The sequence below is a fragment of the Triticum urartu genome, chromosome 7A (assembly GCF_056163025.1).
Source record: "Triticum urartu cultivar PI428250 chromosome 7A, HENAU_Tu73, whole genome shotgun sequence".
Lineage (NCBI taxonomy): Eukaryota > Viridiplantae > Streptophyta > Magnoliopsida > Poales > Poaceae > Triticum > Triticum urartu.
Genome location: NC_141879.1, coordinates 369147458 through 369219257, shown reverse-complemented (window position 1 = coordinate 369219257; position 71800 = coordinate 369147458). Strand labels below are relative to the sequence as shown.

The 71800-nt window shown below is 49.2% G+C and overlaps 2 protein-coding genes and 1 pseudogene across 4 annotated transcripts; 1 reads left to right on the top strand and 2 right to left on the bottom strand.

Annotated features, from left to right (window-relative positions):
- Positions 1 to 25000: 25000 nt before the first annotated feature.
- On the top strand, positions 25001 to 51390 carry LOC125522538 (tropomyosin). 3 transcript variants are annotated; one of them, XM_048687587.2, is made up of 12 exons: positions 25001 to 25139; positions 25240 to 25326; positions 25414 to 25547; positions 36193 to 36251; positions 36333 to 36387; positions 36506 to 36553; positions 46843 to 46879; positions 50361 to 50404; positions 50484 to 50555; positions 50648 to 50695; positions 50782 to 50901; positions 51131 to 51390. In XM_048687587.2, exons 1-12 carry the CDS (start codon positions 25091 to 25093, stop codon positions 51209 to 51211), a joined length of 834 nt encoding a protein of 277 aa, XP_048543544.1. In that variant the 5' UTR covers positions 25001 to 25090; the 3' UTR covers positions 51212 to 51390. The 3 variants fall into 3 exon arrangements, with proteins under 3 accessions (XP_048543544.1, XP_048543545.1, XP_048543546.1); XM_048687588.2 differs by lacking the exon at positions 36506 to 36553; XM_048687589.2 differs by lacking the exon at positions 46843 to 46879 and having other exon boundaries at positions 36506 to 36521.
- LOC147959629 (uncharacterized) lies at positions 28170 to 29242 on the bottom strand (annotated as a pseudogene).
- Positions 51391 to 64665: 13275 nt separating the features above from the next.
- LOC147959628 (uncharacterized) lies at positions 64666 to 65463 on the bottom strand. Its single transcript, XM_087532786.1, has one exon. The coding sequence runs from the start codon at positions 65461 to 65463 to the stop codon at positions 64666 to 64668; it is 798 nt and encodes a 265-aa protein (XP_087388912.1).
- Between the last annotated feature and the right edge of the window lie 6337 nt (positions 65464 to 71800).

The following is a 71800-nucleotide window of genomic DNA, read 5'->3' as shown; positions in this document are numbered from 1 at the left end:
GCAACCCACAGGTACCAATCCCAGACATAGAGACAAGAATTGGATACAAGAGATGAACTAGGGTTTGAGAGGAGATGGTGCTGGTGAAGATGTTGATGGAGATTGACCCCCTCCCGATGAGAGGATCGTTGGTGATGACGATGGCGATGATTTCCCCTTCCCGGAGGGAAGTTTCCCCATTAGAACAGCTCCACCAGAGCCCTACATTGGTTCCGCCAAGGTTCCGCCTCGTGGCGGCGGAGTCTCATCCTGAAAGCAGGCTTATGATTTTTTCCTCGTTGAAAGACTCCATATAGCAGAAGATGGGCATCGGAGGGCCACCAGGGGGCCCACGAGGCAGGGGCACGCCCAGGGGGGTAGGGCGCGCCCCCCACCCTCGTGGACAGGGTGTGGCCCCCCTCCGGAACTTCTTGCGCTCAGTATTTTTTATATATTCTAAAAATGACTTCCGTGAAGTTTTAGGACTTTTGGAGCTGTGCAGAATAGGTCTCTAATATTTGCTCCTTTTCCAGCCCAGAATCCCAGCTGACGGCATTCTCCCTCTTTATGTAAACCTTGTAAAATAAGAGAGAATAGGCATAAGTATTGTGACATAATGTGTAATAACAACCCATAATGCAATAAATATCAATATAAAAGCATGATGCAAAATGGACGTATCATGTGACAAATACTATTGGTTCAGATCGTGATACTAAATTTCATATCCACTTTTGGAGATTTTTATGGGCTAAGTTGGGGACTAAACTGCTTTTTAGTACTACTTGTCACCCCCAAATTGATGGACAAACTGAAGTAGTCAATAGAACATTGTCTACTATGCTTAGGGCTGTTTTGAAGAATAACAAGAAAATGTGGGAAGAATGCTTGCCTCATATTGAATTTGCTTATAATCGTTCATTGCATTCTACTACTAAGATGTGCCCTTTTGAAATTGTGTATGGTTTCCTACCTAGTGCACCTATTGATTTGTTGCCTCTTCCATCTTCGGAGAAGGTTAATTTTGATGCTAAAGAATGTGCTGAATTGATTTTAAAAATGCATGAGTTAACTAAGGAAAACATTGAGCGTATGAATGCTAAACATAAACTTGCTGGAGATAAGGGTAGAAAACATGTTGTGTTTGCACCTAGAGATCTTGTTTGGTTACATTTGCATAAGGATAGATTTCCTAATTTGCGCAAATCAAAGCTAATGCCACGTGCTAATGGTCCTTTTAAGGTGTTAGAGAAAATAAATGATAATGCATATAAACTTGAGCTGCCTGTAGATTTTGGGGTTAGTCCCACTTTTAACATTGCAGATTTGAAGCCTTATTTGGGTGAGGAAGATGAGCTTCCGTCGAGGACGACTTCATTTCAAGAAGGGGAGGATGATGAGGACATCAATACCATTGTTACACCCACAACCCCTGCTGCTATACATACTGGACCAATTTCTAGAGCTCGCGCATGCCAATTAAATTACTAGGTACTTTCGTTTCTTGGTAACGATTCTAATGTTCATGAGAATATGATGCTGCCTAAATTGGATACATTGATTTTGCTTACAAATGAAGGGCCTGGCTTGGACAAGAAAGATGAACCTTGGAGCAAGTTCAAGCATGGAGATGATGGCGTGCGCAAGGGGAACAAGAACGGAGTTACAAGTAATGATTCCAGGACTTTGAAGCCACCATAATGAGTGCATGAAGCCTTGGACGAAATATACAAGATGCCACTTCATAAATTTCGCCCAGAGGCTATTCTAGGTGTTGCGGCACCTTATTTTTGGGCCAGGCCCATGTAATTTCGAAATACTTGATTATAGGCTGTTTTTAGAGTCCGTATGTGTGGGGAAACAAGAGTTAGGGTTGGTTTCGGACCCCTCCTCCAAGGGCCACGAAATTCCCCCCTCTCTCCTCCATATATACATCCCTTAGGGCATCGTTTAGACTTCGGGTTTTGTTTAGATTAAAAGTTTGCCATAGCTGCAACTTCGCGTACTTCGTTTGTGTTCAATGACCAGACCAAGACGAACCCCACCTTGATCAATAAAGCTTTCATCTTATATTCGCAATATCCAGATTGCAATCTTAGTTTCTTGCTCGTTCTTTGTTTGCTTGCAGGAAATAGACCTTCATGGTCAGGTTGATAGTGCTCCGGCGTGGTCAATAACCTCTTGGAGTTGGTTTAGCAATTGCTAAGGCGCGACATCCTCTCACGTTCGTAGTCGGATCGTCAAAGTCAACTTCCACCAAAGCGATATCCATCATCTCATCAAAAGACGGGACACCTTTGCCTCTATCACCTTGTAATATGAAGCTTGTATTATTTGAATTTGTGTCTAGAGTTGTCTTGTGATATCTTCCCATGAGTCCCTGATCTTGATCGTACACATTTGCGTGTATGATTAGTGTACGATTGAATCGGGGGCATCACACTTGGTACATTCCTTGTCTCTTGGTCTTCTAAGAAAGAAAAGTTGGTATCATCATCCACCGCCGAAGCGGAATACATTGCCGCAGGATCATGTTGTGCTCAATTACTTTGGATGACCCAAACTCTCAAAGATTATGGGATACATGTGAGACATGTTCCATTGCTTTGTGACAATGAGCGTGCTATTAAGATTGCACACAATCCTGTGCAACATTCTCGAACTAAGCATATTGAAGTTCGTCACCATTTCATTCGTGATCATGTTGCTAAATAAGACATTAATCTTAAGCATGTTCGAACTGACAAGCAATTGGCAGATATCTTCACTAAACCACTTGATGAAAAGATATTTTGTCGCTTTGATGAGTGAGTTGAACATCATTGATGCCTCAAATTTGGAATAGAGATTCCATTTGGATACATGCAAGGCATGGGGCTATATGAGTAATCCTTGATATTTCTCTTATGATGATCATTTATATTGGATATACTTGCACCTTGTATGGTATGTAACCCTTGAAGGTACTTGGCTGAGCCTCATTCTATGAGATTGCAAATCACTCACATCATGGGCAATCATTACATTACCAAGTATCTATGCTTTGCTTGTTGAGATCAAGGAACAAGTCTACACTCGACATATCCTTTGACAAAATTTATATGATGAATTTCACTCTTACGACTTTGGATACATAAGAGTTATTCCTTGCAAGACTAACCCATGTAGGAAGATGAGCTTCAAATTTATAGGGATGCTCCCAACTCTTGATGGTCCACATGAACATTGAGCATCCACCACAAGTTCAACTACATGATCAAGTTCAACAACAAACCCAAGGTATGTTTTTCCATCTTAGGAAGCTTTACTCCAAGTCATGAGTTGAAGCAACTCATCAAGATGTGAATACATTAAGATGCTCAAATGGCAAATGGCAACCCCATTTTGAGCCTAACGATGAGTATGACCTATGATCAAGTGATCCCACTTGACTCCTAAGTCAACATACTAACATAGGTGACTATGTCACAGACCACCTCTAGATGAAGTTCTCTAGTGTTTCCTTTCATTAGTTACATTTCTTTTGATTTCTTCTTGCTAATGGATTTCTCTTTTAAACAAAAAAACTTCATCTAGATCCTTTTCTATTTTCTCTGATCTTTTCTGTTCTTCTAAGTCAAATTCATTATAAATTCTATCAAAATTCCTTGAAAATCTTTGTAAAATTTCAATTACAAGTGAGTTGAGTTGACAAATTTTTCCTTTGCGTTGGCTTGGTCACACTGATCCAAAGCCTATCGGCTAGACCGAAGCACAAGTTCTACTTGTACAAAGTTCATCGGTTCCACCAAAAGGAACTACTTCGGTCTCACCGATGTGCTCTGTCTGTGACTCTACCATCTCGGAGTCACCGATTGACACAAATCGGCGCCACCGATTTCACTGTTGAGAAAGCATTTTGCCATCTTATAGAGTTTACTCTTATCAGCTCCACTCGATTTTTCTTTCCCTCTACCTGCGTCTTAAGTTGCATTCTGATTTGTTGTGTCTCTCAAGGACCTTCCCAATGCGCGTGTGTGCCTTCCCGGCGGGGCCTGCGGGCCCGCCACCCTGGACGATGACGCTGCCCTGCCGCTTGCGGGGTGGAGCGGTGGAGCCTTGAATGGGATGGGCGCGACATGGTTGGTGACGAGATCTGCCGAGGAGGAGGGGGCATGGGATGGCATCCATGGTGACGGCCGACGACTGGAAGGCCTCCATGGCGACGGAGGGAAGCCGGGGAAGGTGCTCTGGATTTGGCGGAGGGAGGTGGTTGGTGGCGGAGGGAAAGGGAAGCGGGAACGGGAACGGCCACGCGGAAATGCCCCCCCCTCCCGCCAAATCTCGCAGCCGATAGGGATCAAGCTCGGGTTGGCCCCCCGCCCCGTGAATCTAAAGGTTGAGGGCGAAGTTTTTTCGTGCCCCGTATTTTTTTACAGTTCACGAGCCAATACGGTGTCTGACCGGCGTGCTTTTTTCGCACGAAACTGTAAACGGGCGGCTATTTTGCGGGTCAGCATTTTTAAGGGTCTGCTAGAGATGCTCTTAGGGCTGTTTGGTTGGTTACCTCAGCTCCATGCCTGGGAAAAATAGGTGCCAGGTCTACGCCTCAAAATTGAATAGAATTTGCCTGGCCAGACTGCCTGGGTTGGATGGTGTTTGGTTGCAGCCATCGGCCTGGACTAGTATTGTGATAGTTTCTGGTCGCTTTTGTCAGTACAAGTTCCTGGATTTGGATAGCCAAGCAACTTGCTTTCGGCCGCCAGGCGTCTGATCTGGTTTGCCTGGATTAGGCTAAGAGTGTGTTTGGTTGCCATCCTGGGGCAAAAGCGCCTGGCCTAGAGTGTCCCTGAAAGCTGCCTGCACCTTGTTTGGTTCATGACCCGGTGAATCGGCTCGTAGCCTGGCCTGGATCACGTACATAAGGGATTAGCTTGGCCAGCTATCCAGTCACACACTTAGGGGCTATTTGGTTGGTTACCTCGGCTCCATGCCTGGGAAAAGCAGATGTCTGGTCTATGCCTGAAAATTGAATGAAATTTGCTTGGCCAGGCTGCCTAGGCTAGATGGTGTTTGGTTGCAGCCCTTGGCCTGGACTAGTATTAAAGCAATGTGATAGTTTATGGTCGCTTTTATCGTATGGGTTGCTGGATTTTGATAGTCACGCGACTTGCTTTCGGCTGCCAGGCATCCGATCTGGTTTCCTGAGTCAGGCTAAGTGCGTGCGTGGGCTGGATGGTGTTTGGTCGCGCCCTCGGCCTAGACTAGTATTAAAGCAATGTGATAGTTTATGGTCGCTTATGTCAATACGGGTTGCTAGATTTGAATAGCCCGACAATTTGCTTTCGGCCATCATGCGTCCGATTTGGTTCGCCTGGGTCAGACTAAGTGCATGCCTGGATAGCTGGCGAGACTAATCCCTTCTATACGTGATACAGACCAGGCTACGAGCCGATTCACCAGGTCATGAACCAAACAAGGTGCGGGCAGCTTTTACGGACATGATAGCCAATACTTTTCCGGAAACCCTAAAATGCTCCGGCGATTAGGGTTTGGCGGACTTTGACGGCGCCCGTAGATCGACTCAGCGGGGCGCACCAGATTTCCGCTGGAGGATGGCGACACCCTCTGGAAGCGGCAGCGGGGCGGCGGCGGAGACGCTGTCACCGAGGACTGCTAGGGCGCGCCTGGAGGAGCAACTAGGAAAGCTTGACATCACGGAAGAAGAGACAACGCCTGTCGTGGTTCTAAGTCTGACAGTAGAATGGGGGTAGGAATGTAGAGGCAAGATCCTAGCTATGGAGGAGTTGTACACGCAAGTTTTACGAGTTCAGGCCCTTCTCAGAGGAAGTAATAGCCCTACGTCTCGGAGCCCGGAGGCGGTCGACTGGATTATGAGCGTGTGAGTTACATGGGGTGCGAACCCTTGTCCCAGAGGAGGGGGGTGGCTTATATAGAGTGCGCCAGGACCCCAGCTCCCCTCCGTTACATAGGATTCAATGTACATAAAGAGGAGGCGTTACAGGTAACGCCTGTATTGAAGTGATACAAATGATCATTAAATATATGAGTAAATACCCGACCATTCCTGCGTAGAGCGGCTTTAGGTCTTCTTATATGTCGAGTGGTTTCATGGTCGAGTGACCTGGATAAAGAGAGGTCTCCGAGTGAATGGTAGGTCGAGTGGACTCCACTCGACACCTTTGCTGGATCCCTTCCTCTGATTCTTGAACTTCTTTGTTCTTAGGACAAGGACCTTAGGTAGGACATATAGGTCAGGCCTATTACCCTACCCCAGGTTCGTGTCCTCATCATTAGCCCCCGAATGGATCGAGGTTTGAGTGAAAAAGAAGGAGGGAGTTAACCTTGCTTCTGCTCTGGCTTTGCCTTGTCTTCATCTCCCGGTGGAGGCCAGTTGTTAGAACTTCAGCTTCGTTTCAGTCGCCTTGATCGATTCAGAAATTGCCGACTGGCTTATTCAATGACATCCGTCGAGTGACATCTTTGACATGAAATCTTTGGCGTGATCGGTTGTAGAGGATCCCGGATTCCACGGGATTCAAAATTTTGGTGGAAGCGCGCCAGGCGGAGCACTCCGTGGTAAGTGGAGTAGATAAATAGGACGTTTCGATTTCCATGCCACCTTTTTCGCCATGTATCACGTGTGCGACTGTTGGGGGGATTTGACAGGATTGCTCGGCCCACGCGTCAGCCACTCGGAAGCAGGCCTTTAAAAGCGGCGAGGCCGAGGCATTTGCACTATGCGCGTCCATTTCCCTTCTTCTTCCCCTCGCATCTCCACTCCGTCCAGCCCAATCACTCTCGACGCCGCAGCTCCGCCGCTATGGGGAAGGACAAAACGGCGGCGCCAGAGCGTGCGAAGAAGGTGACGGGGGCGGCGAAGAACAAGATGAATCGGGGGTCTTCATCGCGCTCGGGGCTGTCGTCGGGTTGGATCCAAGGAGACTGGATCCGATCTTCGCTTCGGCAGGAGGACTTGGATGATATGGCTGAGTTAGGGCTGATCGTCCATAAGTCTGCGCGTCTGCCGAGGGGGGAAACGGAGCCGCAGCCGCGACCGGGTGAGTGTGTTCTGCTCGCCACCCATGTCGACCGCGGCTTCTCGCTTCCACCACACCCCTTCTTTCGAGGTTTCCTGAATTTCTTTGGTGCCCAACTCCACCATTTTACTCCCAATACCATCACATATCTTGTTGCATTCGTCTCCATGTGTGAGAATTTCCTGGGGTGCCGACCGCACTGGGGTCTCTTCAAGCACATTTTTACCATCCGATCCCAAACTTTGAAGAAAGCGAACTTGAACGATGAGAAGACCCATGTTATCCAGATGTGTGGGGGTCTGGGCATTCAGAAGAGGAAGAGGAGTTCTTTTTCCCCGATGACTCTTCCGGAGTCGGTCAGGGGCTGGCAGTCGACTTGGTTCTACTACCAGGATATCGCGACCCCAGGCCAGTCGGCCGGGCTCCCCCCTTTCTCTTTTGACTGCATTCAAACTCCATCTTCATTGAAAGTGACTGCTACGAAGAAGGCGGAGACAGGCATGCTAGTCGAGAAAGTAGTCCAACTGATCAACCAAGGTGTCACCGGTATGGACCTGCTCGAGGTGTTCCTTAGTCGACGGATCCAACCTCTCCAAGCTCGTGACCACTCCATGTGGATGTACTCCGGGGTTGGCGACACCGCTCGAGTTCATCCGGAGGAGGTGGAGGCCAAAACAGTGGCCGAGTGGTTGATGGGTATCACCGGAAACAAGGACAACCCCAAGGGTGCTAGGAGAGTCGACCCTTTCAGCAACAGCAACCTGCCAGACAAGGTCTGGTCATCATAACTGAGTTTTTGAACGTATTTTCCGACTGACTATTGATCCGACTGACTTATGATCGGTCCCTTGTTTTGCAGATCTACACGGAGATGTATTCAATGCCTAATGGTGAACAAGATCTGGAGTATGACCAAGAGGGCGAGGACAGTGCCGAGGAGAGTGGCCAGTGGGAGTTCCCTGTTGACGATGATGAAGACGAGAGCGATGAGTCGGACGATGAGGAAGTGGCCGACTCACCGCCTCATTTTGAACATCGATCGAAGCTGCGCCATGATCCCGCGAGCAAGCGTGGCAAAGCTGTGGTGTCGAATGCCCCATCTCACAAGTGCGCTCGATCCTTGACTCCAGAATTGACTGAGAAGGTCACCAAGCAGTCCAAAATTAATCTTTCGAAGGCCCGGAAGACCTTGCCTAGAATCAAGATGGATGTCCCTGTTGCCTCTGGGTAAACATTCTTCTCATATTTTCTTGTTCCGACCGATTTCCTGTTCCGACCGGTTTTTCTTGTTCTGACCGAGTGGATGATGAACCTGTATAGCCCGACCTCTGCTGCGACTGATATGGATGTTGACAAAACTCTAGCCGACGAGGAAGCTGACGACGCCGTCACCTCCAAAGCCAGTAAGTCTGCCCGATTCGAATTCATTAAGTCGACTGGATGGTTTGTCAGTTATCCTTATGGCTTTCTCTGTTTATTGCAGTTCCACGAGACGTTGTTGTGCTCCCGGACGATGAAGAAGAAGTACCGCTGAGAGGGAGGAGGAGGAAGGACAAGGAACTGGGCGGGAAGGCGCCTGAAGTCCAGTTTCTTCGGTCGACTGTGACGCCTGGGACGACGGTCGAGTGATCAACGGATCCGGCTCGAACCAACGTCACCTTCGCTGTTCCTTTGTCAACTGATTGCCCCTCAGGATCAGCTGCTCAGACTTCTGTTGCGCCGATACAACTCTCTGCCTCAGATCCGACGGCTGCTTCGATTGTTCTGCCTTCATCACTTTTTACTGCATATCAAACTCCGGACGATCCACCGGCTGCTGCCAAGGAAGCGCTTCTTCAGTTGAATCTTGTGATGGGGCAAATGAAAGTGCTGCATGAGGCTAGTCATATAGCCTTCAACGCTGGAGCTGCTCTGCAAGCCAATGTCCAGGTTAGTTGATTTTCCGATCGACCATATTTCTTGTCTGATCACCCACTGGGGTGTGGCTGTTTTGAAATTGCATGTCTCTTTGTGTCGATTCAAGCTGAATCTTTGCACTAGTGGGGGCATGCTGAGTGCACCCACTGGGTGTAGTCCCCGAGACCATAGTTGACTGCGGGCAGTCGACTGTGGTCTGAGAATAGGAACTTTTTTTGCAACTCGAACTGGGCAAGCCACGCCGAGTGGAACCAAAACTAGAGGGGGCACGCTGAGTGCACCCACTGGGTGTAGTCCTCGAGACCATAGTTGATTGCGGGCAGTCGACTGTGGTCTGAGAATATGAACCTCTCTTTTTTTTACAAAATCAGTGGGGGCACGCTAAGTGCACCCACTAGGTGTAGTCCCTGAGACTGCCATTGAATGTTTGATTCGGTGGTAGTCTTAGAGTAGCTATCATTGTGATGTCTTTTATCTCTATCGACTGATATGGCTTTAACTGCAGAAATCTTGTGATCTTGGGGCTCAGCTTTCTGCAATGAACAAACAGCAAATCAGCCTCAATCTTGATCTGGAATTGGCCAAGAAGAATATCAAGACCGCTCGTGACGAAGTAGCTGCCATGGGAGGTAACCAATCGCTAACTGTATATCCCACTGCTGGCACTTTTCTTTTCCATTTTTTGAACCGAGTGACTCCACTCGAGTAGATGTACGTAGTGAAAACCACCAACTCCAAGCCCGTCTGAATAATGTTGTTTCTTTAGAGAAAATGAAGCAGGCTTTGGAGAAGAAGGATCTGGATCTTGCCGCAGCACAGAAGGAGGCACGCGACAAAACAACACTTGCTGACAAGAAGCTTGCTTCAGTCGGCAAGTTAGAAGAAGAAAACTCCAAGCTAAAGACTGTTGTTTCTGACGCCAATCGGGAGGTCGAGCAACTGAAGAAGGACAAGGAGAAACTGACCGACGAGCTTGGGGGCCTCAAGGCCAAGAACGGCGAACTGGAGTCTTATCTGGGCCAGCTTGCTGCAAAGCTGGTTTTGAAACTTGAAGGTACTGATTAATCTGTCTTATTTCTGTCGACTGCCAAGTCTAATTATACCGTCGATTCACCATTCACTCGACTGTGCAGAATTTTGCCAAGACTTTGAAGCAGAAACTGGGCGGGTCGAGATGGGTCTTGATCCCATAAACTGCCCAGTCAAGGATGATGTTGCGATGAACGTGCTGCGGTTGGAATCTCGTATGGACAGTGCGGTTGCTTATCTTGCCCGCCTGAAAGCTGCGATGACTCGGGTTGATGCTGAACTCTGGCCTCAGGCGGAACTGTCTCAAGATCTTGAGTCCCTGATGACTCGACTGAATCAAATCCCCGAGCGCGTGCAAGAATGGAAGAAGTCATCCGCTCGCTGTGGTGCTGATGTCGCGTTGTCTCTGGTCCGAGTGCACTGCAAGGACGTCAAAGAAGACAAGCTGGCGGAACTCAAGGTTGCTAACACGAAGAGGCACACTTTCTAGTCTTTCATGGACACCTTCCTTGATGCCGCCACTCGCATTGCAGACAGCATTGACCTTGACAGTTTCTGCGACCCAGCCAGTCCTTCTCCTGATGTGTGACCGAAAAAACATTATGCCTCACATTATTTGCCTCGGAATGTCGAGTGATTATGTAACCGTTAAACTTCTTTGGGCTTGATGCTCGAATACTTTTGATCCGTCGTCCGGTACTTTAGGATTTATCCGAACTTGGTTTATTTCCGAATATGCTTGCGTTTGCCTTCGAGTGGACTTTGTTCTTCACTCGGAATAATCTTTGTGCTTGAGATGCAGCTCTGAGGTGATGACTCCAGTTGACCTTCACTTCATCGTCCTTGTGGATAGGGACGGAGCACGCATTGTACTTGTGGCGTAGCTCCGAAGGAGAAGGTTGCAGTCGACCTGCACCTCGTCGTCCTTGCGGATAGAGATGGAGCGCACATTGTACTTGTGGCGTAGCTCTGAAGGAGAAGGTTGCAGTCGACCTGCACCTCGTTGTTCTTGCGGATAGAGATGGAGCGCACATTGTACTTGTGGCGTAGCTCTGAAGGAGAAGGTTGCGGTCAACCTGCACCTCGTCATCCTTGCGGATAGGGATGTGTTTCGAACTTAGGCGAGTACTGGACTGCAGCTAAGCCCCCGAGTGGGAGGGTTGCCCTCCACTCGGTAGGATTTTTCAAACTTAGGCGAGTACTAGACTGCAGCTAAGCCCCCGAGTGGGAGGGTTGCTCTCCACTCGGTAGGATTTTTCAAACTTAGGCGAGTACTGGACTGCAGCTAAGCCCCCGAGTGGGAGGATCGCTCACCACTCGGTAGGATTTTACAAACTTAGGGGAGTACTGGACTGCAGCTAAGCCTCCGAGTGGGAGGATCGCTCACCACTCGGTAGGATTTTACAAACTTAGGTGAGTACTGGACTGCAACTAAGCCTCCGAGTGGGAGGATCGCTCACCACTCGGTAGGATTTTACAAACTTAGACGAGTACTGGACTGCAGCTAAGCCCCTGAGTGGGAGGATCACTCACCACTCAGTAGGATTTTACAAACTTAGGCGAGTACTGGACTGCAGCTAAGCCCCTAAGTGGGAGGATCGCTCACCACTCGGTAGGATTTTACAAACTTAGGCGAGTACTGGACTGCAGCTAAGCCTCCGAGTGGGAGGATCGCTCACCACTCGGTAGGATTTTACAAACTTAGGCGAGTACTGGACTGCAGCTAAGCCTTCGAGTGGGAGGATCGCTCACCACTCGGTAGGATTTTACAAACTTAGGCGAGTACTGGACTGCAGCTAAGCCCCCGAGTGGGAGGATAGCTCACCACTTGGTAGGTTTTACAAACTTAGGCGAGTACTGGACTGCAGCTAAGCCCCCGAGCGGGAGGGTTGCTCTCCACTCGGTAGGATTTCTTCAAACTTAGGTGAGTACCGGACTACAGCTAAGCCCCCGAGCGGGAGGGTTGCTCTCCACTCGGTAGGATTTCTTCAAACTTAGGTGAGTACTGGACTGCAGCTAAGCCCCCGAGTGGGAGGGTTGCTCTCCACTCGGTAGGATTTTTTCAAACTTAGGCGAGTACTGGACTGTAGCTAAGCCCCCGAGTGGGAGGCTGGCTCACCACTCGGTAGGATTTTACGAACTTAGGCGAGTACTGGACTACAGCTAAGCCCCCGAGTGGGAGGCTGTCTCGCCACTCGATAGGATTTTTTTCAAACTTAGGCGAGTACTAGACTGCAGCTAAGCCCCCGAGTGGGAGGCTGGCTCGCCACTCGGTAGGATTTTTTCAAACTTAGGCGAGTACTGGACTGCAGCTAAGCCCCTGAGTGGGAGGCTGGCTCACCACTCGGTAGGATTTTACAAACTTAGGCGAGTACTGGACTGCAGCTAAGCCCCCGAGTGGGAGGCTGGCTCACCACTCGGTAGGATTTTCTTTCGAACTTAGGCGAAACGGATTCGCGGCTAAGTCACCCACTGGGGGTTTTCAGACATAAACCAAAGCACCAACAATCGTGCCAGAGGACTGTAAAGCTCTTGTTTTTGATGAACATATTACAATGGTATTTCTTATTACATTTTATTCGAACAAATACTTAAGTATAAAAGGGGCGGAGTAGCTCCGCGTTCCAAGCCCGTGGCTCGTCTTTCTTGTGCTCGACACTGTAAAGGTGGTATGCTCCATTGTGGAGCACTCTGGTGACAATGAAGGGGCCTTCCCAAGCTGGGGTGAGCTTGTGTGGTTTCTGCTGATCCACTCGAAGAACCAAGTCTCCCTCTTGAAAGGCTCGACCCTCCACATGTCTAGCGTGGAATCGACACAAGTCTTGTTGATAAATGGTCGACCGGATCAAGGCCATCTCTCTTTCCTCCTCTAGGAGGTCGACTGCGTCTTGCCGAGCTTGTTCTGCTTCATCTTCAGAGAAGAGCTCAACTCGTGGAGCATTATGAAGCAACTCACTCGGTAGAATAGCTTCACCTCCATAGACCAAGAAGAATGGAGTTTGGCCAGTCGACCGATTAGGAGTTTCCCTCAATCCCCAGAGAACTGATGGAAGTTCATCAACCCAGGCGCCCGCTGCGTGCTTGAGATCTCGCATCAGTCGGGGTTTCAGTCCTTTGAGAATCAGGCCATTTGCTCTTTCTGCTTGTCCATTCGACTGGGGATGGGCGACTGAAGCATAGTCGACTCGTGTGCCTTGTGAGGCGCAGAAGGTTCTCAACTCATCAGAATTGAAGTTTGATCCGTTGTCAGTGATGATGCTGTGCCGAACCCCATATCTGAAAATCAACTCTCTGATGAAGCTGACAACAGTACTAGCTTCAAGATTCTTAATAGGCTTGGCTTCGATCCATTTGGTAAACTTGTCGACTGCTACAAGCACATGAGTGAAGCCGCTCCTACCAGTCCTTAGTGGACCAACCATGTCCAATCCCCAAATAGCAAAGGGCTAGACGAGTGGGATGGTCTTCAGGGCTGATGCAGGTTTGTGCGACATATTGGAGTAGAACTGGCAGCCTTCACACCTGTCGACTATATCTTTCGCCATTTCATTTGCTCGTGGCCAATAAAATCCAGCTCGGTATGCTTTAGCCACAATGGTCCGAGAGGACGCATGGTGACCACAGGTCCCCGAGTGGATGTCGTGGAGGATCACTCGGCCTTCTTCTGGTGTTATACATTTCTGGCTGACCCCAGCTGCACTTTCTCTGAATAGTTGACCCCTTATTACAGTAAAGGCCTTGGATCGACGGACGATCCGTCGAGCCTCTTCTTCGTCCTCTGGGAGTTCCTTCCTAAGGATGTACGCAATGTATGGCACCGTCCAGTCGGGAGTGATGACCAGAACCTCCATGATTAGGTCGACCACGGCTGGGATCTCGACTTCAGTCGGATCTGCGGTGCTCTTAGGCTGCGGGGGCTCTTCAGTGAAAGGATCTTCCTAAACTGATGGTGTGTGAATATGTTCCAAAAACACGTTGCTGGGAATGGCTTCTCTCTTGGAACCTATCTTTGCCAAATCATCGGCTGCTTGATTTTTCAGTCGGGGTATATGATGGAGCTCTAACCCCTCAAACTTCTTTTCCAACTTCCTCACCGCATTGCAGTAACCAGTCATAGCTGGGCTTCTAACATCCCATTCTTTCATCACTTGATTGACCACCAAATCTGAGTCGCCGTAGACCATGAGGCGACGGACGCCGAGTGAAATGGCCATACGTAACCCATATAAGAGTGCTTCATATTCTGCTTCGTTATTGGAGGAATCAAAGTGAATCTGGAGGACGTATCTGAGCTTGTCTCCTCGGGGGGATACCAGTACCACCCCAGCACCAGAACCATTCAGCATCTTGGAACCATCAAAGAACATGGTCCAATGCTCTAAGTGAACTTGAGTCAGCAATTGTTGTTGGATCCACTCGACGAGGAAATCTGCTATTGCTTGGGACTTGATAGCTTTCTTTGCCTCAAACTTGATATCTAAGGGAAGGAGTTCAATCGCCCATTTTGCCACTCGACCAGCTGCACAGAGTGATCAGAGAAATAGTGTGCAACCTTCTTCGTGGTCATGTAAATCCCATAAACAAGCTTCTGATAGTGTGGATATCTCCGCTTTGACGGAGTCAGAACTTCAGAAACATAATAAACCGGGCGCTGAACTTTATAGGCTTTCCCCTCTTCTTCCCGCTCGACCGTAAGTACTATACTGGTGACTTGTCCGGTGGCTGCTATATAAAGCAGTAAAGGTTCTTTGCTGATTGGAGCAGTAAGCATTGACTGGGTGGAAAGCAGGGCTTCTAGCTCTGCAAATGCTGCATCAGCTTTAGGAGTCCACTCGAACTTATCTGACTTCTTCATCAGTCGGTAGAGAGGCAGTGCCTTCTCGCTGAGTCGAGAAATGAATTGACTTAGGGCGGCCAAACAACCAGTAAGCTTCTGGACATCATGCACACGCACAGGGCGTTTCATCCAGAGTATGGCATCGACTTTCTTGGGGTTAGCGTCGATCCCTCGTTCGGAAACGAGAAAACCGAGTAATTTTCCTCCTGGAACTCCGAACATGCACTTCGATGGATTAAGCTTGATATCATACCTTCTGAGGTTGGCAAAGGTTTCAGCAAGGTCAGCCAGTAGGTCGGAACCTTTACGTGACTTGATCACAATGTCATCCATGTACACTTCCACATTTCGACTAATTTGAGTGAGTAAACACTTCTGAATCATCCGCATGAATGTGGCTCCAGCATTCTTCAGGCCGAATGGCATAGTGACATAACAGAAGCACCCGAATGGGGTGATGAAAGCTGTTTTAATCTCATCGGGTCCATATGGATGGATCTGATGATACCCGGAATAAGTGCCCAAAAACGACAAACGCTCACACCCCGCAGTTGAATCGACTATTTGATCGATGCGAGGGAGAGGAAAATGGTCCTTCGGGCAGGCCCGATTGATATGCTTGAAATCAATGCACATGCAAAGTGAGTCGTCCTTCTTAGGGACCATGACAACATTAGCTAACCACTCGGAGTGGTAAATATCTCGAATAAACTCAGCTGCCAGGAGCCGAGCCACTTCTTCACCGATTGCTTTTCTCTTCTGTACGGCGGACCGTCGGAGATGTTCTTTGACCGGTTTCACTTTTGGGTCGACTCGCAAATGATGCTCAGCCAGTCCCCTAGGAACACCTGGCATGTCAGAGGGTTTCCATGCGAAGATGTCCCAGTTCTCACGGAGGAACTGGGTGAGCGCTTCTTCCTATTTGGAATCGAGTGTTGTTGAAATGTGAGTCAGAGCAGCATTGGGATCAGTCGGGTGAATATGAATCGGTTTCGTTTCACCGAATGACTGAAATGTTGAATCCGTGGCAGGCTTCTTAGCTCGCAGCAAATCACTCGGATCTGCATTTTTCTGATATTCCTGCAATTCCACTACTGCCATCTGCGCATCGGCGATCTTCGAGCCCTTCTGGAAGCACTCTTCTGCCTTCTTTCTATTGCCAGTGATAGTGATCACACCCTTAGGACCAGGCATCTTCAATTTGAGGTACACATAGCATGGTCGAGCCATAAAACGTGCATAAGCTGGCCTACCCAGAATAGCATGATAAGCACTCTGGAAATCCACAACTTCAAATGTCAACTTTTCTTTGCGGTAATTCTTGGAATCACCGAAAACCACGTCAAGAGCAATCTGGCCGAGTGATGCAGCCTTCTTGCCTGAATGACTCCATGGAAACTCATATTGCTTTCACTGAGTCTGGACATCGGAATGCTCATTCCTTTCAACGTCTCCACATACAGTATATTCAGGCCACTGCCACCATCCATCAGAACCTTAGTCAATCGGGTGCCTTCGACCACTGGGTCGACCACCAACGCTTGCCTCCCAGGGGTGGCTATGTGCGCTGGGTGATCGGACTGGTCGAATGTAATGGCAGTCTGAGACCACTTCAAATAACTGGGTGTCACTGGGGCGACCATGTTTACTTCTCTGTTGATGACTTTCAGTCGACTCTTACTCTCAACATCAGCGAAAATCATCAGAGTGGAATTGACGTGGGGGTAACCATCATCGTCTTCCTCCTCATCCTCAACTTTGTCTGCTTCCTTCTCCTTTTCCTTGGGTTGTTTCTCCTGGAATTGCTGGATTAGGAGTCGACACTGTCAAGTGGTATGCTTTGGGTAAATGAAATTACCCTCCTCATCTTTCTTGGTGTGAATGTGGCATGGTAAATCCAGCACATCATTTCTATCTTGATCTTTTACTTTCTTGGGGTTCCACGGTCCTTTGGGTTTCCCCTTGAACTTCCCCTGAGTCACGGCTAAGGCTTCACCAGGAGCGGCTGGCTCGGCTTTGCGCTTCTGCTTTCGACTGGAGTTTCCTCCTCCGATTTCGTGGGCGACTGCTTTGTGCTTGCCACTCCGGAGTCGGTCTTCTTCTTCACCATTGGCGTACTTGGTGGCAATCTCCATCATCCGAGTCAGAGTCATATCTCCTGTTCGACCGAATTTCAGATTCAACTCCCGATACTTAAAGCCTTCTTTGAAGGCACAAATTGCTTGGTGATCTGACACATTCTCCACTGTGTGGTGCAACGCGATCCATCTCTGGATATAATCCCTCAAAGTTTCATTCGGTTTCTGAACGCAACACTGTAATTCTGTCAACCCTGCTGGCCGCTTGCAAGTACCTTCAAATGTTCTGACAAATACTCAGGCAAGATCTTCGCAAGTATAAATACTACAAGGAGCTAACTGATTCAGCCACGCCCTGGCCGAGCCCTCTAGCATCAAAGGAAGATGCTTCATGGCCACTTCATCGTTGCCGCCACCGATCTGTACAGCCACTCGGTAATCCTCGAGCCAAGTGTCTGGCTTGGACTCACCAGTGAACTTACTGACTCCAGTCGCCAATCTGAAGTTGGGAGGAATCGTCGCAGGTCTGATGGCTCTGCTGAAGCACTCTGGGCCTAAGACATGCACTCTGCTGCTGGTTGGAAAATCTCTGTCGGGGCCTTCTCTGTGAGCTCTATTCCTGTCGACCAAACCCTGAACGAGAATAGATCTCGCATCGAAGCCCGGTTCCCTGGGGTCGACTGGAATTCTTCGCCACCACTGTGAGGGCGTCTGTCATGCAGCTGCCGAGGCACATATGATCCACTCCTTGGGGGAGGCGTGGGCACTCGACGACGATCATCATGATCGAGTCGATGATCATACTGCTCATGGTTTCTGTACTGATCTCGTCGGCCTCCACGTCCCTCACGCCTCGGGGGCGATCTTGGGCTATGGCCGACTGGATTGTGTCTGCAATGATGGATCTGCTGTGAATCCTATTCTGCGACTGAGATACAACTATATTCTGCTCTCCCGCGGCTCGGAGCAAGGCCCGGATCTGCACCAAACCTCGACCAACTTCTGACTGGGAAGGTTGGATTGACTCCGTTATTCGGGCCACAGCTGCGAGATTCTGGATTGGAGTTCGGTATACTTGAGTTGGAGGTGGAAAAAGTTGACGTCGACTGGATTTGGGAGCACGCTGCCGAGCACGGTCGTCGAGTGCGTGCTAGAGGTTCTCCAGTCGAGTGCGCTCAGCCAAGTTGGCCAGGCGCGCCTCCTCTAAGGCCTGGGCCTCAGGGGTTTCTCCAACGATGGGAGTGTGAAGTGCATCCATGTTCCGGCGGCGAAGTTCCTCCCTCCTCTACGAAGAGAGGGGTTCGGGTCGGTACTCTTCGTGGACACGCGACAGATCACCGCCACCATCGCCTCCGTCTTCGCGGGTGAAGCCAGGAGGACTACGTGGTCCATTGACCATCAGGACTTCCGCCGCGGGGTCGCTGCTGTAGCACTCGGATGCAGTCTCTACGGAGCCAGTCGAACAGGCCATAGAGAGTTTCGTCGGGCTCGATTGCCGCGACTTGGGGGGTGGCCGACTGGCAAGCCACCGCATGCCTCACCCACCGCTGAAGCCTTGATCGACCGGAATGTTTGCTCCGGCGGGCTGCAGGGAGGGGGGAAGCTACAGGAGCCGACCGATACTGGGTCGACGGCTGCCGCAGGAGGACGTCGTGGACGCACGCGCGAAAGTGCATTGCCCCGCGGATGGGGAGTGCGTCGACGTCGAGTGGAGCCTCCTGAAGCCAAGCGGAGTCATCGGCGACAAACACGAGCGCGCTGAGACGGATCTCGCGGCCCTCAGCTAAACCTCCTCCTGAAACCATGATGAAGGGGATCGGAAAAATAGCAACTTCTCCAACAAATCACTAAGACACCCGCCCCATGGTGGGCGCCAACGGTCGTGGTTCTAAGTCTGACAGTAGAATGGGGGTAGGAATGTAGAGGCAAGATCCTAGCTATGGAGGAGTTGTGCACGCAAGTTTTACGAGTGCAGGCCCTTCTCAGAGGAAGTAATAGCCCTACGTCTCGGAGCCCGGAGGCGGTCGACTGGATTATGAGCGTGTGAGTTACAGGGGGTGTGAACCCTTGTCCCAGAGGAGGGGGTGGCTTATATAGAGTGCGCGAGGACCCTAGCTCCCCTCCATTACATAGGATTCAATGTACATAAAGAGGAGGCGTTACAGGTAGCGCATGTATTGAAGTGCTACAAATGATCATTAAATATATGAGTAAATACCCGACCGTTGCTGCGTAGAGCGGCTTTAGGTCTTCTTATATGTCAAGTGGTTTCATGGTCGAGTGACCTGGATAAAGAGAGGTCTCCGAGTGAATGGTAGGTCGAGTGGACTCCACTCGACACCTTTGCTGGATCCCTTCCTCTGGTTCTTGAACTTCTTTGTTCTTAGGACAAGGACCTTAGGTAGGACGTATAGGTCAGGCCTATTACCCTACCCCAGGTTCGTGTCCTCATCAACGCCCCTGGTGCTAGATGATCGTGTTGAGGGGGCGCCGGAGAGGTGGATGGTGGTAGGGAAGATCTTACACTGCAATATCCTTCACATCAACACCATCTCGAACGCTCTCCGACCTGCATGGGGTAACCCTAAGGGACTGGTTTTCCGCTTAGTGGGAGAAAACACGTTTGTTGCGGAGTTTGCAACGAAATGAGATAGAGACCGTGTATGGGACGGATCCCCATGGCACATCAGTAAGAACGCGGTCATACTTTCTGAATTTGACGACTGCATGTGTCCGTCGGAGCTCCAATTCGACAAGTTAAAGGTCTGGGCCCGTGTAGTTAATCTGCGTGATGAATCATGGTGCAAAGCGATAGCAAAGCAGATTGATAAGGTGGCAAGTTCAATCCACTTCGATCACGCAGGAGGCTACCTTCAAGCTCGCGTCTCCCTGGACGTTGCCAAACCGCTGCGACGATGGATTTTTATCAATTCTGCAAGGAGAGGTTCTACAGATCCGTATGATATTCAGTATGAAAATATACCTTGCTTTTGCTTCTCATGTGGTCGCTTGGGCCACTCTGATCTGCTCTGCCTGACTCCTGGTACGAGAGATGAGAATGGCGACTTGCCATTCGGAAAAGGCTTGAGGCCGCCAGAAGAGAAACGAAGAGCTGCTTCGTCTGAGGGATCCTCAAAGCCACAACAGGCCAAATCGAGCAGAAACGACACCAAGAACTCTAGCACTGCAGCCGAGGCAGGTGTCGAGGTGAACTCCCCTATGAAACGTAAAACTGCTCCAAAACGAAAGGGAGGCCCCCCAAACCAAGTCTATCGCAGGATTGAAGTTCCACTCTTGACAAATCAGGATGCAAATGATGTTGGTGGGGGGGAGATCGTAGCTACAGATGCTCCCAGGGAGGGAGAAGGTTCTAAGGATGAGGGTACAGTGAGAGAACCAAAAAAGAAGAAACCTACGCCTACCAATTCTGAAACTTTGGTAGAGGCTGCTGGACAGCCCTGCCCATCCCAATGATATGCTAAGTTGGAACTGCCGGGGGCTTGGGAACCCCGAGGTAGTTCGAGAGCTTCGCAGCATTGTGAAGCAAGAAGGGCCCGTCCTGGTTTTTGTTATGGAAACAAAGATCAGAGGGAAACGTGTCGATAGACTTCAACGGACCTTAGGGATTGCTGGTTGCTTTGTTGTTGACAGCGCGGGGTTAAGTGGAGGCCTGGGTCTCTTCTGGTCCAAAGATGTCACAGTAGAACTCAAGAACTACAATTCGGCCCACATCGATGTTGTGGTGCGCGATGCATCAGATGCTTCGGTGAGTTGGAGATTCACTGGATTTTATGGAGCGCCATGAGCTGAAAACAGACATCACAGCTGGCGGTTCCTACGGACCCTGCATAATCTTCCGCACGTGGATTGGTTGTGCATGGGTGATTTTAATGAAACCCTTCATGGGGATGAGCACTTCAGTCGGACGGTGAGACCAGAATGGCAAATGAGAGCATTTCATGAAGCCACTGATGAATGTGTGCTGCAGGATTTAGGTTGGTCTGGTGTCCCCTACACATGGGATAACCGGCAATCTGGTGATGCCAATGTCAAAGCTCGGCTAGACCGAGTGTTTTGTAATGAGGAATTCATACAAAAATTTGAGTATGTCAAAGTGCACCATGTTTGCTCCATCGAGTCAGACCATTGCTTTGTACTAGCGGACTTGCGACAACAACATCCCAACAGCAACTCACATACTTCGAAACCTTTTCGTTATGAGAATATTTAGCAATCTCATAATGATTACGATCAGCTGGTTACCGAAACTTGGAGAGCACAAGCCAGGCAACCAGGTCTGCACGGTGTAATGAATGCCCCCGAGGCTCTGCAGCGCAAGCTCATGCCTTGGGGGTCCGAGAATTTGGATGCCTAACAAGGATAGTCCGACAGCTTCAAAAGCGACTTGACAGGCTTCGCTGTCAGTCAGTCGGATGGGGGCCTTCACAGGAAGAAACAACTACCATGTCAAAGCTCCGAGAAGCGCTTAAACTCGAGGAGATATGGTTGAAGCAGCGGTCACGCGTCCCTTGGCTACGCGAAGGAGACCGCAACACAGCTTATTTCCAGGCGCAAGCTAGACAACGCAAACGTATAAATAAGATCGCCAATTTGCAGCGATCAGATGGCTCTGTTTGCGCATCTGGAGATGAGGACAAGGAAGAGATCCTTGATTTTTACCAGGCTCTTTATACATCTCAAGGGTACAACAACAACGATGAACTGTTAGCGCATGTACCAAACCGGGTCACACCGGCCATGAATGATATGTTATGTAAACCATTCGAAGCCTCTGAGGTCCAAGAAGCTTTATTTTAGATATCCGCGTCCAAAGCGCCAGGGGTGGATGGATTTACAGTTGGTTTCTATCAGCGTCACTGGGAGCTATTGAAGCATGACATAGTCCCGGCGGTGCTTGATTTTCTTAATGGTGGTGAGCTACCTGCTGGACTAAATGATACTGCTATCACGCTTATTCCTAAGGTACGTCATCCACAGAACATCTCCCAGTATCGCCCCATTGCTTGATGCCCAGTTCTATACAAGATCGCTGTCAAGGTCATAACCAATCGGCTGAGGCCATGCATGGATGAGATTATCAGCGAGGAGCAAAGTGCTTTCATCCCAGGTCGTTTGATCACGGATAATGTACTTGTGGCATTTGAAAGTGTCCATACGATGAAGAGACGAAAGAAAGGGAAAAACTTTTCGTGTGCAATCAAGTTGGACATGATGAAAGTTTATGACCCTGTAGAGTGGCACTTCCTTGAAGCTATGCTAGTGAGACTTAGATTTGCTGGCAATTTGGTCAGATTAATAATGAAGTGCGTCACTTCAGTTCGTTTCTCTGTTCGTGTTAATGGAGAATTGCTGCCTTACTTCACCCCCTCGAGAGGATTACGATGGGGTTGCCCCATATCCCCATACCTATTTCTGATCTGCGCCGAGGGTTTTTCTTCTCTGTTGAAGCATTATGGCAACTATATTGACCGAGGTATACGTGTAAGCTTCAGAGCCCCATGGGTCAATCACCTTCTATTCGCTGATGATAGTTTGATCTTCATCAAGGCGAGTAATGAGAGTGCATCTCGTTTGAATGACATCCTCAGAATATATGGTGAGGCCTCCGGCCAGTGTGTGAATCGAGCAAAAAGTTCCATCTATTTCAGCCCAAACACACCGGCGACTCTAAGAGGGAGTCTCAAATAGCTTCTGAATGTGCACTCAGAAGCCTTTTCTGAAAGATACCTCGGTCTCCCAACTGCTGTTGGAAGAGTTACGAGTGGAATGTTCGAGCATATTGGAGATCGGGCGAAAGGGAAAATGCAAGGATGGTCTGAAAGGTTCTTTGCTTGTGCAGGTAGAGAGACTCTAATCAAATTAATTGTGCAAGCTATACCGACCTTCAGTATGTCTTGCTTCCTTTTGACCAAGAAAGTGTGCAAGAATCTTACCTGAAGCATGGCAAAATATTGGTGGGGGAGCTCCGTGGATCGACGCTCTCTACACTAGATAGCTTGGGAAAAGCTTGCTACACCCAAGATCAAGGGAGGGATGGGATTCCGGGACATGCGACAATTTAATCTAGCGCTTCTCGGGAAGCATGGATGGCGGTTCCTAACAAAACCAGACGCCCTCTGTACGAGAGTGATGAAGGGAAGGTACTTCCCGGACTGTGATTTCATGCAAGCGCCAACACCCAAGTCTGCCTCAGCCACATGGCGTGCCATCATCGCCGGGCGAGCAGCCCTAAGTGCTGATCTTATAAAGCACATCGGTGATGGGGTTTCAACCTCGGCCTGGGAAGACCGATGGATCCCATCGACCGTAACCATGCTGCCTCTGTTCAGGCCGCCATCCACCCCGGTGACTATGGTCGGCGAGCTCATCGACTCGGACAACTGGACCTGGAAGCGCGACCTGGTTCGCGCGACGTTCATTGCACCAGACGCAGAGGCAATTCTTAATATTCCACTTTGTCGGGGCGGCGGGGCGGACTTTCTTGCTTGGGCACATGAGAGATCTGGCATCTATTCTGTTAAAACAACATATCAAGCTCTAGTGAATCAGAAAGAGCGGTTAGCTCTAGAAGAAGGGCATATATCGGGGCCATCAATGAACGAAGAATATATGCGGAGCTTGCCATGGAAGCTCAAAGTTGTTCCAAAAGTAAGAGTCTTCTGGTGGCGGGTGTTGAGGGGAATCATTCCGGATGAATGCATCCTCCATCATCGCCATATCAGAGATACTAGCTTATGTAAGCTTTGCCTGGCTACAGACGAAGACTTGATGCATGCTCTTGTCCACTGTTCTCATGCAAAGCGGTTTTGGGAGGAGGCAAGGCTACTCTTTGGGATCAACCTACCCCGGCTCCATCCCAGTACTTGGGCACGCGATATCCTATGTGATCTTCGGTTCACTGACAAGGACCATGCCATCATCATCACGGTCATGTGGGCCATTTGGATGTCTCACAATAGAAGAACACATGATCAGGAGACCATTGATCCAGTTGCCTCGGTCCGTCGCATCCATGAGGACCTTGCACTGTTGGATATTCCTCGACAGAGCTTCGTACTTCTGCCAGGTCAAGGGTGGCGGCCCCCCGAAGATGATCATATCAAGATCAATACTGATGCTGCAATACACTTTGATGCCGGCGTCACCGGCGTGGGGGGAGTGGCCTGCTCTTCCTCGGCGTTCTCGGGCGCATGGTGCAAACCCCACCTAGGGGTCACAGACCCTTTCATTGCTGAAGTGCTCTCCCTGCGGGAGGGTGTCATCTTCGCCAAGCTTCGAGGCTACATGCACGTGTGACTGGAATCCGACTGTCTTGAGGCAGTTAACCTCTGGAACTCTAGCGACACCGATCTTTCGGTAGTAACACCAATTTTCTTAGAAATTAGAGAGCTTTCTGCTAGCTTTTTGTCTTTTCATATTTCTCATGTAATAAGATCCGCTAATGGTCCTGCACATTTGTGTGCTAAGCGTGCATGTACGCTTTACGTGACCGAAAACTGGCTGGACTTCACGCCTAACTTCCTGGTTAGCAGCCTTCTGGCTGACTGCCCAGCGAATGCGTTCATCTAATAAAGCTCTCTAAAGTTCCCTGAAAAAAAGCTTTTACGGATACTCCAGGCCAGGCGCCTTTGCCGCAGGATGGCAACCAAACACCCTCTTAGGCCAACTCCAGCGCGTGACCCGTTTCTACCTCAAATCGTCCGTTTGTGTCCGTTTGGGATAAAACGGACAAACCGAACAACCCAACGCATGGGAGCATACAGACGTTTCGTCCGGTCTGTGTCCGCTTTTGCCCTATTTCCAGACCAAAGTTGCTCTCGGTTTGGGGCCAAAGCGGACAGAAAGCGGACGTCTTCGCGTCCTCGTCGTCCGTCTGTGTCCGCCCTCAACCCCACCTGTCACTCTCTCCTTTTTTGTACCTGGCCCACCATACGGACAAAATTTGGACAAAATGGGTATAGATTTAGGGTAGCAGCGTTGGGCGCAGCAAGTTTGTGCGGCCTCTGTCCGGCGTTTGTTCTCCCTATTTCTACCCCATATGGATAAAATCCGGATAAAATGGGCCTATTTCTACCCCATATGTATAAAATCGGGACAAAATGGGTATAGATTTAGGGTGTTGAGGTGGACCCCAAACACACAAAAGAAAGGTCACATTCCTTCTCGACCCACCGCTCCGGCCGGCAGCCATGGAGGAGTACCTGGCAAACATGAGGACCCTACGCAGCTACATGAACGGTCCGTCGCGCGAACTCACCGCCCCTTCCCCCGCCCCTGCTCCCGCCGCTCTGACTCTCCAGCCGCCTCGGCTGTCGATGGTTGCGTCGCTGGGCTGCAGATCTGGAAGAGGAGGCAGCGAAGCGGTCAGCGGAGGAGCAGAGGCAGCGCACGGCCATAGATGCTCACGACAGCGACATCGCCTTAGGTTCAAATGTCTCTTGTTTCTATCACTGGATTCGCGCTGCTAATTTTGCCGTCTTGGTTGATGATGTCGCTGTTTATGTTTGGGCAGTGAGGGCGCAGGCGAAACAGGTGAGCAACGAGGCCGAGCACCTTGCCAAGGCGAGGGCGCATGTCTGTGTGGAGATGGCTGAGAAGCAGGGTAGGATCGCCTCACTGGAGGTCGTGGGTGCCACGCTGAAGCAGGTGAGGATCCTGGATTGTTCGTTGTAGCTCTTGCGGAGTTTGCTATCCTGGAAATATGTGCACGTAAGCCGTAATAAGTTATTTGATGGCACTCCTTTGTGGCATGTTGGAGGACGTGAAATGCTATGTTGAACGGTATTTAACGAGTGAATAGTCATGCTTTCGTAGAAGTGGGAAAACAGCGTCAGCTGTTGTGAATTAGTAGGAAGTTGGTTGGTCATAATCGTTAAAAAAATGCAGACGGAGAATCACCTCTTGCTGTGGTCGTGAAGATGGGAGGGCAGGACTCCACCCACTAGGGTTTATATCCTGCCATCCTTGTGCGCATTTGTAGGAACTTTGTGAGATTGGTGGATATGGCTGATCCTTGTTTTGGAAGCGTGTGTTAAGGAGGTGCGTTGTGAGTGCGTTTCCCTTGCAATCGCCAAGAAAAAGGGCAGACTAGAAGTGATGCAATTGGACAGTTATATTTTGTCTTAAATGGTAGTTCTGAAATGCGATGTTCTTTTTGCGGGGGTTGGCTCTTCCAAAATCTGTTCCGAGGGTTAAATTTTTGTCCCATCTGAGATACATTTCTTGCTTTTCATACCCTAATATTGATTTTTTCCCCTTCGGCGCCAGTCCGTTGGGTTGTCAAATCGTCAAATGTAATCCAGGTGTTGGTATTCAGCTGTCAGGGCCTAAGTCCCCGAAGGGATAGTGGTGGATGGTGGGAGGACGGGGGCGGGGAAGGTTGCCTTTGGGTACCGTGATGCCAAGGGGAGATAGGGCTGCAGAGGAGAACCCCTACCTTTTCTATTTATGTTTCTTGCTTGTTTCTCTCAATACCAGTCCCGGGCATTATATATCCTGCAATTTACATGACTTGGAAAGTAAGGACTCTTTAAACCGACTTAGACCTGAACACAATAGGGGAAACCTTCTATTTGTAACAAAAAACCCTATCGCACTCAGATCAAACTTCCTAAGGCTTGAACTTACCTAATCCTGTACTCCTATAACATGGTGGCCACCGAGTCTTGCTTGGGCTTGCACCTGCAGACATAGTGCTGACCCACATGACATCAGTTCCCTCCATGAGCAGCTCGTGCTTGAGCCAGAAGGTTGGGTTCTTATGCTGAAATTCAGTAAGATGTTCACAGGAAGCTTGAGATGCAGCACGACCTGTCCATTGCACAAACATTTGTTGCATGCCATGACTAAGACGAGCCACAAGTAAAGAGAGATGTTGGGAAGTTTGTTCAGCGGTGCCACATTGCAAGGGCTAGGTCCAGAACATAGGGTTATACATGTCTTTGTCTGTTCCTGTTGCTCCATGGGAGGATATCTCTATGGACTTCGTCTTGGGTTAGCCAAGAACAAGACGAGGGAATGATGCTGTGTTTGTGGTCATGGACAGATTTCTAAAATGGCTCATTTCATGCCATGTCGCAAGACAACAGATGCTCATCATGTGGCTAACCTATTCTTTCGAGAAGTGGTCAGACTTCATGGAGTTCCAAGGTCCATCGTCTCAAACCGCGATAGCAAGTTTCTTGCTGCATTTTGGCTCACTTTGTGGAAGCAAGTCAACACTGCATTCAGATTTTCTAGCACTGCCTATCCACAAACAGATGGACAAAATGGAAGCGGTGAACAATTTTTTGGGTAATCCTACAATAACTCTTTTTTCATTGTCTACGATGAAGTTCCATCACACGTGGTGGACCTCGTGAAGCTACCATCAAGGGGAAACTCAAATTCAGTATCGTCCTTTGCTGATAATTACACTGAGTTGTTTGAAGAAATTCATGGTATTTCGAAAGCACAAAATCGGAAATATAAACAACTTGCTGACTGCAAAAGGAGGCTGAAATCATTCCAAGTTGGTGGTAAGGTGATGGTCTACCTCTGGAAAGAAAGATTGCCTTTTAGGTATTAAAGGGAAGCTTAGAAGCGAAGGTATGTGCCCTTCTCTATTATGAGGAAGATAAAATGATAATGCTTATGTGATAGATCTTCCAAGCGAGATGGGGATATCCAACACATTCAATGTTGCGACTTGACTATACCATCCAGAAGAAGCGCTCTATGAAGTTAACTTGAGGTCGAGTTCCAAACAACCAGGGGAGAATGATGAGGAACAATAGAGGAAAAAACATATGTCAAATCTGTTTGCTACTTCTAGATACTTCTACTCTAGTCTAGTGTTTCTTTTCTTCTCTTAACCTAGCCACTGTTTTCTTGAGTCTTCTAGCTATGAGTAGCTATGAGTAGAATGGTGAATCTTAAGTGATGTTTTCTAGAGTGTTCTAAGCTATAAGTAGAAGTGAAATGTGAGGGCTTCCCAAAGCCCTATAAATAGAAGTCATCACCTCTAGTTTGTAACAAGACTATTTACCACCACTTCCTATAATAGAGTTTGGTGTTCTTATCTAAGATTTTGAGTAGATCTTGTGCTCTAGGAGTTTTGGATTGAACTCCTGCTGCCACATTGGCCTATTTCCACCTCTAGAGCGATATCTAGTGCAACTCGTTGAAGTAGGTCCTTCAACACGTGTTGTACACTTTGTAGCAGCAAGGTTTGTTCCTCCACAACAACCTTGTGCTACTTCAGGTGTCATGTGGAAGGAGGCCCCAGAATCAAGAATCTAGAGCAAAGATGTACCTGACGAAGAGTGGTGGTGGATCAGATGTCTGACCATCAGAACTAGCAGAACCTAAGGGTGGTGCAGAAGCAGCAACGCGGCGCAGCAAGGTGAGCATCTCCTGGTGAACCTTCTGAAGGTAGCCCTCACGAGAATTAGAGGAGCCTCCTGGGTCCATACGAGGATGGCCAACACGGTGATCGTGTCTCTTTCTCTTGATGCACTCCATGATCATGTGACCATCCTGCTTGCTATAGGTGCAGAAAGCACTTGTGGAGGCTGCTGGCACCAGTGTAGGAGAGGGCACACCATGCAATAGCGGTGAAGCGCGCGCAGCCAGGACTGCTTAAGAGGACGACAACAAGCCCGTGCTGCGTAGACGTAACTCCTCAGATCGCACCTCAGCAAGGGCCTCCAGAGAGAGCCGAGGATGGCGTGCCAATAGCTGAGCACGACTCTGCTCGAACTCTGGTCGGAGGCGAGTGAGGAATTCGTAGAGGCAACAAACCTCCAGCTTAGCTTGTTGCTGCACACAACACTGCATCTGTGACAAACATCAGCTCCCAGATAGCCCAATTGGCACCACACATCCGATATCTCCTAGTCATCCACAGTAGCATCTCCCTGTTGTAGTTGTTGCTCTTGACAAACATTAGAGAGATACATGCCACCCCCCGTAGATTCGTAATGACGGCGAGGCGCTCCCACATCTGATGGTAAGGGCCACCACATTCATGGTAAGATCAACATCCATGCCGTTCACCAAGATAGAAGAGGCTCGAGCATCATCATTTGTCCATTGATTGTACAGGTGAAGTTGATTATGATACTCTTCTTTTCAGTGGCCTCCTCAAAGGCATCTAGCATCTCACGTTGATCGGTATTACCGGCATCAACAGGGAAGGCCAACTTAGCCAAAGGAGTGGGCAGTAGAGGACAGGCCAGAGCACATGTGAGGTGCTCCCAGACCAGCTGGCCCCTCATGTGCAGCTTGATGTACTGCACCCAGTCCTTGTAGTTCCGTGCATCAAAGATAACAGGACATCGGGGGACTAGGGCAGCACCGGTGGTGGTGTGGTAGGAGCTAGGACCCTACCGGGTCTAGGGCGGAGGTTGTAGGGGAAGGAGGGTGCTGGATGTGGCGGAGCTCGCGGTCGCCGGCGGCAAGGCGCTGTCGTGCGCGAGGGAGGAGGCAGCGGCGCAAGGAGCAGGAGGCGGCTAGGGTTAGGGTCCGGCTCCTCTGGGAGCCGGGCAATAGAATTATTCTTATTGCTTAATTCTCAAAGAATCTTACAACTAGTATATATAACCACGATGAAAATAAAATAGATAACTTGCGGGCTAAGCCCCTAACTAAACCTGCCCAGTGGGCCTCCTACGGGCATAAGTCTGCCCGGTCATAACATCTCTCCCCGCCTGCGCAAACAACTCGTCCTCGAGCTGGAAGACTGGGTAGTGCTGGTGGAACTCGTCGCACTGCTCCCAAGTAGCATCCTCCTCTAGAAGTCCAGCCCACTGAATCAACACGTACCACACCCCGCGACGTAGCTGGGCCTTCCACCTTCTCCAGTCCTGGAAGGAGGCGCCCGTCGGAGGTTGGAGGAAGCGCTGGAGGGGCCGCAGGTGGCTCCCCACAGAAGGGCTTCAGCAGACCCACATGAAAGACGTCGTGGATGCGGGCGCCGGCCGGAAGCTGAAGCCGGTAGGCCACCTTCCCGATGCGCTCCAAGACAGCAGAAGGTCCGGCGTAGCGAGGACCCAGCTTGCGCTTTGCGTGTGGGTCCAGTGACTGCGTAGAGTGATGAAGGAGACGCAGCCACACCCAATCACCCACCGCGAACTCCGCCTCGCGATGGTGGTCGTCGTAGTAGTGCTTGGCCAGCTGCTGGGCCTGAAGGAGGCGTTGCCGGACCTCTGCCAGCATCTCGTCACGACGCCGCATAAGATCACTGGCCACCTCTGTCCGAGCCGTCGCCGGATCAACTGACAGGATGGGTGGGGGCGGCCTGCTGTAGACCACCTCAAATGGAGTGGCGCGCAGGGCGGAGTGATAGGAGGTGTTGTAGCAGTACTCCGCCCACGAGAGCCAATCCACCCAAGCGCGAGGACGATCACCTGTGACACAACACAAATACATTGTAATCACCTTGTTAACAACCTCGGATTGGCCGTTCGTCTGAGTATGGAAGGCCGTGCTCAGGCGGAGCTTCACACCCGCCAACCGGAAGAGATCGCGCGAGACATGTCCGGTGAACACCGGGTCCCGATCGTTGACGATCGAAGAGGGAAACCCGTGGAGGCGGACGATACCGTCGAAGAAGGCACGGGCCACAGATGCGGCCGTGTAGGGATGACCGAGCGCGATGAAGTGAGCATACTTGGAGAAGTGGTCGACCACCGTGAGAATGACCGATTTGCCGCCCACCTTGGGGAGGCCCTCGATGAAGTCCATGGAGATATCCGCCCAGACCTGAGACGACACCTCCAAGGGCTGGAGCAGACCAGCCGGCCGTAGTGTCTCCGTCTTGTTACGCTGGCACGTCACACAAGACCGTACCCAGTCGCGGACCAGGGCCCGATCACCTGGGATGTAGAAGTCGGCGCGGAGCCGATGGAGGGTTTTCTGCACACCCTCATGGCCCGCCGAGTGGGCTAGCAACAGCACCTGGTGACGTAGATCGTCGTGCACTGGCACGAAGACCCGACGCCCATGAAGGAGCAACCCATCGGCGAGGCGCCACGGCTCCTCCAGCTCACCTGCAGCCAGCTGCTGCTGAAGGAGGAGCGCGTCTGGCGCGGCCGTTGTCGCCCGGCGGATGTCGGTGAAGAGGGCGAAAGTAGGCCCCGAGCGGATGCAGAGCATCGCCCCCTCGTAGTCGCCGACGGCGGTGTCGTGGTTGGCGTCGCGGCGAGACAAAGCGTCGGCCACAGTGTTAAGGCGGCCCGGGCGATACTCAACGGTGAAGTCGAAGCCGAAGAGCTTGCTGATCCATTGGTGCTGCGGCGCGGTCGAGAGCCTCTGGTCCAACAAGAACTTGAGGCTGTAGTGGTCCGTGCGAATTCGGAAAGACCGACCCCACAGATAGGGCCGCCATTGGCGCACCGCCTGCACCAAGCCAATGAGCTCACGCTCATAAGCCGCGAGCTTAAGATGGCGCGCGAGAAGGGCCTGCTGAAGAAGGCGAGGGGTCCATCGCCCTGATGAAGGACGACACCGAACCCCGCATCGGAGGCGTCGCAGTCCACGACGAACGGCCAGTCGAAGTCCGGCATCTGAAGGACGGGGCCTGTCGTGAGGGCCCCCTTGAGGGCCTCGAATGCCATGGTCGCCTCCTCATCCCAGGCAAAGGCGTCGCGACGTAGCAGGCGTGTGAGTGGAGATGCGATGAGGCCGAACTCCCGGATAAATTTTCGGTAGTACCCCGCGAGGCCCAGAAACCCGCAGAGAGCCCGCGGTGAATGCGGGGTCGGCCAGGCGGCGACTGCCGCCACCTTGTCGGCGTCCATGGCCACCCCCTCGGCCGAGATGACGTGGCCGAGGTAGGCGACGGAAGGCGTCCCGAACGAGCACTTCGAGCGCTTAGGATGAAGATGATGCGCTCGAAGCTCGTTGAAGACGATGGCGACGTGCTGAAGGTGCTCCGCCCATGAGGCGCTGTAGATAAGAATATCATCAAAGAAAACGAGTACAAACCGACGCAAGTAGGGGCGGAGGACGTCGTTCATCAGAGCCTGAAAGTCGGCGGTGCATTGGAGAGACCAAACGGCATGACCAAGAACTCGAAGTGGCCGTGATGAGTCCGAAACGCTGTCTTGGCGATATCATTCGGGTGCATGTGCACCTGGTGGTAACCTAACCGGAGATCAAGCTTGGTGAAGAAGCGCGCCCCATGTAGCTCGTCCAGGAGCTCATCGACCACCGGGATAGGAAACTTGTCCTTAAGCATCAGGGCATTAAGGGCGCGGTAGTCGATGCAGAAGCGCCACGTGCCGTCCGACTTGCGGACGAGGAGGGCCGGCGTGGAGAATGGTGATGTGGAGATCCGGATGATGGCCGTGGCGAGCATGAGCGCGCACTACCGCTCCAACTCGTCCTTCTGCAGCTGCGGATAGCGGTATGGCCGGATTGCCACCGGCGCCGAGCCCGGCAGGAGATGAATGCGGTGATCATACACCCGAGCTGGCGGGAGGCCCCGGGGCTCGTCGAAGAGGTCGCCGTGCTGCTGCAGGAGGTGATCCAACAGTGGGTGCTCGGCCTCGGTGGTGGTCGCCACCAGCTGGAGTTGCGGTGTTGACGGGGAGGCGCCCCCAACGCCCTCCCATCGGACGTGGCAGACGAGACGCCAGAAGGTCATCGTCAGGGCGTCGAAGTCCCAGAGGATGGGACCGAGGGTGCGCAGGAAGTCGACGCCGAGGATGAAGTCGAAACAGCCCAAGTCGATGCCTGCGCACATGATGGTGAAGTGTTCGTTGCCGATGGTGATGGACACGTTCGGCGCGAGCCCATGACACCGGAGACGATTGCCGTTGGCCACCATGACCCGAAGTTGCTCCCCGCCCGTCGGCTGAAGCGCTAAGCGGCGCATGGTAGCCTCGGGCAGGAAGTTATGTGTGGAGCCCGTATCCAAGAGGGCCACCAGGCGCTCGCCGTGTATCATCACCAGCAAGAGCATGGTCCGCTCGTCGCGGATGTCAGCAAGCGCATGGAGCGAGACCACGAGTGCCGTCGCCGGGGCGGCCGCGGGTGCGGCCTCGGTAGCTGCTGGGGGCGGTAGCGCGTCGAGCCCGTCGGCCGGGGCATCCTCCTCGATGTAGTCGGCCATCTCCAAGTAGAAGAGGCGCGGGCAGACATGGCCCGACGCGTAGGGCTCATCGCAGTTATAGCAAAGCCCCTGGCGCCGACGCTCCAGCTGCTTCGCCTGAGAGAGATGACGGAAGGGCCGCGTCGCGGCCAGGGTGGTAGTCGCCGGTGCGGCCGGGAGTGGCCGGCCTGGCGCAGGGGGCTGCCTGGCGGCCTGGCGGCCTCCTCGAGCCGGGGCTGCCTGCTGCATGGACTGGGCGCGACACTCGAAGGCGCGGGTGTAGTACATGGCCGTCTGAAGATCCTGGGGTCTCCGAAGCACCACGTCCACGCGGATGTGATCCGGAAGTCCATCAACGAAGAGGTCGGCCCGCTGTTGCGCCGTCACGCCCGACGCGTGGCATGCCAGGGCCTGGAAGCGGGCGGCGAAGTCCTGCACCATGGAGGTGAAGGGAAGGCGGCCTAGCTCTGCCAGGCGGCTCCCGCGGATCGGTGGCCCAAAACGAAGGAGGCAGAGCTCGCTGAAGCGCTCCCAAGGGGGCATGTTGCCCTTGTCCTGCTCGAGGGCGTAATATCATGTCTGTGCCGCGCCGCGGAGGTGGTAAGAGGCGAGCCAGGTACGCTCCGAGGCGAGGGTGAGCTGCCCGCGAAAGAACTGCTCACACTGGTTGAGCTAGTTAAGGGGGTCCTCCGTGCCGTCATAAGTGGCGAAGTCAATTTTGGCGAACCGCGGTAGTGTCTGGGTCAGGGCGTCGTGGCCGACTGGCTCGGAGGTGCGGAGCAGCGAGGATTGGGGCGCCCGGTCAGCATGGGCGCGACCCGTGTAGTGACCCGCAGAGCCGAATGGGTCGCTGTACTGCAGAGTGGGCGCTGGCAGGTCTCCAGCCGACGTGTAGACGGGCGGCGGTGATGATTCGGTCAGCCAGGCCGGGATTGGGGATGGCGACGGCGGAAAGCGTACTTGCTGGATCGGTACGCCCCCCTGCGTGGCGGACCCGGGCCCCGTGCTGGGCGGCGGTGGGGCCGACAGCGGCGGCTGAGGCGGGACGGACCCGGGTGGCGTGGGTGGCGCGGCGAGGGCCGGCGCCGCCCACTGCGGCCATTGGGGGCGGCGGCGGCGGCTGAAGCGGCCAGTGGTAGTGTAGAGGCCCGGCCGGCGCCGCGTGTGCCGAGTACCACGGCAGGGCGGCTGGCCCGGTCGCGGCGGCCGGCGGCGGCCCATAGGGGCCGGCCAGATATAGCCGGATCCCTTGGACGGTGGTGACGAGATCGTTGAGGACCCCGGTGATCTCCGCCGGGGAGTAGACGGCACGGTGAAGGGCGGCGACTGGCCGGTGGAGGCGCCCCGCGGTGCAACCATGCAGCGCTGCGGGGAGAGCCAGCGGCACGGTGGAGAGGTCGGACGGCGCGGCGGAGAGGGTTGGTGATGCGGCGGTGGTGGACAGCAGCGGCGGGGTGGGCCGTGGTGCAGACATGATCGGACCCAAGCTACCTGATACCAAATTGGTAGGAGCTAGGACCCCACCGGGTTTAGGGCGAAGGTTGTAGGGGAAGGAGGGTGCTGGACGTGGCGGAGCTCGCGGTCGACGGCACAACCGTCGTGCGCGAGGGAGGAGGCGGCGGCGCAAGGAGCAGGAGGCGGCTAGGGTTAGGGTCCGGCTCCCAGAGGAGCCGTGCAATAGAATTATTCTTATTGCTTAATTCTCAAAGAATCTTACAACTAGTATATATAACCACGATGAAAATAAAATAGATAACTTGCGGGCTAAGCCCCTAACTAAACCTGCCCAGTGGGCCTCCTACGGGCATAAGTCTGCCCGGTCATAACATGGTGGAGGACGCCATTCTAGCAGGGGCTTCATGGCGGCAGCAGACCAGGAGGAGAAAGCAGCAGCAGGTCGTTCAAGACGAGCAGCAGCAAAGGGCGCAGAGGATCAAACACCCAGTTTTCTTGTCTGGTGCAGGGCACCACTTCCTTTTGGTCCTGAGAAGTAGCAAGGTGGGGAAGAAGAACTAGGAGGCTGACGGCGTAGCAATGGCGGCGCCGGCCAGGAAGGACAGCGAAAGCAGCGGCCTAGAACGGTGGTGGCTATCAACAGCAGGATCAGCTCAGGTCTGCCAGGAAGAACAGGGGAGAGGCTTGATGAAGAGAGGGCGGCGGTTGAGGAACCTAACCTCTTATACGATGTTATGAAGTGAGCTTCTATTAAACGGGCCAACATGCCAACTGTACATATACATGCGAGGGAAATAAGCAAAGAAGCCCCTATACAATATGATAACTACACAGCTCAACCCTGTTCTAACATGTGGAGGTTAGCTATCCACGTGCCAGAACCATGACTAGGATTCAAGATCTTATGGGTTTCAACTCTAGCCTACCCCAACTTGTTTGGGACCAAAAGGATTTGTTCTTTATCTCAATACAAACGAGCATATACTTGATGTTACTTCGCTTTGTATTTGTTGACAGGTTAATTTTCTTGTTCTTAAAAAAAAATACTCGCCACGTTTTATTTGATGCGGTCCATGCTCCATTTCATCTCAAGAAGTTAGTTGGCATATGCTAATATTTGTTATGAGTATTGAACTGCTATGGTAACAAAGCACTGGCATGACATACTGCTATAAATATCTGCTGATTATTTCCTATGTTTTTAAAGCGTCCTTAAGGCGACGCCTAGGCGTCGAAGCGCTCCCCCTCCGCTTTGGAAAATCGACCACTTTGGGTGCCTAGGCGTCCAAAGCGCCCGCCTAGGCGTCGCCTAGGCGCCAAAGCGCCCCCCTCCCTAAGGCGGTAAGGCGTCGCCTTAAAAACGTTGATTATTTCAACGAAATGCAGCTGTTCCTATCGTATCGCTTTTATTGAAATTCATGCCCTGTAAGTCGTCTGGTTTTGTGTTCTTTTACCAAAATTTAAGATTTGTTTCATTTGGACTAAACATAAACTGTATATTAGACATGTGTTACTTTATAAAGGTGTTCTTTGAAGAGACCTTTGTTAATCAGAAATTTGACCATCCTTCTATTATGTGGAATCTTATATTCTTGCATTTTCTTTCTTTTCCACAAATGTTCAATTCCCACCCTTTGTTCGTGGTGTCCAGAGATATATACTCAAGAGTTTAGTTATCTTGCAAGTTGCAACATCATAGTTCATCCTAGATTTTTTTCCCGCATGCATGCTTTCGATTACAATCTTTGCCATCCTACATAGACGTTAGACCTCCTCCAGCTGGAAATCACAAGTACATCTGCAAAACTCGGCCAGAAAAGGTACATCTGTGACCTCTAAAAAGGATCATGCTGTGAGTTCTGAATTGTAAGATAGACTAATCGATTACTTTCTAATGGCAGATTATTTTACACGAAGACAATGGAAACTTTGAGTGTCAAACTACAAGAGCATCAGGTTAGTATTTAGTTTGTTCCTATGTCGATATTTTCTGATCGTAATTATATGTTTCATGAGTAAAATTATCTAGTTACAAGTGCTATTTCCTTGAAACCGTGCACTTTTTACTTTGTAGGGATGGCTTGATTCAGATAAGAATAAGATGGTTGCAATAGAACCATTTGTAAGTCTTAAATTCTCATAGTGAATTTGTTTTCTTTTCTTACCATAATTACTATTTCATGTAAAAAATCCATGTCCTTGTTATTCTAGTTTATGTGTTGTATATTCGGGAAGTCCATGTCCATAGGAGTCTCAAGAGTACGCTCATCACTAAGAGTCGCACGAGCAAGAAGATCCTGGGTACACTTTCCTTGGGAAATAAAAAAGCCATCAGAGGTGGAGGAAACCTCAATCCCAAGAAAGTAACAAAGAGGACCAAGATCAGACATAAGAAACTTCTCACCGAGTCGGGCCTTGACAAAGGCAATGTACTCAGAATCATCGCCAATGATGATCATGTCATCGACGTATAGAAGAAGAGTGCGACCACGAGCAGAAAGGTGGACAAACAGCGTTGGATCATGAGCACTGGGCGAAAAACCAGCTGCAGTGACCACAGAGGCAAAACACTCAAACCAAGCGTAGGGGGCTTGCTTAAAGGCCATAGAGAGAGCGACGAAGACGACAAATCATGCCATCATGAACTGAATACCCAGGTGGTGGTTGCATATAAACTTCCTCGTGCAACTCACCATTGAGAAAGGCATTCTTAACATCAAGCTGAGAAACGAACCAGTGGTGAACAGAGGCCACAACAAGAAGTGTGCGGACGGTGGTCATATGGGCTACAGGAGCAAAAGTCTCACCGTAATCATGACCATGCTCCTGCTGAAAGCCATGAGCCACAAGACGAGTTTTATAACGCTCAAGAGAACTATCAGAGCGAGTCTTAATCTTATAGACCCACTTACAAGTGACGGGACAAATATGGGGAGGAAGAGAAACCAGATCCCACGTGCCGGTGCGCTCAAGGGCAGCAATCTCCTCTGCCATCGTAAACTGCCATTCAGGATTAACAACAGCATCTCGATAAGAAGTGGGCTCAAGAACGGCCAAAAGACCATAGTGAGAAGGAGAATATCGGTCAGGGGGGGACAAGGCCGAGAACGAAGACCATAAGTCGGCTGAGAGGAGGAAGACGACACACCAGAAGTAGAGGGCACATCAGTAGACTCACCCACAACACGTGGACGACGAGTATAATGGAAAGGAAAGGAGGGAAGAGGTGGAATCACTGGAGGTGGAGATGGGGAATGTATCAGTGAAGGTGGAAAGTCATGCGATGAGGGAGGAGAAGAAACCGTAGGAGAGAATGACGTCGGATCTACGACAGCGGGACGAGGAGTAGGAATACCGGGCACAGAGGGAGGTGTATCTGGAAACGTAAGGAAAGAGATGTCCATGGAAAAGGCCAAGGAGGATGGACGTGGGTAGAAGGGACGAGACTCGTCAAAGGTCACATCCCGGGAAATAAGCATCCGGCGACCGACAGGATCCCAACAATATAGCCGTTATGCCCATCACTGTATCCGAGAAAGACACACTCAACAGATTAAGCGCTCAGTTTGGTGTGTTCAAGAGGGGCAAGCAAAACATAGCAAACGCAACCAAACAAACGAAGCACTGAATAATCAGGAGAATGACCAGAAAGACGCCCGAGAGGAATACCACCCTGTAGAGCAGCAGATGGCTGAATGTTGATGAGAGAGGTGGAAGTGGTAACAACCTCAGCCCTGAAGTGCGGCGGAAGAGAGGCGGCGTTCATCATCACACGTGCCGTCTCAAGAAGATGACGATACTTGCGCTCAGCCACACCATTTTGAGCATGAGCATCAGGGCAAGAGAACTGAGTAAGAGTACCTTGCTCAACAAGGAATCCTCGCAACGCATGGGAGATGTACTCACCAGCTGAATTTGCGCGAAAAACACGAGTGGAATATTGGGTATGAACCATGGCAACAATTTTTGTGTGTATATAGATCCAAGTGTATCGAGAAAAATCGTCTATAAAGATGATATAGTAGCGATGACCCCCTTCGAAGCGAAGGGAGCTGGACCCCGAACATCATAGTGTACGAGATCAAAAGGGCGTTCGGACACTGACCCACTGTGATGATAGGGTAGTTGAATGTGCTTACCAAGCCTACAACCCAGACAATCCAACCAAGCGTTACCGGAGACAGACCCCAAAACACCGCGATGAACCGAAGTTGAGAGACGAGAACTACATAAATGGCCAAGACGATGATGCCAGTGCTGAAAAGAGCTGGTAGATGCAGCAACAGGGGCTGCGAGACTGGTGGCGGTGGCAGCAGAGGGAATACGAAGGCAGTCAAGCTCCCAGAGACCATCAGAGCGTCAAGGGCCAGCACCAAGCAGAGCACCTGTGCAACGATCTTGAACAGAACAGGAATCAATGTCGAGAATGACCCTACAACTAGAGTCAACAATCTGACCACCAGATATGAGCTGCATTGTAAGTCGAGGAACATGAGCGATAGAGGGAACATGAAATGAAGAAGTGCTAAGAGTGCCTCGACTAGCTACAAGGAGGGGAGTGCCATCAGCCGTAAGAACACGAACAAGAGACTCAATAGGTCGAATGGAGGTCAAAGTGGAAGAATCATTAGTCATATGAAAAGATGCTCCAGTATCAAAAATCCATGGGGATGTACCTGAACGAGTAGAAGGTGGTTTCTCGGTGCTAGAAGAGTCAGTTACGAAACCTGCAGAACCTGTCGGTGAAGAATCCCAAGCAACAAGCAGACATCGCAGCTGCGCAATCTCACGCGCAGACAGGGACACAACGGAAGAGGTCGAGGTAGAAACACCTGCCGATGATGAGCAGTCACCACCACCCGTGGAAGCCGCATGTAGAGTCGATTGAGAGTCCTATGTGGAAGCCATAGGGGGAATCGACGTAGAGCGGTCACCGCCGCGCGTGGAAGCCACGAGAGGAGTCGACGTAGAGCGGTCACCGCCACTTGTGGAAATCGTGAGAGGAGTCGACGTAGAGCGGCCAGCAGCACCGGTGGAAGTCGCAAAAGGTGTCGAAGTAAAGCGACAACCATCACCTTCAAGCGCGCGAGCACCAAGCACCGAGGAACGACGCATGTGCGAGACGGGATCAATCGAGGACCAAACCGATCCAGAAAATTGTTTGAGGAGCGGACGGAGAGCCTCGATCTGGAGCGTTAGACAGCTCGATCCAGAGGGCGGCCGAAACGGGAGCACGTGCAGCAGTGGGGCGTCCCGACCTGGGATGCAGCGGCGGCAGGAGCTGCAAAGGATCGCCAAAGAGAAGTCCTAAATATCCATAAGTCCTCATGTTATTGTTTAAGTTCCATATCTTCTGAAAGTTTTCTGGCAAGCTCTTCATCAGCACCAATCTGAGCTTGAGTTGAGGGTTAATGTTGGTTAAGAATTTCCTCAAAGTACCAGACATCCTCAAGTCTTCAGATTCTTTAGCTGCTGATGTTGCTTCCTCATCAATAGAAACTTAAGGAGCATCTTGAACACTAGGCTCAGATACAAAGTGGCTTGAGAACTAGGAGCCTCTTCAGAAACAGGGGCTTGAAGTAAAAAAGCACCCTGAGTATCACTTTGAATTTCTTGGTCCTCCACATGCTCTTGAGCACTTGGCTCATGTACATCATCTTGAGCAGTGGGCTTACTTGCATCTTGTGCAGTCAAACTATCTAAAGCAGTGTTTGTGATTGGAGAACTTTGTGCCACATCCTCTACCTGAGCTTCTGTAGGCACTGTATCTTGGACTGAGTGACTTGAGCCACATCCTCTACCTGAGCTTCTGTAGGCACTGTATCTTGGACTGAGTGACTTGAGCTTGGTTCAACAAGTACATTCTCTATGAATTTTTTTAGCACTGGTAGTAATGGCTTGACCTTGAAGCAAGGCATCTTGAATAGCTGCCAGCCTTTGTCTTTCTTTAGCTTTTGCAACAAGCCATTCTTTAGATTTTGCGTTTTTGCTAGACCAACACTCCTTCATGATCTACCTCTTCCTGTTCCTCTATTAGCATGAACAGAAGTAGCAGCCATCTTAGTCCTCGACTAACAAATAAGTGTGATGGAGGCACAACATACAATGGAGCCTCAGTCACTAGGTTTGCCAAATCTATATCTTCTTTGGCTTGAGCTGCTTGAGGGACATCAACAGGCAGCAACAACTGTCCTGGTTCTCTTTCTGGTAGCCCTAAGGGCATCTCCAACGCCATGCATCGAAATGCCCGCAAATGTCCGAACCGCGCTGTTTGGACACGTTAGGCCAATGCCATGCACCAAATGTCCACAACATGGTCCAGACGTCCGAAATCCCACAAATTGGAAGCAAAGTTGGGGCCCTTGGGGGAGGTTTGCGGGCGTCCGGTCCTCCGCCATGTAGCCCTCCGACCTCCCCCCTCCCCCCAAAAAAACCCCACTCGGAGCCTTGCTATTCTCACTCCGTCCCTCTGCTTGCACTGTATCCGCATAGTCTGAGACCACCGCCGTTGCTGTACCGCCCAGCCCTCGTCGGTCCTCCGCCGCTACACTCGGATGCCTACGCCTCCCTTCCACCGCTAGTTCCGCCGCCAGGTACCCTTCGTCCCTGCACATTTGTGTCCATGGCGGACACCATGTCCGACAAGTGTTCGGCCAAATGCCATAGCCATTTTTATTTTACTTTTTGTTGTTTACTTTGAAGCAAACACAATGGATTCGGACGATGAGTAGTTCTACTCCGAGTTCATTTATATGTCCTTGTCAAATGAGGACGAATACAAGGATGAAACAACAATGATGCTCGCGTTATTGATGATGCCCAATGTGCGGAGGCGCATGCTCTCAATTTCAAGGGATCAACCAAGGGACATAGAGTGATGAATTAGAATAGGGCACGGGGCATATGATGTCGATGGACTACTACTTTGTTCCCGATGTGCTATTCGAGCACTATTTCTGCCGTTGATCCAGATGAGGCGAACTGTGTTCGATAGCCTCTACAATAGTGTTCGGGCCTATGATGACTGCTTCATCTTGAAGAAGGATGCCGTTGGAAACATTGGATTCTCTAGTTACCAGAAGTGCACGACTACATTAAGGATGCTTGCCTATGGCACGGAGTACCTCCGGATGTCCGAAAGCACATGTCTCGAAGCCATGGTCAGGTTTGCTACTACGGTGATCAAGGTGTTTGGATCGGAGTACTTGGCACTGTAGGAAGCAAGAGGGTGGCCAGGTATGCAGATCCCTGGATTGCATGCATTGGCAATGGAAGAATTGCCCATATGCTCTACAAGGACAATATCAGGACCATTGTAAGAAGCCCACCATTCTTGAAGCAAATGCATTAGAAGGCCTCTGGATTTGGCACTCTTTGGGCTGCCTGGGTCTCACAATGACATCAATGTGTTGTGGCGGTCTCCATTGTTTGCAAGATTGTGTGCGGGAGAAGCTCCTTCGTGCAACTATACCATAAATGGTCATGACTCAGGATGCAAGTGGGATGGGTTGCGAGCTCCTTGCGGTCGTTGACTTGCCCGAAAAAGTTATGTGAGCAATGCTGTAGAATACCAAGCTTTTATGCGGGGCCTGTGGGCGCCGCAAGCCTGCATGTGCCCTGAATTCGTTGAACTTCGCTCACGCCTGCCTGAGGTGATGCTCTGCCTTACCACAACACATCAATGCTGACTTGCTGATTACTTTCTTTGGCGAGGGCAACTTGGCACATGTACACATGGGGGAGTCGGTTGATTGATTATTATCTCTGGTTGACACTTCTCGCCGTGAGCAAAACCTGTACAAAGTTGGTCGAGTATTCTAATCAATTCGGTTCTGGTGTTGCTCCGGCCTTCGTGCTACATGCACTAGAAGCTAGTGACAAACGTAGATGAATCGATTGAGCCATGAACTTAGCTTGTGCAGATGTCTAGTTGCAAATAAAAAGTGAAAAGTCTAAGGCCAACGTGCCATGCACGATGGATATGAAGGTGGGTGATTATGCAGGCCTATTGTGGGTCATGTGGATTGACCGCGAATGCCCACTTTGATCGAAGGGGTGAGAAGGGCATTTGGAGTGCTCCAAACCCGTTTTGCAGTTGTTCGAGGACCTGCAAGAATATGAGATGCAGAGACGTTGTGGGAAGTGCAACATGTGTGATCATGCACACCATGATTGTGGAGGATGAGGGTGACGGAGTTCGTCATGGTCTGGAATCTGAGCGCATGGGTGATCCTATCCAACTTACAGATCAGAATTCGGCGACGTTCACTGAAGGATGGGGATGCAAACACATCATTCTTCCACCGGCAGAGCACCTACTGCCGACAGAAGAATAGGATGCACAACATCACCTCCGCGATTGCGTCCTCATCGAGCACACCGATGTGGAGGAAGCGACTTTCTTACACTTCGATGGCCTACTGGGCACCTTTGTCGATCGCGACTGCATGCTGAACCTTGTGGCGCAACATGGAGGAGATTTGGAATGCAATAAAGCGGCTTCCTGCATGCAAGGCGCCGGGCCCTGACGGCTCTACTCCCGAGTTCCTTCGTGCCTCTTGGCACACGGTTAAGCAGGACATTGTGGACGTCTTCCAGCAGCTCTATGACATGTGCGGACAAGGATTTTGCCGCTTCAACCAAGTGCTCCTTACCTTGCTGCCCAAGCGCGTCGATGTTGTCGGATTCGCTGACTGCAGGTCTATTAGTCTGATCCATCTTGTCGCTAAGTTTGCGAAAACACTCTCGCTGCGCCTTGCCTCTAAGTTGGATGGCCTCGTTAGCTCGAACTAGAACGCTTTCATCCCAGGGCACAACATTCTCGATAACTTTGTCCTGGTAAGCAATCAGCCTGCCCGCTCCACTAGCTCAAGGCCCCCAGAGTCCTCCTCATTCTTGACCTCATGAAGGCCTTTGATTCCATCTCATGGCCGTTCCTGTTTGAGGTATTGCGCTGCTATGGCTTCAGGGATCGCTTCCTGGAATGGCTTGCAATCCTGCTACCTTTGGCGAGCACGCGAATCCTCAATGGTGCCCCTAGACCGCCAATTTGGCATCGCCACGGCCTCCGACAAAGTGACCCGCTGTCCCCATAGCTCTTTGTCCTCGCCGTGGATGTGCTTGGGCGTTTGATCAGTCGTGTCGTCTCTCTTGGTATCAGCCGCACCTGCGACGCTCCATCCTGACAATCTCACTATATGTTGTCGATATCGTGTTGTGTTGTCACCCATTGCCAGCTAAGGTCATTGTGGTGAAGGAGATCCTCCAGCTATTTGGCCACGCCTCCGAGCTCCGCATCAACTTCGCTAAGAGCTCCGCCACCCTCCATTGTGACATCGGCGTAGCAACACCTGTTGTCTAGCTCCTGGGGTGCCCAATCGTTGAGCTCCCGCTCACTTGGGAATTCCAATAACGGTGAGACGCCCCACTGCCGCGCAGCTGCAGCCTCTCGTGTATACGACACAAGGACAACTTCCATCTTGGAAAGCAGGACTCATGAAGAAGGCTGGGCGCCTCACGACAGTCAAGTCTGTCCTCTATGCGATCCCCATACACCAGCTGTTGGTCTTTGCGTCGTCCAAGAAAATCATCAGGCATCTCGGGTAGATTAAGATAGGGTTCCTGTGGGCTGGGTGCGAAGCTGCCAATAGCGGGCAACTGCCATGTCAATTGCGCCGAACTTGTCACCCAATTGAGTTTGGAGGCCTCGGCATCCCAAGACCTAGAGCGAACCAGGCTGGCGCTTCGCTTGCGATGGCTTTGGTTGAGCCGCACTCATAGCAAGCGAGCATGTAGCAACTTAGACTTGCAGTTCTGTGCCGAGGAGTGAGCTCTATTCTTTTCCTCCACCTCGATGGCAATGGGTGATGGCCGCACCGCCTTATTTTGGGAGGACCAGTGGATCGGCGGGCGCTCAGTCAGCGAGATTGCTCCGTAGCCTTCCGATTGCGTCGCTAAGCGCCGCCGAAAACTACGAACCGTCTCTGATGGACTTCTGGCCAACATTTGGGCTCGTAACATCCATGGCGCACCGGGCGTCTACAAGATCGGACAGTACATCCAGCTCTGGTATGCCGTCGGGCACACCACCCTGACCACGAAGCCCGATCACCTACTGTGGAAGTGGACTTCGAGCGGTGTTCACTCTGCGAAATCCTACTATCAGGCCACCTTCCAGGGCTCGCTCCGCAGCAGCTCCTGGAAGCCATTTGGAGGAACGCCACCTCGGGTGTGCTTCTTCCACCGACTAGCTGACCAGGATCGGTGCTGGACTGCCTTGTTCGCCGCGGCCTCCAGCACCGCAGCTCATGCCTCCTCTGCTGCCAGAGCCCCGAGTCGATGCGCCACCTGCGTCTCTGCTACCCGTTCCCAGACAGGTTTGGCACGAGATGCTTGCCTAACTGCGCATGTCACCGCCGAACGATGACGCCTCCCTCCTGGACTGGTGGCACGCTTCTTAACAACACACCCCAAAACCCATGCGCAAAGGCCTCACCCCCATTGCCCTTCTCGCCACATGGATGATTTGGAAACACCATAAGGAATGTGTCTTCGAGGGTGCCCAACCATTTGTCAGCAGCCTGGTTGCGAAGATAAGGGACGAGGCAAAGCTTTGGGCCTGAGCTGGCGCTTCCGGACTCCATGACACTATGCCCCGATCTTGGGATGTACATTAATTTCCTTGCATTGCTCACTACCCGTGCCTCTCGAGGATTGTAACTTCAACTCTTCCTTCTCAATGAAAAGAAACGCAAAAGTCTCTTTGTGTTTTCTCGAAAAAAAAGGATCCAACATCCAGGGCTATATGATCACTGTAGATAGCATTAGAGTTAGATCCTGATCCAGACATCTTGCAAGCAGACAACTAAGCAGACCAATGAGCAAAGCAGACCAACAAATGCCTATGGATGATATATAGATGAGAAGTAGAGGTAAGATACACATGGATACAAAGAAAGTAACGGAAAAATTAAAATGACGCAATTTTTAGTTTTCCGCAAGGTCTGATAGTTCCAAATAGAAATTTAGCCGGTAGTACCAAGCAGTTATAAAGCTGCAGGGTTATAAAGCTGCAGGGCACACTGCTAAAATAGCGTCGGCAATTCCGAGCAATAGTTTTGAACAGTGACATCTTGGACGCTAGCTCAACATTGTTCCGGTCGTATCAAGAGGTACTACTACGATGGTTTTGGGCTGTGTAAAAGATTTGAAATTACAGGATGAAAATCGATGGATTTTTAGTGTATCTTGCATGGATTGTGGGGTGTTTGAGAAGAATATATCGGCCTAAAGATTCTAAGCAGATCTAGTCTTAAAATTAAACATGGATTAGGGCTAGGGTCTGCAAATACCCTGGCGGTTGCACGGCAAGTATGACGGAAGATTTACTATATTGCGTCAAGCAGATTTAACGGAGAAAGTGCATGGAAATGTCGCAAAACGACAATGATGATGGCAGAGGCGATTGGAAAGCTTGAGCACAACAAGCACATATGGATCGAAGTGAACCTGTAGAGGTGCGTACTCGGTACACTGTCCGATAGTATCGTAAACAAAAGGACCACTGGTACCGAGCCTTTGGTTTAAAGCAGTGCCAGGGATGAAAGATTAAAATCCACAAACAAAAAAAGATAAATATTCGATAACTCATATAGAGATTTTACTAGAGGTTTCAAACACCTCAGAGAATTTTTGAAGGTGGAAACTTGGTCGGTAGTTCTTGGAACATCATCCAGTACTTCCAGGGTTTGCAGAACAAATGATCGAGTGCATAGATGGAGTAGAATTTAGGTAAAATGAGCATAGATAGAGACTAGAGAATCCTATGTGTTCTTGTCACTTCCAATTGGCAAACACAAAGACAAGCCAAAGCAACAATTGGATGATCTTGAACAAATACATGCATACCAACATGATTCTAGTCCTTGTAGCTAAAAGAAAAAGAAGTAAAACAAAACACAACAAACTAGAGAGTTTGTCACCGCTTAGTCAACTAATGACATTGGATCCTGTATGTCAAGTTCGTCATAAGCTTAGCTTGAAGAGAAGATATGGTTGTTAACTGTCATGGCTCAAATGTGTCTCCTTGTAACAAAAAAAACTTTCTATCCCTAATAGCTTAGAGACAACCAAACAACCACTTACCTCTAACCGAAGTAAAAGTAATTTAAGCATGAGAATAACTTTGTATGGTGTGTTTATTCATGGTAATTCAACTCTTGCATAAGTTGTACATGAATGTTTGACAGTTATTAGGCCACTTTGAATTGAGTAAGTTGATATCCAACATCTACTATGCAAGTTGGACCATAAGGATTTTTATTAATTCATTCCCTCTTTGTCGTTTCACGCTCTTGTTAAGCGAGGCAATATATTGTTTCGATCATCGTTGTAACATATGCACCCATGCAGGTTGAAGCACCTATGAACAAGCAGAACATTTTTGAAGGTACGGGTTCTGCTAAACAAAAAGTCAAATAATAGTGGCTTTTAATTATTCTTTCCATCTTCGGACATGAGTCAGTTCATATGCTTGTTGTATGCATGTTACTTAGCTTGCCTTGGCGTGGGGTTAGTTTTTCTTCAGGACCCAACTGCGCCCATCTTCACCAGTCGAGGAAAAGCTTGTGTTCCACACCTATGAGTACTATTCATACACATGACAAACAAAGGTTCCAACATAACATTTTAATGATTTTAAAAAATACATACATGCCTTTATTACGAATGCTTTACACAGCTAGTCAATGAATTATGCAAGTTGGAGACTCGTGCTCCTACCAAAAACCGAATCACGGAGTTGGATAGGTTGTTGGTTCGGTTGGGGGCACTAGTAGAAGAGGCAAAACAAGGATGTGACAGTGATTCTGTGAAGAAACTTCCATCTTGGACGATCTGACGGTGATCGTAGCTAACACCCTGGTGAAGGACGAGGAGCTTAAGCATAGATGGCGGGAGCACTTAGACAAGCTGTTCAATGGGGGGAATGAGAGCTCTACCATTGAACTGGATGACTCCTTTGATGATACCAGTAGGTGTTTTGTGCGGTGAATCCAGGAGTCGGAGGTCAAGGAGGCTCTAAAAATGATGAAAGGAGGCAAGGCTATGGGCCCTGATTGTATCCCCATTGAGGTGTGGACAGGCCTCGGAGACATAGCTATAGTATGGCTAGCTAAGCTTTTCAACCTCATTTTTCGGGCAAACAAGATGCCAGAAGAATGGAGACGGAGTATATTAGTACCAATCTTCAAGAACAAGGGGATGTTCAGAGTTGTACTAATTACCATGGAATTAAGCTGATGAGCCATACAATGAAGCTATGAGAGAGAGTCATTGAGCACCGCTTAAGAAGTGTGACAAGCGTGACCAAAATCAGTTTGGTTTCATGCCTCACGGAATCCATTTTCTTGGTACGGCAACTCATGGAGAGATACAGGGAGCAAAAGAAGGACATGCATATGGTGTTCATTGACTTAGAGAAGGCCTACGATAAGATACCACGGAATGTCATGTGGTGGGCCTTGGAGAAACAGAAAGTCCCAGCAAAGTACATTACCCTCATCAAGGACATATATGATAATGTTGTGACAAGTGTTCGAACAAGTGGTGGCAACACTGATGACTTCTCGGTTAAAATAGGACTGCACCAGGGGTCAGCTTTGAGCCCTTATCTTTTCGCTCTGGTGATGGATGGGGTCACAAGGGATATACAGGGAGATATCCCATGGTGTATGCTCTTTGCGGATGATGTGGTGCTAGTCGATGATAGTCGGCAATAGGAAGTTAGAGCTATGGAGACAAGCCTTGGAATTTGAAGGTTTTAGACTTAGTAGAACTAAAACCGAGTACATGAGGTGCGGTTTCAGTACTAGTAGGCACGTGGAGGAGGAGGTTAGTCTTGATGGGCAGGTGGTGCCTCGAAGGACACCTTTAGATATTTGGGGTCTATGCTGCAGAAGGATAGGGATATCGATGAAGTGAGTCATCGAATCAAAGCTGAATGGATGAAGTGGCGCCAAGCTTCTGGCATTCTTTGTGACAAGAGAGTGCCACAAATGCTAGAAGGCAAGTTCTATAGGGCGGCGGTTTGACCCGCAATGTTGTATGGCGCTGAGTTATTGGCCGACTAAAAGGCGACATGTTCAACAGTTAGGTGTGGCGGAGATGCGTATGTTGAGATGGATGTGTGGCCACACAAGGAAGGACGGCGTCCGGAATGATGATATACGAGATAGAGTTGGGGTAGTGCCGATTGAAGAGAAGCTTGTCCAACATCGTCTGAGATGGTTTGGGCATATTCAGCGCAGGCCCCAGAAGCGCTGGTGCGTAGCGGACGGCTAAAGCGTGCTGATAATGTCAAGAGAGGTCGGGGTAGACCGAACTTGACATGGGAGGAGTCCATAAAGAGGGATCTCAAGGACTGGATTATCGAAAGAGAACTAGCTATGGAAAGGGGTGCGTGGAAGCTTGCTATCCATGTGCCAGAACCATGAGTTGGTTGCGAGATCTTATGGGTTTCACCTCTAGCCTACCACAACTTGTTTGGGACTAAAAGCTTTGTTGTTGGAGAAGTCTACTTAATACCATGACGTTTGACACAGCCATGTCGTTTGGCGTCCGACTACATTACCCTTAAGGTTTAGAAACTAGCTACCAAACCTTTGCGAAGCCATTAAAACCCACCGGGGAGCTCTAGGAGGCGGTTTCATTAGCATGATTCTTTGATATGCCTCGTGGGGGTAGCTTAACTTATCCATCTTTTCTCTCTTTCGCCAGTAGCCATTATTTCCTGATTATCAAAGTAGCAACATCCTGACTGTACCATCTCCTATAATTGTGGGCCTAAGCTACCTGTGCCTTGTGCTTTCGATTTGCACATTCCTTCACCCCACCATGCCTCTGCGTCACTGCACCAGTCTCTTACTTACCACTCGCCCATATCTACCCTTAAGGCTGGAACATTCTTTTGCTATATAAGCGACTTGCTAATTTCAAGTGCTAACCCACATCACTAGACATGTTTTCTTGGGAACACACCCTTAGACTTGTGTTGAAGTTTTTGTCACTTTGAACTGACTACTATGCAATGCTAACCATAAGCATGCACTAAGGAGTCTAAGTTGCTCTGGTACTAGGTGATAAATAACACAAGCTTGGCTCATTTTCTCAGAGTGGTGCCTCACAGGGTGGTCGTGGGGCAACTTGGTTTGATTGGACGAGGTGAGTGGGATGGAGTGGTTGATGGTCTCGTCATTGGAATACACAGGAGGCAGATGCCACAGGGGCAGCGAGTCAGCTACATGGTGCAATTGAGCCGTTGTCCAAGGGTGCACATAGAGCGGCAAAGCTAGGTCACAAGGGGTAGCTACAAACACTTTGTGCATGGGCTCCTCAAACTTGGCAGCCATGAAGCTACGTGAGGATGATACTGTGTTGCACTACGAAGCACACATGAGCTGGGTGAGGTAATCATGCCCCCCACCTGTCAGTGTCAGTTCCAATCTTGGATGCTGCCAGGATGCCAGGAGCAAACTTCATGGAAGCATAATGGTCCCATCTCAGGTGCTATGTACTAGCTTCTTGATGAATGGAAGCAGTGCTGCTGATATGGAGTATCTGAACAATCTACATGAGGTGGTTTTCTGCAATTAGTAAAAAAAAGAACTTTTGATCGACGCAATTAGCAAACTACATGCGTGCACTGACCAGGCTCTGTTTATATTACCTGTTTTCTGTTTGAGTGATGTTACTTTGCTTGAAATTTTGAGATTAAACTATTAGCTTACTATCAGGTCTGCACCATTCTAGATATCATCTTGACTTTTAACTTGTGAAACTGTTACATTGGATAACATAAATAGGAAATTTTGTCAATTGTGAAACTGTAACTAATAGCTTCACCTGAATATTGATCTGTTGTGTTATTGCAGGGAAGAGGTATGAAGTGCTCAACTTAGGAGGGAGCATAGACAAGGTATTCCATGCTTCCCATTCTCCTCCTGTAGCAAAGGAACATCCAACCTGTCATGTGTCGCTCACTAACTAATAAACAGGAATCTGACGTTGGAAAGAAGCTACTGGATATCAAAGCAAAAGGATCACAGCTCCTCTTAGAAATCAGCGAAGTATTCTAGTTCTGGAGACTCTTATGGCCCTAGATCTGCCAAGCAGTCGCAATTGCTGTTTTAGTTAAACTAAAGAATTATTAACTTTGCAGTGTAAGCAGACCCTTGAGCAGGAGAGCAACATAACTGCTAGATTCCCTGTAAGTTCAGTGTGTTTCTTAACCGTAAACATCATTCTGTTATCAAGTCATTCTCCATGTGTGTTATTTCATCCTGGTGCCTGCAGGCTGCAGTACAGGAGATGGATATTAAGTCCTTGGAGGAGGAATACAAAGGTCTACAAGGTGATGGAGCTGGAGAAGCCGAGTACTTCCAGTCTCTTGAAGAACAAATCATTAAAATGAAGGTGTTTTACCGATACTTTTCAGTTTGGTTGCTCCATGATTTAATCTAATTGATTTCCTTTTTCTTCTTCTCATGGAGAAATACATATACTACCTCCGATCCAAATTAATTGACGCAGCTTTAGTACAAAGTTGTGCTAAAGTTGCGTCAATTAATTTGGATCGGAGGGAGTGCGTTACTTTCAATGATGCCATGTGCAGTCTTAAGAAGCTGAACATCTTTCCCTGCAGGGAGTTTCTGATCCTATTAAATGCTGCTGCGGACTGGAGTACAATGTAGAACTAGGCGGGGAGTCCATGGGTGTAAGATAAACTCAGCCGCAGATTGCCACAGGTTCAGTGCGTTTAAAGTATGTATATGCGCAGCTGGCGTAGGCTGCGCTTGGGCGGTTTATATTTTCCACCTGTATTAATCTACAAGGGCATTTTTCTGTGCACACCTGAGATACAAGTGTAACGAAAACACAATTGTAAAATTCTGGATTTCTGCTTGGATAGCATCGTATTTAGCCTGTCAGCAACATACAGCAAAACAAGTCATTCTGAGATTCAGAAACTTCAGGTATAGCGCCAGATGCCACAACGATGCGGACAATGATGCGGACAATGACGGAGATGAATTGGTCAGTTTGCCAGGTGGTGTGCGACGACCTCAACTCCTCTTGTACTGCCGGTCATGGCGTGCTGCTCCAGTCTCTGTCGGCAGCCGGCAGTCACCACTGCCGTCTTCATAAAGTTCACTCCGGCAGTCAGCATGGACATTTCCAGACCTTGCCAAGGTAGCTGCCGCCGCCACGGAACCCGCTCACAACCGCCACCGACGTTGCCTCAGCCCACGCTCTTTGCCGGCCTGGTCAGGACCGCAGCCTGCCAGTTCGTTGCCGCCTCAACCTGCTGGTCGGCGGGAACTCCAGCCGAGCATGGCAAGGCACGTGATGCCGCCGCCACGGAACCCGCTCACAACCGCCACCGACGTTGCCTCAGCCCACGCTCTTTGCCGGCCTGGTCAGGACCGCAGCCTGCCTGTTCGTTGCCGCCTCAACCTGCTGGTCGGCGGGAACTCCAGCCGAGCATGGCAAGGCACGTGATGTCGGCGCCAGTAACTCGCCAGGCCTATGGTCCCCGACACCGGTGGCTCGTCCATTCCTGTGCCTGGAGCCGTCCGTCCGGAGGTATGCGCCCTTGGAGCCCACGCTCTTTGCCGGCCTGGTCAGGACCGCAGCCTGCCAGTTTGTTGCTGCCTCAACCCGCTGGTCGGCGGGAACTCCAGCCGAGCATGGCAAGGCACGTGACGTTGGCGCCAGGAACTCGCCAGGCCTATGGTCCCTGACACTGGTGGCTCGGCTATTTCCTGTGCCTGGAGCCGTTCGTCCGGAGGCATGCGCCCTCGTCCTTGGCTAGATTTTTTTTAGACAAACTCGCGAAACTTTTATTCAACCGTCACAATGTTTACAGAGACGAACAAAAGATCGTCGGGGTGGCCTAACTAAACATGGCGGCTGGTCCCCAACGTTAATGCATGCTTCGTGAGGTTGTGAGCCTCAATGTTCGAGGATTGAAATTCATGACTAAAAGAACAAGATGTGAAAAAACGAGTTCTATCCCTTATTTCATGTACCACTGCTCCATATGCTGCTGCCGTTCCTCCTTTGATCGCCTCCACCGCTGTCATGCAATCTGAGGCGATGATTGCTCCATATGCTGTTGTCGTTCCTCCTTTGATCGCCTCCACCGCTGTCATGCAATCTGAGGCGATGAAAACCTTCTGCTCGTACAAGTCCTCGGCAAGCGCCATCGCTTCCTTGGTAGCTAGAACTTCAAGCACCTCCAGGTCCTCTATGTTGTTGAAGACAACTGCCGAGGCCCCCAAATACACACCCAATGCATCGCGGCAAACGGCTCCCACAGCCCCCCTTCCACCAGCACGCGGCACAACCGCATCTACATTAATTTTAACATGATCATTCGGTGGTGGCTGCCAAGCAGTAGGGCGGACCCTTGGAGTTGTCGGTGACCTGTCAACAGGTTTCGGTATGTGCTTCAAATCAGCCAAGTAGCTAGTGACGAAACCATGAGTAGCGAATGGAGTTTTGTAAATTCCTTCATGGATTATCTTTCTCCTCGCTGCCCAAATCGCCCATAGTGTGACAATCATGGTAGTGAATTCCTCTTGAGGAAGCGATTCGCTCATCAGAAAGAGCCATCTCTTTGCATGTTCATCTCTCTACATACACATATGCTGCACCATATCCTCATTTGATAGAGCCCACACGCACCGGGCGTAGTTACAGTCAATAAGAGAATGGCGCCAGTTGTCATCTGCTCCACATAACGCACACACATGCGATGGTGACATGTTTCGACGATGCAACACATCACTGGTAGGAAGTGAGTGACGAGCCAGCCTCCATGTGAATATTTTCAGTTTTGAAGGAACTTGCAATCCCCAAATAGATGACCATCCTTTGGATTCTCCGCTGGACATATCCTCAGCCTCATCCAACCAGTCTTCCCTTCCCATCTTCATCTTATGGATCAATTTGTAAGCTGATTTTACTGAGAAACGTCCCCTCAGATCGCCCGACCATGCCCAAAAGTTGTCCACTTGTCTTGTACAGAGGGGAATCTTTAGGATTGCCTCCGCATCAGCGGGAACAAAGACTTGGCGTACTACCTCCTCTCTCCAGCATGCCATGGTTGGTTCGTCCTTGGCTAGGTGAGAGAAAGAGTCAGAAAACGGGGGGAAACAGATGTGATGAGAAGTTTATCCAATACCGGCCAAAACCTGGTGTAATCTTGAATACAGGTGCAAAATTTACGGACCAAAACGATCAACCAATCGTTAACCGGAACCCACTCGGTTTGTTTTTACGGGGGTGGATTTTACGGGTGTAATTGTGTAACACCCACAATGCGGCTACATCTCCCACGTGTCGGGGCACGACTTAGAGACATAGCCGCATGATAGATTAGTCACAAGTGGGGTAATCTTCACACAATCCCATGTACTGAATAAGAAAGGGATAAAGAGTTAGCTTACAATCGCCACTTCACACCAATAACAAGTTAAACATACATCATCCAGAATACAATCAAGGTTCGACTACAGAACCAAAATAAAAGGAAGACAACCCCAAGTGCTAGATCCCTGATCGTCTCAACTGGGCTCCACTATTGATCAATCGGAAAAGACACAAAACAACGATCAAGATCTTCATCAAGCTCCCACTTGAGCTTGGTTGCGTCACCTGTACTGGTATCGTCGGCACCTGCAACTGTTTGAAAGTATCCGTGAGTCACGAGGACTCAGCAATCTCACACCCGCGAGATCAAGACTATTTAAGCTTATGGGTAGGAAAGGGTAGTGAGGTGGAGCTGCAGCAAGCACTAGCATATATGGTGGCTAACATACGCAAAAGAGAGCGAGAAGAGAAGCAACGCAACGATCGAGAAGCTAGAAGTGATCCTAAAGCTACTTACGATCAAGCATAACACGAGACCGTGTTCACTTCCCGGACTCCGCCGAAAAGAGACCATCACGGCTACACACGCAGTTGATTCCTTTTAATTAAGTTAAGTGTCAAGTTCTCTACAACCGGATATTAACAAATTCCCATCTGCCACATAACCGCGGGCACGGCTCTCGAAAGTTTATACCCTACAGGGATGTCCCAACTTAGCCCATCACAAGCTCTCACGGTCAACCAAGGATATTCCTTCTCCCGGGAAGACCCGATCAGTCTCGGAATCCCGGTTACAAGACATTTCGACAATGGTAAAACAAGACTAGCAAAGCCGCCCGATGTGCCGACAATCCCGATAGGAGCTGCACATATCTGGTTCTCAGGGCAACACTGGATGAGACATCCTATGAGTAAAACCAACCCTCAAGTTTCCTCGAGGTGGCCCCGCAGTCTACTCAGTTCGGACCAACACTTAGAGAAGCACTGGCCTGGGGGGTTAAAATAAAGATGACCCTCGGGAGCGTGACTCCCAAGGGAAAAGTATAGGTGGTGGTGAGGCAAATGGTAAAACCAAGGTTGGGCCTTGCTGGAGGAGTTTTATTCAAAGCAAACTGTCAAGGGGTTCCCATAACACCAAACCGCGTAAGGAACGCAAAATCAAGGAACATAACACCGGTATGACGGAAACTAGGGCAGCAAGAGTGGAACAAAACACCAGGCATAAGGCCGAGCCTTCCACCCTTTACCAAGTATATAGATACATTAATTAAAAATAATAGATATTGTGATATCCCAACATATCCATGTTCCAACATGGAACAAACTTCATCTTCACCTGCAACTAACAATGCTATAAGAGGGGCTGAGCAAAAGGGTAACATAGCCAAACAATGGTTTGCTAGGAAGGTGGGTTAGAGGCTTGACATGGCAATATGGGAGGCATGATATAACAAGTGGTAGGTAGCGCGACATAGCGATAGAGCGAACAACTAGCAAGCAAAGATAGAAGTGATTTCGAGGGTATGATCATCTTTCCTGAGATCCCGCAAGGAAGAAGAACGAGTCCATGAAGAAGACAAACGGACGAGTGCAAGTTTTGAAAACATGATGATGCAATGCACATGATGACATGGCAAGATGCAACACGCAAGCGAATGACAAGGCAACAACAACGAATAACTGGAAGACACCTGGTGCATCGGACTCGGGGCGTCACAACAGTCCACCACTACGAGAGGATCTTGTCCCGAGATCTAGGATGGCACCGCAAGGAAACGGAAGAGGAAGAGAAGAGGTAAAACTAAGTTGCTTTTTTGACAAATGAGTGAAACCAAAGAACCTTGCAAGGTTGAACAGATTGAAAGAAAGAATACAACGAAGATGAACAAAGTTGAAAACACTCCGTTAGAAAAGAGGAACAAGGAACCTTACTAGAACCTTGTAGGTTGAAAGACATAAGAAAAGGGGTACAATGGACAAGAAGTACATACAAGCACTCCGGTTGAAACGAGATGTACAAGGAACGATAAAGATCAATTACGACAACACTCCGGTTGGAAAAGGAAGGCATAGAATATGAACTTGGCAAAATGAAAGCACTTGGATGAGACTCCGGTTAGAAGAGGAATGATAGACACCACACTCCGGTTAAAACAAGATAGAGAAGGAATAAGGATGATATAATTTGGATAGCACTCCGACTGTAAATGGAAGGAATAGAACATGAACTTGAGATGATGGGATGATACTTGATGAAATCAACAAGACACTGCCTCCGGAACTATTGAAAGAACGACACAAGGGGTAAGAAAGATTTCAGACAGCACTCCGGTTGAGAAGGGAGGTAAAACTTGATAAGATGAGAGAACTTGAATGAAGGACACGACACTCCGATTGAATGGATAAGCAAAAGGAGAGAACATGATCTTTGACAAAAAAAGATGATGGGTCGAAGACTGCAACATCACAATGACTTCGGAAGACAGAATAGAAGCTAGATCATTAGGGAAGAGAGAAAGTAGAAGAAAATGGTAACTTCTACCACCAATGAATTTGAAAGAAAATCTTTACAAAGAAGGCTTGAGCCGAGTTGTCGAAAAATCAACAACGAACACAATAATCTACTTGTGGGCTTATGAAAACATCTCAAACTTGAGGTGAAATTCTGCCACAAATGGAAACAAGATTGGATTGATATCAATAAGGAGACGAGAAACTTATTTCACTGGGAGGATAAATGAAGAACTTGGGTCATCTATAAGCACCATAAATAGCAACAATCCTTAGGGAAAGCTTTAGGTGAAATATAACCCAAGATAACTCCAATGAAGAGATTGATTGGTTGAAAGGATCTCTTGAACGAAGAGAAAATGATGGATTTAAATATCTCATTCCTAACAACTTGTAAATCATGAAACACAAAGGGAAATTGTCAAGAGTGACATAACATCACCTCAAAAGACAAGAGAGAAATAATTGCACTTCGGAATGCAAGATGAAGAATGCTTGAACTCCTCAAAACAAGACATGTGTTTAACACCATGTTTATTTTTGAGTATAGCTTGGCGGAACTTAACTTCGAGAGAAATCTTGAAGAACAATTGAAGAATGAAAAGAATCCTTGATGAGCCACCATATAGAGCCTCCATGAAGAACTCCGATAATAAAAGAATGATCAAACGAAAGAGAAGTTGAAAACACAAGGTGAATCCTTGAAATGATTTATATGAATCTTTGTGGTGATATAATTGAGCAATCTTGGAACTCCGGGAAAGTATGAAGCACTTGAACCGATAATTTACTCATCGTGAACAAACTCCGAAAGAATAAATTAAACACTTCAAGGAAATAAGAATAATAATTATGTTATGCGAATCCTTCATCAATTTAAATTGATGACAAGCAACAGATTTGGCATACAACTTATTCTCGTAGAAAGGATTAAGAGATATATAGCGCAAACTTGAGAAAGGTCTTCAACGAACCACCGGTAGGATTTGGAAAGCACGAATGCATTGATATGATAACGACAGAAGAGGAATGTTGGGCGAACCACCGTAAGAATTTAAAAGAACGGGCGAAGAAAACAAACACATCGCCAGGAGGAATTGGAAAATGAACGAGATACTTGAGAGAATTTAGGTACAAGTGAAACGAAGAGATCATAAACTGACTAGAGAATACTTGAGTGATGCACCGGTAAGATTTGGAGAATGAGAGCTGAAAGCTGAGAATGAGTAATGTTTGAAAAGATGGCCTTCGGAGAATCAAACTGAAAAGACTCCTGAATTGCTTCAGATGGGTGAAAAGAATTCTCACAATCAAAAACAATTATGAGAGGATGGCATCAAGCTAGAACCATGAATCTTCAAGAGAACATATATGATTTGGAGGAAAACTCTTCTTCAGTCTTCACAAACCCGAGAATGACGAAGAGAAACACCACCATGAATTTTTGAGACACTCCGAAATAATGTAGAATATAAAGGTTGAATCAACAATCAAAAGAGTTTGAAAGATCTTAGATAAAGATATATGACTGATGACAATTCATTCTTACGTCAAACTTTGAGAGAATTTGAGAATAACTCCGGGAAAATAAGAAGAGTCGGGTAAGATCCTGGGAAAAGACCCGCGGGTTAGGGCCCACTCAAAGAAACACCGTTGAAGAGATTGCTTGAAAAGATAGATTGCACCGGTTGAATTAAATGGCTTGAATGAGATAACAACCTCGGAATAGGTTGAACGAATGCAGAGTGGAAACACGAATCTTCGAGATATCTTCAGCACTCCAGAACAAAGAATAGCGAGAAGTGAATGATTAAGAGGTGCACCGGCATGAGAAAAAAATTTGAAACGAGGAAAAGATATGATCGACAAAGCTTGACTTGAATCCACCGGAGAAGAAAAAGAATGAAGAATGATGAACTTGAAGCTTCCTTAGTATCTTCGTGAGAATCACCGGATAAGAGCGTTGACGGAAAAGAATGGAGAGGCTTCACATCCATAAGATGGATACTTGATTAAGAAATCCGAGTCCTTGAAGAAACAAGGGGGTGGGTGGGCGGGAAAACAAAGACAACTTGGGCAGATGGAATGGATACCATCGAGAAAACCTAGAGTTGATCTTGCGGATGTTGAAAATGATCGGATCCACTAGAAGCGGAGCACACCGGTTGAGAAGAAATTGAGATGACAAACTCGATGATCAAGAAGGATTAGTATTCCCATAGAAATATGAGAACACCGTTTATAAAAGGTATGGAAACACTTGACATCGAAGCAACTCGAATACCACAAATAAAACAAAAACAAAGGATTTGGCTCGCAGAATAAGCCGGAACAAACATATGATAGAGATTTCGTCTAAAGTTTTCGTGGTGGGGCCCACACGGGCTCGATCGTATAGCACCATCATATACAAGGCAGTGCACATGACATACGAAGCGTCCCCGAGTCAGCATAGCCAAGGACTCTTTAAGACACAACAAGACCACTGTAAAACCAACCGTGGATAGGTGGACCACTAGACGTCGAACCCCAATTTCATATCATACACCCGTTGAAAAGATATCCTAAAAGCTACTTGAATTCCCACTAATAAACTCCCGAAACTTTCTGGTTATGCAATCAGGTGTTGGGGATACAGTGGAAGCATAATATCTCACCCAAACTAACAATACCTACATCCAGCTGTATCCATCCTTCAACACATAACCAAGAAACCTTCGGAAATCGTGTACCTCAACCTTCAAAAAGCATCCGTTATACGAGTTATGGCAATACTCCCAAACTCCCGCCCCAGTACTGGGTGGCGTCGAGGTTATCTCACCAACAGCTGCATAAAAGATATTTTCGATGTCAGCAAAACTCAGGTATTCCAGAACTGCAACGATAAAATTGTGACGACAACACCTCGGAGCTCAACTCCCCGGGACACTGCCACAACCCCTAAATGTTAGGAGGCACCAAGAACAATGTTCTTGTCACAAGAATATCAGAACGATTCCAAGATACCCGCGTGATCCTAAAAAAATTTCGTGAAATTTGAGGAGAGGAGAGTCAAAACTTCTACGTCAGGAGGCCTCACCAGAGCGACGAAGGGATTGAGGAGTAAAAAGAATCCTACTCTCCGATATATATAATCCTAAGACTCAATTTTTTTGTTCTAGACTCAAAAACGTCAGCGATTCGATCAAGCAGGGGGGTCCTAAGTTGGGGATGGCTCTGATACCAACTTGTAACACCCACAATGCGGCTATATCTCCCACGTGTCGGGGCACGACTTAGAGGCATAACCACATGGTAGATTAATCGCAAGTGGGGTAATCTTCACACAATCCCATGTACTGAATAAGAAAGGGATAAAGAGTTGGCTTACAATTGCCACTTCACACCAATAAAAAGTTAAACATACATAATCCAGAATACAATCAAGATCCGACTATGGAACCAAAATCAAAGAAAGATAACCCCAAGTGCTAGATCCTCGATCGACCCAACTGGGCTCCACTACTGATCAACTGGAAAAGACACAAAACAATGATCAAGATCTTCATCAAGCTCCCACTTGAGCTTGGTTGCGTCACCTGTACTGGTATCATCAGCACCTGCAACTGTTTGAAAGTATCCGTGAGTCACGAGGACTCAGCAATCTCACACCCGCGAGATCAAGACTATTTAAGCTTATGGGTAGGAAAGGGTAGTGAGGTGGAGCTGCAGCAAGCACTAGCATATATGGTGGCTACCATACGCAAAAGAGAGCGAGAAGAGAAGCAACGCAACGATCTATAAGCTAGAAGTGATCCCGAAGCTACTTACGTTCAAGCATAACACGAGACCGTGTTCACTTCCTGGACTCCGCCGAAAAGAGATCATCACGGCTACACACGCAATTGATTCCTTTTAATTAAGTTAAGTGTCAAGTTCTCTACAACCGGATATTAACAAATTCCCATCTGCCACATAACCGCGGGCACGGCTCTCGAAAGTTTATACCCTGCAGGGGTGTCCCAACTTAGTCGATCACAGGCTCTCAAGGTCAACGAAGGATATTCCTTCTCCCGGGAAGACCCGATCAGTCTCGGCATCCCGGTTACAAGACATTTCGACAATGGTAAAACAAGACCAGCAAAGCCGCCCGATGTGCCGACAATCCCGATAGGAGCTGCACATCTCGTTCTTAGGGCAACACCGGATGAGACATCCTACGAGTAAAGCCAACCCTCAAGTTTCCCCGAGGTGGCCCCGCAGTCTACTCAGTTCGGACCAACACTTAGAGAAGCACTGGCCCGAGGGGGGGGGTTAAAATAAAGATGACCCTCGGGAGCGCGAATCCCAAGGGAAAAGTATAGGTGGTGGTGAGGCAAATGGTAAAACCAAGCTTGGGCCTTACTGGAGGAGTTTTATTCAAAGCGAACTATCAAGGGGTTCCCATAACACCCAACCGTGTAAGGAACGCAAAATCAAGGAACATAACACCGGTATGACGGAAACTAGGGCGGCAAGAGTGGAACAAAACACCAGGCATAAGGCCGAGCCTTCCATCCTTTAGCAAGTATATAGATACATTAATTAAAAATAATAGATATTGTGATATCCCAACATATCCATGTTCCAACATGGAACAAACTTCATCTTCACCTGCAACTAACAACGCTACAAGAGGGGCTGAGGAAAAGCGGTAACATAGCCAAACAATGGTTTGCTAGAAAGGTGGGTTAGAGGCTTGACATGGCAATATGGGAGGCATGATATAATAAATGGTAGGTAGTGCGACATAGCGATAGAGCGAACAACTAGCAAGCAAAGATAGAAGTGATTTCGAGGGTATGATCATCTTGCCTGAGATCCCGCAAGGAAGAAGAACGAGTCCATGAAGAAGACAAACAGATGAATGCAAGTTTTGAAAACATGATGATGCAATGCACATGATGACATGGTAAGATGCACTACGCAAGCGAATGACAAGGCAACACCAGCGAATAACTGGAAAAAAACTGGCCCGTCGGACTCGGGGCATCACAATTGGCTCGAAAACAACGATCCAATCGGGGCCTTAGGACGTGCTTGGATCGAGTGTAATTCAACACGTCCGTATAGATTTTACAAGTGTATCTTGCCAGATGAGTGATTTCTGGCAAGAAATTATACAGACACGCAGAGGCGTGTATCTTTTACGGGCATATTCGAAAAAAATACGATAATCCAAACATGGCCTTATAATTTAAACCAATAAGGAGGATGCCCAACTCGTCTCCAGGATGCTCCCTTGATTTCCAGTGTTCGTGTCCATTGGATCCTGGTCAACCTGGTCTTTTTTGTTGTTGCTTGCCGTTGGATCTTGGTCAACATGGTCTTTTTTGTTGCTTGCCGTTAGATCGCCGCTGTTTTTTTTCGCGAATACGCAAGATGCATATCTTTGTATTGATAGAAGAAGATTACAAGCATGGGATTACAATGCTTACAAGGCCATGTGCGCACTAGGCATGGTGTACAAGCGAAGGAGCACAACAGATGGGGGTGTGCTCAGCCCCGCAACCGAAACTAGAGACTAAGCACCAGGGATAATGTTTTGTAGTCCGGTGGCGCCCGCCTTGGCCCTTAGGCGCGCCTCGTCCTTGATGGTATCGAAGGTGAAGGTGATTGATGGTGTCGCTCTGTCAAAAATGCAAGCGTTGCGGTGCTTCCAAATCCACGAAGCTGAGAGGATGATGAGGGAGGATAGACCCTTGCGCATGGAAGCAGGCACGAGGTCGAGAGAGGATTTCCACCAGAGCTGGAATGGCGTGTTAGGAACGGGGAGGCCGATGGGCACACGTGCCCAACCGAGGATCTCGTGCCAAATTTGGCGAGAGAAAGAGCATCCGGCAAGGAGATGGTGCATGGTCTCCTCTTGATCGCAAAGGGCGCATGCATCATCATGGGGCAGTCCGCAGCATGCCAGGCGCTCCGTGGTCCATTAGCGGTCTTGCATGGCCAGCCATAAGAAAAACTTGACGCGGAGGGGAGCCCAAGGTCGCCAAGTGAGCCGCCAGAAAGGGTCTTCACAAGCTCCAATGAATAGAGCCTTGTAGCAGGAACTTGCAGTGTATGTAGCGGAAGAAGTCCATCACCAACGTAGCATGTCCGATTCGCTGGAGAGATTAGTGTGCCGCACCAGGTGCCATAGCTCGACGTACTGCACCATGGCCGCCGGCCCAAGCGCGCCTCGGATATCCTGCACCCAAGAGCGCTGGTGTAGGCCATCACGCACGCAACGCTCCTTCCGAAGACGCCTTGGGACGAGAGCGAGAACGAGTGGGGCGATCTCGGCCACGGACCTGCCAACGATCCAGTGGTCGGTCCAAAACCTACATGTATCTCCAGCACCAAGCTGCCAAGTTGTGGAGGCTCTGAAAATTGCACTCGCGTCCGCGTCATGGGGGATGTGAAGGTAGCTCCAAGGGCGAGAAGCGTCGGTACGTTGCAGACATAGCCAACGAACACGGAGAGAGACGTCTGTACGATGAATATATTGGATGCCTAGGCCACCGAGAGAGATGGGCCGGCATACACGCCACCAGTTGACGAGGCACTGACCACTGCTGGCCTTGTTTGATCCTGCCCAAAGAAATCCTTGGATGATCTGGTTCACCTTCTTGATGGCAACACTATTGAAGGCAATGGCATCGAGGAAGTGCGTGGGGATGACACTTATGACATGGCGCACAAGGGATAGGCGGTCTCCCTTGGATAGCATAGATGCCCGCCATGTGGAGAGCTTGCGTCCAAGTTTGTCGATGATTGGTTGCAAGCTCGTCGAAGAGGCCTTGCGGACTGAGAGGGGCAGCCCGAGGTAGGTGATGGGGAAGTGAGCAACGGGGCACTGCATCTCCGCGGCGATCGTAGCAATGTGGTCATCGATGCATTGGATAGAGTGGCCGAACACTTGTCGAAGTTGGTTTGCATCCCAGAAGCGAGGCCAAAGACATGAAGGAGCCTGTGAACCATGGCGAGGTCGTGGGAGTCCGGGTGGCAGAAGATGACCACGTCGTCAGTATAAAGGGACATGCTCAAAGCCGCATGACAGGTGGTCAAGCGACGAAGGAGGCCTAGCTCGACCGCACGTAGCAACATGGAGTTCAACACGTCGATGACCAGGGTGAAGAGCATGGGTGAGACCGGGTCGCCTTGTCGAAGGCCATGAGCGTGGTCGATCGGAGGCCCTGGGTGGCCGTTGATGAGAACTCTCGTGGAGGCCGTGGAAAGCAGCATGGAGATCCACTCGCGCCATCGTGGGCCAAACCCAAGGAGATGTAGAAGCTGGAGAAGGAAGGGCCAAGACACGCAGTCGAATGCTCTAGCAATGTCCAACTTGAGAAGCATGCACAGTGCCTTTAGGTTGTGCAAGAGGCGAGCCGTCTGCTGCACCAGGAGGTAGTTGTCATGGATACACCGTCCCGCAATAAACGCACTTTGGTTGGTGGAGACCATGGTGTTCAGCCGTGGAGCAAGACGGAGGGAGAGAAGCTTCGCAACCAGCTTGGCGAAGATGTGTATTAGACTGATGGGTCTATAGTCAAAGAGGGAGTGCGCATCTGCACTTGGGGAGCAGCATAAGAAGGGCCTCATTGAGCTTTTGCAGGCCTCTACCATTCATCGCATAGAACTTGTCGAATGCCGCGAGAAAGTCAAGCTTGATCGTGTCCCAACAGGCAACCAAGAACTCAGAGGTGAAACCATCGGGGCCAGGCGCCTTCCCAGTCGGCAGACTCTTGACAGCGTTCCAAATCTCCTCTTCGGTGAATGGCGCGTCAAGCGTGAGTAGGTCAAACTGTGGCACCCGAAGGGCATGAAGATCAAGCGTGATGTCGCAATTGGAAGTGCTGCCAAGGACGCCGGAGAAGTGGACAAAGGCGGCCTCGGTCATCTCATCATGGTCAGTGATAGTTTGGGTGCCGACACACAAACTCGTCATGAGGTTTCTTTGCTTGCGATGAGCGGCGTGCACTTTGAGGTAGGAGACCGCCGCGTCATCGCTCCGAAGCCAGGAGAGGCGCACCCGTTGCCTCGCGATAGATCGCTCGAGGGAGGCAAGGCCAAGGTAGGATGCCTTGAGCTTCTGACGAAGCCAGGTTTCGAGGAGAGATAACGGCCGCAATCTTGAGCAGTGTCAAGTCTTGCAATGAGCTCGCGGGACACCTTAAGCTGTAAGGACACGTGGTCGATCGAGCGCACACTCCAGCTTTGAAGCTTCCTGGCAGCCGCCTTAAGACGTGTCATGATCCGTCGGAAGGGATCGGCGTCAGGCGGAGTAGAGACCTAGGCCTCAGAGACCACTTGGTGAAAACCATCCAACTTCAACCAAAATCTCTCGAAGTGGAAACGCCGTGCTCCCAGAGAGCGGGCCATGTAGTCAACTAAGAGTGGGCAGTGGTCAGAGGCCGTGGAGGAGAGGCAATGGAGTAGGCAATGTGGGTGGGCGATCTCCCATCCAGAGGTGCAAAGGATGCGGTCGTTGCGGACAAGCGTCGGGGCGTCGCGCTCATTGGACCAAGTATATCGTCGGCCGTGCATATAGAGATCATGAAGCTCCACGTCGGCGATGAAGCGCCTAAATCTGTTCATGGTGCGATGGTTGATGTTCGAGTTGTTCTTCTCCGAGGCCGAAGTGATCATGTTAAAATCTCCACCAATAAGCCATGGACCGATGTGGGATTCACGCACGTTGTGCAACTCAGCAAGGAACTCAAGTTTGGCGTCATCATCTTGTGGCCCGTACACCCCAGTGAGCCACCAATGACCATCGCCGGCCAGGGAAGAGACCAAGGCCGTAACGTGGTGCTCGCTGATGAGGGGATTGGAGAGAGTGATGGTAGAGCGTTGACAAGCAAGGAGGATGCCACCGCATGTGCCAGCTGCGGGGAGGAAGAAGTAGTCCTCGAAGGACGGACCGAGCATGTCCAAGACAATGGCGTCGGAGACATGAGCGAGCTTTGTCTCTTGAAGACACACGATGGTAGGCGCGACAGCAGAGATCACGCTGCGGACGGCCGTGCGTTTAGCGCCGGAGTTAAGACCATGGACATTCCAAAAAACTATTTTGAGGTTATAATCCATAGGAAGGGGGGCACGTTAGAGATGTCGCAAAGGCAGCCAACTATGCTTCAATGAGCTGCCCCGGGGTAGAAGGCAGCGAGGTGGGGAGTTGCCACCCGAAGAAATCAGCGAATGCTTGCAACACATCTAAAGCCAGCGGCTACTCGAAGAGCAGAGCGTATTTGCCAAGCACCTCGTCGGAGATTGGCGCATCGTCACTTGAGATGAGGCCGAGACGGCGAAGCAACACTCTTTTGGCTTTCATTTCGGAGTTGAGTCCCTGGTCCGCACGCACGATACGGAAACTACGGCGAGGAGTAAAGTTGGCCGACAGCTCCTTCCTAAGCCGCCGAGGCTTTGGCGCAGGAAGCAGTGAGGACGCCCTGGCAGAGATGGCATCAACGAAGGAGGAGAGAGGCACGTCGGGCACGGGGATGTCCGCGGGCTGCATGGGCGATGGGGCCGACCTGTCATCTGTAGAACCAGCGGGTGCAACATGTAGCACAATGTCCGAGTAGGATGGGCCCGCCATAAGCACGGGATCGGCACGGTCCAAGCGATTCGGCGCCAACGCGTGGACGGGCACGTCATGGGAGGCAGCGGCCAAGCGGGGTTGGGCCTCCACAGCAGGCTCGGGATTCGGGCTGTGTGGGGACAGGGGGAGGAGGCACAGGATTGGCTGCAAAGGATTCTCCCGCGTCAGTCGCATCAACAGGCAGTCCTCGGGATGCCACCAAGGCAGGCGGGGCGACCCGGGTGGGCCCTCCGTGTCTCCCAATGGAAGGCACGGTGCAGGGCAATCGACACGAGGAGGGGGGGTGTCGACTCCTGGTTGGCTGATCTGGATCGCCTGGGATGGCCCAGTGGGACTTGGAGAGGAAGGCACGACGCTGGTTGGCCGGTTTGAATCACGCGTGTCCCGAGACACCTGGGACCCAGGGGTCTGCACAAGGTCGGATGGGCAAGCATCCAGCGTGGGAGATGGTGCGTCCGGCATGTCAGGGGGCCCAGCATCGGTTAGCAGAGGAAGGGCGCCCAATCGGAGCCGCTGATAGAGGCTAAGGTGTCCCGATGTTTCGATGAGATGGTGGCTATCGTTTTCTGTGGGAGTCGACCTTGACGATCCGACTACGAACGTGCGAGACGTCGCGCCTTAGCAATCGCTAAACCAACTTCCGAGGGTTATTGACCACGCCGGAGCACGATCAACCTGACCACGAGGGTCTGTTTCTTGCGAGCAAACGAAGAACAAGCAAGAAACTGAGATTGCAATCGGGATATTGCGAATATAAGATGAAAGCTTTATTGATCAAGGTGGGGTTCTGTGACGTCTTGGTCTGGTCGTTGGACACAAACGAAGTACGCGAAGTTGCAGCTATGGCGAACTTTTAATCTAAACAAAACCCAAAGTCTAAACGACGCCCTAAGGGCTGTATATATGGAGGAAGAGGGGGGAATTTCGTGGCCCTTGAGGGTGGGGTCCGAAGCCAACCCTAACTCTTGTTTCCCCACACATACGGACTCTAAAAATAGCCTATACTTAAGTATTTCGAAATTACATGGGCCTGGCCCATTAATAAGGTGACGCAGCACCTAGAATAGCCTATGGACGAATATTATGAAGTGGCATCTTGTATATTTCGTCCAAGGCTTCATGCACTCCTTATGGCGGCTTCAAAGTCCTGAAATCATCACTTGTAACTCCGTTCTTGATCCCCTTGCGCATGCCATCAACTCCATGCGTGTTCTTGCTCCAATGTTCATCCTTCTCCAAGCTAGGCCCTTCATTTGTAAGCAAAACAAATGTATCCAATTTAGGCAGCATCATAATCTCATGAACATTAGAATCATTACCAAGAAACGAAAGTACCTGGTAATTTAATTGGCGTGCGCGGGCTCTAATAATTGGTCCAGTATATGTAACAGTAGGGGCTGTGGGTGTAACAATGGTATTGATATCCTCATCATCCTCCCCTTCTTGAAATGAAGTCGTCCTCGACGGAAGCGCATCTTCCTCACCCAAATAAGGCTTCAAATCTGCAATGTTAAAAGTGGGACTAACCCCAAAATCTACAGGTAGCTCAAGTTTATATGCATTATCATTTATTTTCTCTAACACCTTAAAAGGACCATCATCACGTGGCATTAGCTTTGATTTGCGCAGATTAGGAAATCTATCTTTACGCAAATGTAACCAAACAAGATCTCCAGGCGCAAACACAACATGTTTTCTACCCTTATCTCCAGCAAGTTTATATTTAGCATTCATACGCTCAATGTTTTCCTTAGTTAACTCATGCATTTTAAAAATCAATTCAGAACGTTCTTTAGCATCAAAATTAACCCTCTCTGAAGATGGAAGAGGCAACAAATCAATAGGTGCACGAGGTAGGAAACCATACACAATTTCAAAAGGGCACATCTTAGTAGTAGAATGCAATGAGCGATTATAAGCAAATTCAATATGAGGCAAGCATTCTTCCCACATTTTCTTGTTATTCTTCAAAACAGCCCTAAGCATAGTAGACAATGTTCTATTGACTACTTCAGTTTGTCCTTCAGTTTGGGGGTGACAAGTAGTACTAAAAAGCAGCTTAGTCCCCAACTTAGCCCATAAACATCTCCAAAAGTGGCTAAGAAATTTAGTATCACGATCTGAAACAATAGTATTTGGCACACCATGTAAGCGAATAATTTCACGAAAGAACAAATCAGCAACATTAACAGCATCATCGCTTTTATGACATGGTATAAAGTGTGCCATTTTCGAGAACCTATCCACGACAACAAATATGCTATCCCTCCCCTTCTTTGTTCGAGGTAAACCTAAAACAAAGTCCATAGATATATCCTCCCAAGGAACACTAGGTACTGGCAAAGGCATATATAAACCATGAGGATTGAGTCGTGACTTAGCTCTTTGACATGTAGTGTAGCGAGCAACAAAACGCTCAACATCCCGTCTCATCTTTGGCCAAAAGAAATGTGTAGCAAGTATATCCTCCGTCTTCTTGACGCCAAAGTGTCCCATTAATCCTCCTCCATGCGCCTCCTGCAACAACAAAAGACGAACGGAGCTAGCTGGAATGCATAGCTTGTTAGCACGAAACACAAATCCATAGTTAAGAACGAACTTGTTCCAAGTTCTCCCTTCCTTACAATTCTGCAATACATCTTTAAATTCAGCATCATGAACATATTGATCTTTGATGGTCTCCAAACCAAATATTTTAAAGTCAAGTTGTGAAAGCATAGTATAACGACGAGACAAGGCATCAACAATAACATTTTCTTTACCCTTCTTGTGTTTAATGACATAAGGGAAAGTCTCAATGAATTCAACCCATTTAGCATGTCTACGGTTCAGTTTTGCTTGACTTTTAATGTGTTTCAAAGATTCATGATCAGAATGTATAACAAATTCCTTGGGCCATAAATAATGTTGCCATGTTTCTAAGGTCCCAACAAGAGCATATAATTCTTTATCATAAGTAGAATAGTTCAGACTAGGCCCACTCAATTTTTCAGAAAAGTATGCAACAGGTTTTCCATCTTGTAATAACACACCTCCTAATCCAATTCCACTAGCATCACATTCAAGCTCAAAAGTCTTATTGAAATTAGGAAGTTGGAGTAAAGGAGCATGTGTCAACTTATCTTTCAAAACCGTGAAGGCTTCTTCCTGTGCGGTACCCCAAACAAAAGGCACATCCTTCTTTGTAAGCTCGTTGAGAGGTGCAGCAATGGTGCTGAAATCTCTCACAAAACGCCTATAGAAACCAGCGAGGCCAAGGAAACTCCTCACTTGTGTGACCGTTTTGGGCTGCGGCCAACTCTCAATAGCTTCAATCTTGGCTTTATCAACTTCAATTCCCTATGGAGTAACAACATAGCCAAGAAAAGATACTCGGTCGGTGCAAAAGGTGCACTTTCCAAGGTTTCCAAACAAACGTGCATCACGTAGAGCAATAAAAACAACACGTAAATGTTCCAAATGTTCCTCCAAAGATTTGCTATAAATCAATATGTCATCAAAGTAAACTACCACAAATCGTCCAATGAAAGCACGTAAAACTTCGTTCATTAACCTCATGAAAGTACTAGGTGCATTAGTTAACCCAAAAGGCATGCCTAACCACTCATATAATCCAAACTTAGTTTTAAATGCTGTTTTCCATTCATCACCCAATTTCATACGAATTTGATGGTATCCACTACGCAAATCAACTTTGGAGAATATTGTAGAGCCACTCAATTCATCAAGCATATCATCTAGCCTAGGAATAGGATGACGATAACAAATAGTAATATTATTAATACCTCTACAATCAACGCACATACGCGACGTACCATCCTTTTTCGGCACTAAAATGATAGGAACAGCACAAGGACTAAGGGATTCGCGTATATAACCTTTGTCGAGCAGTTCTTGTACTTGACGCATAATCTCCTTCGTCTCCTCTGGATTGGTACGGTATGGTGCACGGTTGGGTAGCGAAGCACCGGGAATTAAGTCAATTTGATGCTCAATCCCTCGAATAGGTGGTAATCCCGGTGGCACGTCTTGTGGAAAGACGTCAGCGAACTCCTACAAAATGTTAGTGACAGCAGGGGGCAAAGAGGAAGGCACGTCCTCGAATGAAAATAATGCCTCTTTGCACACAAAAGCATAGCAAACAGATTTGCTGAAATCTAGCTCATCAATATCAGATTTGGTGGCAAGTAAACATGCACTTTTCAATTTAATTTCAGAAACAACAGTAGATGGTTTATTATTAGGCTTCATTTGGTGCTCAAATTCTTTTGCCACAATCTGATTTTCACTCTTATTTGTCTCCTGTTTTGCTTTATTAGCTCTATTAATATCATCTTTCAAAATGGAATCAGGAGTCATAGGAAGCAAAGTAATATTTTTATCGTTATGAACAAGAGTATACTGATTGTTTCTACCATGGTGTACAGAATTTTTATCAAATTGCCATGGTCTACCAAGTAATAAGGAACATGCTTGCATAGGTACCACATCACAATCAACATAATCAGCATATGTAGAGATACTAAAATGCACACGAACAGTACGTGTTACCTTAACCTTGCCGCTGTTGTTGAACCATTGGATGTAGTAAGGATGTGGATGTGGTCTTGTGGTGAGAGATAGCTTCTCCACCATCTCCATGCTAGCCAAGTTATTGCAGCTCCCTCCATCTATGATCACGTGAACAGAACGTTCCTTCACAACTCCCTTTGTATGGAACAAATTATGCCTCTGATTTTGCTCAGCTGGTGTAACCTGCACACTCAAAACACGTTGAGCAACTAAACATTCATACCTGTCAGCATCTTCAGGAGCCATGTATTGCGTCTCATGATCAGAATCGTCTCCACCGTGTTCGTCACGTGTAATAAGAGCCAAAGTCTCCTCATCATAGTCACTAGCGGACTCATACCCACCATCCTCAGTAACAATCATCACACGCTTAGATGGGCATTCTCTCGCATAATGACCTCCACCCTTGCAACGTCGACAAATAATATCATGTGTTTGCCCTGTTGATGCCATGGATGAAGAAGAGCTCTTTGCAGGCCCAGAAGGTGTGCTCTTGGCAGATAGTGGTGATTGTGCCTGCTTTATTGTATCACGGTTGGAGGTGGCAGCCGACGGAGGCGCCGGTGTAGCAGAACGTGTGGAAGTAGATGATGCACGTGGTGTCCATGATGAAGGTCGACCTGCAGAAAAGTTAGTCTGCGTCAATGCCTGTCGATCCTGCACTTCACGTTCAGCTTTACAAGCAAGATGGAATAAACGAGTGATATTAGTATACTCCTTATACTCTAGAATCGTCTGAATCTCTCTATTTAATCCACCCATAAAACGTGCAAGCATAGCTTCATTCTCCTCAACAATACCACATCTAATCATGCCAGTTTGTAATTCCTGATAATATTCTTCTACAGATTTTTTTTCCTGTCTTAAGCGCTGCAATTTTTGAAGTAATTCACGTTGATAATATGGTGGAACCCAACGAGTACGCATAGCAGTTTTCAAAGCAGCCCAAGTAGCAGGAATGGGATATAATCTACAATGCTTAGACCACCAAACACATGCAAAACTAGTGAATGCACAAACAGCAGCAGGAACACGTCTCTCCTCGGGATATTGTAAACATGTAAATCGTTGTTCAGTTTCTAACTCCCAAGTAAGATATATATCAGGAACACATCTACCCTCAAATGGTGGAATATTCAATTTTAGTTTAGGGAGATGGTCATGATCTCGTACCTGAGGGTGAGCCCTACCATTGCCATTATTTGCATGTGGACGACCTGATGGTTGCTGTCCTGGTGGTGGCACGTAGTT

What these genes read in the sequence shown, in the direction of transcription:
- LOC125522538 (XM_048687587.2), top strand. Translation starts at nt 25,091, where the DNA reads ATGGAGGAGTACCTGGCAAACATGAGGACCCTACGCAGCTACATGAAC. An exon ending in TCCTCTTAGAAATCAGCGAA is followed by an intron (nt 50,556 to 50,647) that starts GTATTCTAGTTC and finishes TTAACTTTGCAG; the next exon opens with TGTAAGCAGACCCTTGAGCA. An exon ending in ACATAACTGCTAGATTCCCT is followed by an intron (nt 50,696 to 50,781) that starts GTAAGTTCAGTG and finishes TGGTGCCTGCAG; the next exon opens with GCTGCAGTACAGGAGATGGA.
- LOC147959628 (XM_087532786.1), bottom strand. Translation starts at nt 65,463, where the DNA reads ATGGATTATAACCTCAAAATAGTTTTTTGGAATGTCCATGGTCTTAAC.